The sequence below is a fragment of the Anabrus simplex genome, chromosome X (assembly GCF_040414725.1).
Source record: "Anabrus simplex isolate iqAnaSimp1 chromosome X, ASM4041472v1, whole genome shotgun sequence".
NCBI lineage: Eukaryota > Metazoa > Arthropoda > Insecta > Orthoptera > Tettigoniidae > Anabrus > Anabrus simplex.
This window is the reverse complement of record NC_090279.1, coordinates 192,516,908-192,588,996: the sequence shown is the minus strand read 5'-3', so window position 1 is coordinate 192,588,996 and position 72,089 is coordinate 192,516,908. Positions and strand designations below refer to the sequence as shown.

The following is a 72,089-nucleotide window of genomic DNA, read 5'->3' as shown; positions in this document are numbered from 1 at the left end:
TTGTAGGTTTTCATTTTTCAAGGAGTATACGAAGCGTGTTCAATACATAATGCAACACTTTTTTTTTTCTAAAAGCAGGTTGATTTTATTGAGGATTCAAATACGCCATGTTCTTCCTCAATCCTTTTGCTGATAATACCCTATATTTCAACATAATCTCCGTTCAATGCTATGGCCTTACGCCAATGCCTGCATGGTACCACTCGACTGGTCGATGTCGGAGACAACGTCCCGCTGCATTCATAACTTCCGCATCATCCACGTTGGGCCAAACAAATGGAAGTTAGAAGGCGCGAAACCCGGGCTGTAGGGTGGATGAGGAAGAACAGACCACTGAAGTTTTGTGAGCTCCTGTCGGGTGGCCACACTTACATGAGGTCTTGCGTTGTCGTGGAGAAGGCTCACCGTGCATTTCTCCACTGTCAGGTCTCCGTAGACATTTTGCAAGCGACTATGAATGTTTGTGATGCCCTGGTGTTCCGCCAAAAGAAACTCAGCAACTGCTCTCTGTTTGGTACGCACCTCCGTTACAGACTCCATGTTGAAGGCTACGAGACGAAGCGGGAATATTCAAAGATGTCCCAAACAAAATTCCAATTCTTTAAAACCGAAATTGGCCAAGAAATAAAATGTGTTCCATTATATACAGAACGCCTCTCGTAAAAGCAAGTACACGTGGATACGTAATTCTAAATCAATCATTTCCGCGCGAAATATAGCTGTAGATTGGTTGAGGCTCGTGACATTATTTCTTGTACCGGACTGGTCGTCACTCTAATCTGAGTTGGCCGTACGGTTAGCTGTGAGCTTGCATTCGGGAGATAGTGAGTTCGAACCCCACTGTCGGCAGCTCTGAAATAGTTTTCCATGGTTTCCCATTTTCACATCAGGAAAATGCTGGGGCTGTACCTTAATTAAGGCCACGGCCGCTTCCTTCCCACTCCTAACCCTTTCCTATCCCATCGTCGCCATAAGACCTGTCAGTGTCGGTGCGACGTAAAGCCACTAGCAAAAAAAAAAAATGTCAACCACCATCAACTGCGACTACGACGGTTCTAACAATACTGAAAGGTTCGAAATAAATTGACCATTACTGTATTGATGAAATTATACTATCCTTTACCAGCAGATGGCTCACCAGGCGCTTTTATATTCCGAGAAGTAGTTCATATCGTCACACTTGTTCCTTGTCTAATTTATGTTTTCACGTCAGTTGGAGGATAGACAATAGAAGGTTATCAGACTAATCAACGACCGCTGTAGGGGAGCGAGGAATATAAATGAAAAATGAAACCAATTACTACGGAAGAATACAGTCGAGATGGAGAAGTAACTCCAAACGATACCAGTAACGTAATTACTTCCTTCCTTCCTTCCTTCCTTCCTTCCTTCCTTCCTTCCTTCCTTCCTTCCTTTCTTTCTTTTTTTCTTTTACCCTCGTCTCTTTAACTTTCTTTGTATTATATCGATCTCCCGCACCGACGACTAGCCGACTGATTTTAACTTATATTTCTCCTCATCTCCATCCTAATTCTAGTCGAAGTGTTCTTAACTTTATTCCGTTACAACTGAATTTTCTCTTCCCTTAATTCCTCTATCACTGTACTGATAAGAGTTGCACTATGCGTGCATTGTCACTGAACTCTAAGCGAAATGGCCGTGCTACAAATCTCGACCAATATATGTGTGTGGTCATGTGTTTCAGATTGCATTTCAAACGTAGCTATGATCACATCGACTGTCATGTATAAGTACATAATAACTTTCACTAAATACACTGAGAGTTTACACAGAAATACCAACATCATATTATAAGTCTTTTTACTCTTGATTTTCTGAAAAATATCAGTTTAATTTAAACGTTATTTTTCTGGTACACATTTTGGTTTACTGAAGAAATAATTGAGAGCAAATTCATGTTTTCTGTAAAGATTACTTTCTTCCATCAATAACTGGCTGTACCGTGTGAGTGGCTACACGGTTTGAGTCACGTAGCTGTCAGCTTGTATTCGGGACATAGTAGATTCAAACTCCCACTGTCGGCAGCCCTGAAGATGGTTCTCCCTGGTTTCCCATTTTCACAACATGCAAATACTGGGGCTGTACCTTAATTAGAGCGATAGTCGCTTCCTTCAAACCTGATAGGAGAACTGGAAAAGATTCAAAGGACAGCAGCACTATTTGTTCTGGGTGATTTCCGACAAGAGAGTAGTGTTAGGAAAATTTTGCAAACTTTGGGCTGGGAAGACTTGGGAGTAAGGAGACGAAATGCTCGATTATGCGGTATGTTTCGAGCTGTCAGTGGAGAGGTGGCGTGGAATGACATTAGTAGATAATTAAGCTTGAGTAGAGATTTTAAAAGTAGGAACGATCATAACAGGAAGTTGGAATTCAAGAGGACAGATTGAGGCAAATATTAATTTATAGGACGAGGAGTAGGTGCTTGGAATATTATGAAGGGAAATGTTCAATAAATTTCCAAGTTCGCTGAAAATGTTTCAGAAAAAGCTTGACTCCTTTTCTTATCCTGTCGTCGCCAAAGAAGATATCTGTGTCCGTCTTTCTTTCTTTCTTTCTTTCTTTCTTTCTTTCTTTCTTTCTTTCTTAATCTGTTTACCCTCCAGGGCAGTGTCCTGGAATGTGAGAGTTTGGGTCGGGGGATACAACTGGGGAGAAGGACCAACAACATCTCGCCCAGGCGGCCTCACATGCTATGCTGAACAGGGGTTTTCTTGGGGGATAGGAAGATAGTAAGGGTTAGACAAGGAAGAGGGAATGAAGCGGCCGTGGCCGTAACTTAGGTACCATCCCAGCATTTGCCTGGCGGAGAAGTGGAGGGGAAAACACGAAAAACCACTTCGAGGATGGCTGAGGAGGGAATCGAGCCCCCTCTACTCAGTTGACCTCCCGAGGCTGAGTGGACCCCGTTCAGGCCTTCGTACCACTTTTCAAATTTCGTGGCAGAGCCGGGAATCGAAACCATGCCTCCGGGGGTGGCAGCTAATCACACTAACCAAAACACCACAGAGGCGGACTTATCTGTGTCAGTGCGATGTAAAAAAGAAAAAAGTGGCAACTCCGCGCCTCAGAGCTCAGTTTTGAATCTGCCTATAGCTTCTGATATGCGGGAAAAGTAGCCTACATCAGTGCACGTCTCGAGTTCGATTCCTGGCCGGTTAGCAGGTTTAAACTATGTCTAATTCATTAGTCTGCCTCGATGACTGAGTGATTATTTATCCCAATATATACAAAACAAACCACACAACCAACCATCACAGAAACACATAATATTGATTGCATCTCTCGAAGGCATCCGGAACGGCACCAAGTCGTCAAACATGGTCAACTGATGACGCAACGTTCGTCATCATTCGTGTAAATTCGTGCTAGCTCGTTGGGTAACGTCCCGCTAACTACTTTTACGTTTCCGGGGACACCAAAGTGCAGGAATTTTGTCCCGCGGGAGTTCCTTCATGTGCCGGAAAAGCTACCAATACGGGACTGACATATCTGAGCATCTTCAAATACACCCGCCCCCTTGGGCTCAGAAAGCTAGCGCCTTAACCATCTGAGCCACTGAGCTCGGCTGTTACAGAAGTTTATTTGCATCATTCCGATGCCACTCCTTATTTTGACCTCAGTGTCTTGAAGAGCATAAGGTGGGTATGTGGGTGTCCGTTCACCGTTAGTCCTGGCGCAAGTGTGGAATAAGTAGAGAACACTTTCACGAGATCATGTTTATTTATACTCGCAATGCTTAGTGAAAGCTAACACACAGCTTAGAGGGGGGCAATAATTAATTATAGCACCAACGAGCTTGAACGGGTGTCAGCAAACACAAGACGAATCGGAAAATTTGCGGTGCGCCCGACTATACCAAACGGAACAGTGGAACACAATGAAGCACACATGGAAGTTATTCGGAGAAGAGTATAATTTGGTCAAAACAAATAAGGACAGCACTCATAAAGCGACTTCCTTCTCCTCTTCGTAATACAGTATATTGATAATGCACAAATGGGGTTGAAGGTCAGGTTGTGAGTTTCACTAATAGGAAAAGTCCTCTCTGGTTTAATTACTGCGTTGATGGGGTGAAAGTTCCTGATGGGGATCACTGTAAGTACCCAAGTGTTAATATAAGGAAAGATCTTCATTACCGTAATCACATAAACGGGACTGTAAATAAAGGGTACAAATGCCTGCAGATGATTATGAGGATATTTAGGGGTTTTAGTAAGAATGTAAAGGAGAGAGCACTGGTAAGAGCTACTAGGGTATCGTTCCAGTGTATGGGATCCTCACCAGGATTACTTCATTCGAGAACTGGAGAAAAATCGAAAGAAACACAGCTCGATTTGCTCTGGGTGATTTCCGACAAAAGCTTAGCGTTACAAAAAATGTTGCAAAGTTTGGGCTGGGAAGACTTGGGAGAAAAGAGACGAGCTGCTCGACTAAGTGGTATGTTCCGAGCTGTCAGTGGAGAGATGGCATGGAATGACATTAGTACATGAATAAATTTGAGCGGTGTTTTCAAAGTAGGACGGATCACAATAATGTTAGAATTCAAGAGAATAAATCGGGGCAAATATTCATTTATAAGACGAGGATTTAGGTACTGGAATAATTTTCCAAGAGAGATGTTCAATAAATTTTCAAATCCTTTGCAATTATTTAAGAAAAGACTAGGTAAACAAAAGATGGGGAATCTGCCACCTGGCCGACTGCCCTAAACGCAGACCAGTGGTGACTAATTTATGATGATTGATTAATTTTGAACTATTAATGGAAACTACAGAGACTGACAAGAATTTTTGTAAAAGAAACATGGATTTTGTTTGAAAAACATGAAATTATAGGATCCTTATAGTTTTAAGTACAGCAAAAAAGAATTATACATTTTGAGTATGTCTTATGGGGAACCCCCTAATTTTTAATGGTTTGTTAAAAATATAAATTTAGTGCCAGCGGTGTCCGACTCGTTCGTTGAACGCTCAGCGTACTGGCCTTCGGTTCAGAGGGTCCCAGGTTCGATTCCCGGCCGGCTCGGGGATTTTAACCTTAATTGGTTAATTCCAATGGCACAGGGGCTGGGTGTATGTGTTGTCTTCATCATCATTCTATCCTCATCACGACGCTTAGGTCGCCTACGGGAGTCAAATAGAAAGACCTGCACCTGGCGAGCCGAACCCGTCCTGGGATATCCCAGCACTAAAAGCCATACGACATTTCATTTCTTTTTTTTTTTTTTCAGTGCCAACCGTTAATTGTTGATCCTATATGTCCTTTTCCGCCGAAACAGACGTACACCAAACAGGCCGTGACAACAGTTAAGCGCAGGCACCAAATGTGTATTTTTAACAGAATATCAACAATTGGGAGGGGTGTTTCTTGAATATTTCGAAGAAATATATGACTGTCTCACTTGCCGCTCCAATCCTTTAGGATACACGTTTGATAGCTTCTTCTTTTTTTACAATTTGTTTTACGTTGCATCGACACAGATAGGTCTTATGGTGACGATGGGATAGGAAATGGCTAGGAGTGGGAAGGAAGCGGCCGTGGCCTTAATTAAGATACCATATTCAGGGCTGCGGACAGTGGGGTTGGAACCCACTATCTCCCGAATACTGGATAGTGGCCGCATATAAGCGACTGCAGCTATCGAGCTCGGTTAGATAACTTTTATGAGGCTTATTGTTATGGCAGATTACAAGTGTCTTAATGCCACCGGTCACTTCATGAGTGGCGGCGTCCTTATTGTTGTTATGACTACCGCTGTATAGGTTAAAATTCCGAACGATTTAACCGTTGCTTTAATTCAAATTGAAAAATTGGAATCTACGGACAACCTTCTCAGGTCTCCCCATAGAAGGATTCGAACCCACAGTGTCCCAAATCCAAGCTCACAGATCTACGTGATGTGTACCGCGAATCCAACTTGCTCGGTGTGTAATTAACTGCCCCTATAACTCAGAACGAAGCGATAGCAAGTACAGTAGGTTAGCTACAGTAAAAAAAACGTGCATTCCTTTGAAGTTTAGGAAGGGAATCGGGGAAAATTACTTCTAGGATACATGGGAGCGTGATTCGATTTGACCGCGGCGGCGGTTCTGCCTATATCTCAAAGAGGGATCAGATGTTACCACTTGAGCTTGGGCGCGTACGAGGAACGCAAAGGAGAACTCAACAAGATTATTAAGGCACAGCATGTTCAGGTAAAACGTGGTAATGAAGAGATTGACTGCTGAATACCAGTATAATTATTGGAAGCCGGTTTCTTAAACTGAAGGTAGGAAATTATCATTACCGACACACCTTCATAGTCCTGCCAGAAATAGCTCATTCGTAATCACTTTCACGCCCATGGCTTGTAGGGGGGTCCATAAATGTTTCTTAATTCAGTAGCCCAAGGAAGAAAAGGTAATACAGTAGGAGAATTTGGAATGGGACAAAGGAACGAAAGAAGAAGTCGGCTGGTTGAATTCTGCACTGATCATAATTTAGTCCTTGCCAATACTTGGTTCAAACACCACAAACGACGGCTGTATACGTGGACGAGACCAGGAGACACCGGAAAGTATCAAATAGACTTCATTATGATTAGGCAGAGATTCAGAAACCAGGTGTTGGATTGCAAAACTTTCCCAGGAGCAGACGTGGACTCTGACAATAACTTGTTGGTCATGAAATGCCATCTGAAGTTGAAGAAATTGAAGAAAGGAAAGAATGCAAAAAGATGGGATCTAGACAAGTTGAAAGAAAAGAGTGTGAGGGATTGTTTCAAGGAGCATGTTGCACAAGGACTAAATGAAAAGGCTGAAGGAAACACTATAGAGGAAGAGTGGAGAGTCATGAAGAATGAAGTCAGTAGGGCTGCTAAAGAAATGTTAGGAAGGAAGAAAAGATCAACTAAGAATCAGTGGATAACTCAGGAGATACTAGACCTGATTGATGAACGACGAAAATACAAGAATGCTAGAAATGAAGAGGGCAGAAAAGAATACAGGCGATTAAAGAATCAAGTGGATAGAAAGTGCAAGGTAGCTAAGGAAGAATGGCTGAAGGAGAAGTGCAAGGATGTCGAAGGCTGTATGGTCCTGGGTAAGGTAGATGCTGCATACAGGAAAATCAAGGAAACCTTTGGAGAAAGGAAATCTAGGTGTATGAATATTAAGAGCTCAGATGGAAAGTAACTTCTAGGGAAAGAAGACAAAGCAGAAAGATGGCAAGAGCATATCCAACAGTTGTATCAAGGTAAAGATGTAAATAATTTGGTTCTGGAACATGAAGAGGCTGTTGATGCTGATGAAATGGGAGACCCAATTTTGAGGGCAGAGTTTGACAGAGCTGTGAGTGACCTCAATAGAAACAAGGCACCTGGAATTGATGACATTCCCTCTGAATTACTGACTGCCTTAGGAGAAACCAGCATGTCAAGGTTATTTCATTTAGTGTGCAAGATGTATGAGACAGGAGAAGTCCCATCCGATTTTCGGAAGAATGTTGTTATACCTATTCCCAAGAAAGCCGGTGCTGACAGGTGTGAAAACTACCGCACCATTAGTTTAGTATCTCATGCCTGCAAAATTTTAACACGTATTATTTACAGAAGCATGGAAAAACAAGTAGAAGCTGAGTTGGGAGAAGATCAATTTGGCTTCAGAAGAAATGTAGGAACACGTGAAGCAATACTGACTTTACGTCTGATCTTAGAGGATCGAATCAAGAAGGACAAGCCCACGTACATGGCATTCGTAGATCTAGAAAAGGCATTCGATAATGTTGATTGGACCAAGCTATTTATGATTCTCAAGATGATAGGGTTCAGATACCGAGAACGAAGAATTACCTATAATCTGTATAAAAATCAGTCTGCAGTGATAAGAATCGAGGGCTTTGGAACAGAAGCACCAATCCAGAAAGGAGTGAGGCAAGGCTGCAATTTGTCCCCTCTCCTTTTCAATGTTTATATAGAACAGGCAGTAAAGGAAATCAAAGAGATATTTGGAAATGGAATCACAGTCCAAGGAGAGGAAATCAAAACCTTGAGATTTGCCGATGATATTGTTATTTTATCTGAGACTGCAGAAGATCTCGAGAAGTTGCTGAATGGTACGGATGAAGTCTTGGGTAAGGAGTACAAGATGAAAATAAATAAGTCCAAAACAAAAGTAACGGAGTGCAGTCGAACGAAGGCAGGTGATGTAGGAAATATTAGATTAGGAAATGAAGTCTTAAAGGAAGTAGATGAATATTGTTACTTGGGTAGTAAAATAACTAACGATGGCAGAAGTAAGGAGGACATAAAATGCAGACTAGCACAAGCAGGGAAGAGCTTTCTTAAGAAAAGAAATTTGCTCACTTCAAACATTGATATCGGAATTAGAAAGATGTTTTTGAAGACTTTCGTGTGGAGCGTGGCATTGTATGGAAGTGAAACATGGACGATAACTAGCTCAGAAAGAAAGAGAATAGAAGCTTTTGAAATGTGGTGTTACAGAAGAATGCTGAAGGTGAGATGGATAGATCGAATCACGAATGAAGAGATACTGAATCGAATTGGAGAGAGGAGATCTATTTGGCGAAATTTGACGAAAAGAAGAGATAGAATGATAGGACACATCTTAAGACACCCAGGACTTGTTCAGTTGGTTTTTGAAGGAAGTGTAGGTGGTAAGAACGGTAGGGGTAGACCAAGGTATGAATATGACAAGCAGATTAGGGCAGATGTAGGATGCAATAGTTACGTAGAAATGAAAAGGTTAGCGCAGGATAGAGTGGAATGGAGAGCTGCATCAAACCAGTCTATGGACTGATGACTCAAACAACAACACGATTCAGTAGCGCAAGAGTGATTTTACATTTTGATAAAGCTACAGCACACAACACAGTATTATTTCTATTACAGAGAGTTCTTCCAAACTTAGGCCGTCGTAGATGATGCTTGTTGTTTAAAGGGGCCTAACATCTAGGTCATCGACCCCTAACGGTACGAAATGAGACCAAATGACGATTTAAGAGTTCAAAATCATCAACTGACCAGAATAAAAAACGTGATAATGAAGAATGAATAGATGGATATGAATTTAAAACAATTAGTGAATCCGACCCAAAAACTATCATAAACAATAGTATTACTGACCAAGGAACTGCTTGTTGTCTAAAGGGGTCCAAAATAAAGGTCAACGGCCTCTCATAATGGTTCTTATCGCTTGTAAAGTAGAACCATGGTATTTGTCATGTTGCGGGACTAATCAAAAGTAGCGTAGATCCACGGTGTTCCACACATTATGGTACTACTCGCAAGTATTGTACTTCACACAGGTAACGCAGACCGATGGTGTCTCTCACAATGGTACTAATCACGGGAACTGGAAAACCCATACAGACTCATCTTTTCTTGCTACTAATGAGAAACCTATTGTGTACCTAGCATGTGGTACTAACTCGCAAGTAAAGGCAAGTCATGGTGTTCCCCGCGTGATGGTACCACTGATCAGTGGATGGAACTAATCACAAGTAGTTTCAGCGTTCTGATACAATCATCCCTGGCTCGCTCCTTTTAGTTGCCTACTAGGAGAGCAACGGCATACCGTGGGTGTATTCTTCGTCTGCGCACCCCACCCACAGCGGGTACAGGCCGTCGAAGTGCAGAGCTTCTTTCGTCGATAGGAGCACTGTAGTTACTATGGTCATCTGACGAGAAGTCGCGTGCATGCGCGGTGAGGGGTGCGGAGGTTTTACACATCCACTGTAAGTATTGCATAATCAACAGCTTAATAATGAACATCCATCTCTTTCAGAGAGCTCGCACTGTTTATCACGACTAATGTTTGTAGCTTAGTGTCGTACCTACAAGCTGCTCTCGTGAGACGCTGATAGTATTTCTGAAAGAATGTGGGTTTTCCAACCTGTTCTAATAATAACCATTCCTTGCTGCCACTCACAACAATCAAAAAGCCTTTTGAAGTAATTAACAAGTTCTGAGAACCAAGTAGTGAGCGAAGATGCGATAACTTAACTCTAAATACTGAAGTTTCGAGTCTGCTTATATTTCTCGGCAGTCAGTATGACTAAGTACGAGTAATATGGACGGTTGAGTAGTAAATTATTTGGTCCTAGGAACGAGATTATTTCTTAATATTGTGACGGTCAGCGTGTTTTAATTACTATAATTGGAATATGCATTTCTTGTGTGTGTGTGTGTGTGTGTGTGTGTGTGTGTGTGTGTGTTCTTACCATATAAGTGTACTGCTTTAATTCCTTCGGATTTGAAAACTAAACTGTGTAACTTATTATTGTTGTTACTGATACGTTTTGAACTCATTACCACCTTTTTTCAGTTTTTCTTCTTCTCGCTGTGTTTCTGTTTACGTTGTTCAGCCCATCCTGTATTTAGAATTGGTGGTTGTGAATTAAGATTCTGAATTTTATTCTATCTTGAATTGATTTCTTCATTAATGCCAATTTCATTCAAGTCTTCTCCGATGTTTCTCAACCAATTATTGTGTTTTTTCATAGATAAGGCAGAGTTTAAACTTTTCTTTGTGAGCTTGTTATATTTATATAAGTGACCATAAACTTGTAATCGTCGTTTTCTGATTGTGTCTGTGATTTTTTCTGTAACTTGATAGATTTCATGTGATTTCTTTTTCATCCAAATTCCATTTTCGCAATTTGGTCGTAAGATTTCTTGAGAATTTTTCTTTCTTGTTTTTCGATTATTATTATTATTATTATTAATAATAATATAATAATAATAATGTTATTTTCTTTACGTCCCACTAACTACTTTTTAAGGTCTTTGGAGACGCCGAGGTGCCGAAATTTACTCCCTCAGGAGTTCTTTTACGTGCCAGTAAATCTACCGAAACGGGGCTGTCTTATTTGAGCACCTTCAAATACCACCGGACTGAGCCAGGATCGAACCTGCCAAGTTGGGGTTAGAAGGCCAGCGCCTTAACCGTCTGAGCCACTCAGCCCGGCTTTATTATTATTATTATTATTATTATTATTATTATTATTATTATTATTATGATTACTATTATTATTATTATTATTATTATTATTACTATTATGATTATCTTCATCATCATTGTCGTTGCTGTTCACTGTAATAAAATACAACCCTGTGCTACGAAATATACTTGTAACTATCCTTATTAGGAAACGAGGGACCCATTTTTAATTATTAAGGGAGGAGGGGGAGCTTCTTAACGCCGCTACTGGATACCCCACTACACTGGAGACATTTTTAATGAACCGTAGGTGTCAAACTTAAGAGAGGTTTCACTGCACCATATCTCCAATGTCGTGGGTCTTTGCTCCATTTCACTTCATCTCTTATAGGCAGGCAATGTCAATCTTGCGTGCCTTCAAATTTTAAGCGAGATCACGGCGTCATCCAGTCAGTGCTCCACGAGCTGTAGAGTCACGTTTCAATTCTCTGTCGAGAGAGTATAGAGTTCCATTACATCATCATTACAGGAGCACAATTTGAAGTACCATTGAAATAAAAACCCACTACTGTGCATTTCGTAACTTATAAAGGACTTACGCTCATCTCATACGACCACTCACCACGCGACATACTTCCGTAATTAGCGAACACTGTGCGGGTGAAGTGACCTTTTGTCAGCACATCCAAAAGAAAGTAAAGTTCTCGTCATGAAAAGAACTTCCTCCTTGGAATGAACAAGCAAATCAGCATAAGAACACTCCATTACATCACACAGCATTTATTCTAGTTAGCAATATGCCTTCTAATGACCTACTTCACCACGCTGGATGTATGTGATGGTTGCTTTAACTGGACAAAGAAATAAAACATAGACTAAACCTCTACTATCAATAACAGTTGTGGACGGAATAGGGACAATACGGCCGAGAGAACTGCCTGCGTGGTACGGGTCGTGTAGCGACCTGTAAGCATGCATTTGGTAGATGATGATATTATATTAAAAATCGAATTTGGAGCTCTACAAGACAGTAGAAAGAATCACGACTGTGATGAGAAAAAGGAGACTGACGTTTTATGGGCATATCAAAAGAATGAACCCTGAGAGATTGGCCAATAGGATACTTCTTCTGCAGGAAAGGTGGAAAAAACAACCGGGATGGCTTACACACGTGCACAATGACTTGGCAGAAATAGGTATCAAGGAGGAGGATATAAAAGAAAGGACATCATTTAGGAAGAAGGTTGCAGGATTGAGGGATGCGTCTGAAGAGCAACATGCGAAGCCACGGAACATCTCGGTGGAAGAACGAGCAAGAAGTCAAAGACTCAAGAATCTTTGGCGAGAGTGTAAAGAGAAGGGTATTAGTTTGCATGACAGAAGGAAGATTGTGTAAACGTGGCCCACAGGTGGCCGTATCGATTAATAATAATAATAATAATAATAATAATAATAATAATAATAATAATAATAATAATAATCATCTTTCTTTCTTAATCTGTTTACCCTCCAGGGTTGGTTTTTCCCTCGGATCCAGCGAGGGATCCCACCTCTACCGCCTCAAGGGCAGTGTTCTGGAATGTGAGGCATTTGGTCGAGGATACATCTGGGGAAGAGGACTAGTACCTCACTCAAGCAGCCTCACCTGCTTTGCTGAACAGAGGCCTTGTAGGGGGTTGAGAAGATTGGAAGGGATAGACAAGGAAAAGGGAAGGAAGCGGCCGTGGTCTTCAGTTAGGTACCATTCCGGCATTTGCCTGGAGAAAAAGTGGGAAACTATGAGATGGCTGAGGTGGGAATCGACCCCACCCCTCCCATTCCATTCCAGTACTCGTACCAATTTCAAATTTCGTGACAGAACCGGGAATCGAACTCGAAACTCCGGCGATGGCAGCTAATCGCACTAACCACTGCACCACAGAGGTGGACCCTACAGTCTCTTTTTAATCCAGATTCCATTTTCATATTTTGGACCTAAAACTTTCCTGATAATTTTCCCCTCTTACTTTTCGATGGTCCTTATTTGTGAATTGCCACCAGTTACCAGGTTTTCGGATGCACCAATTGCCTTGGTTTGATATGGCTGTTGTGGTGTTGTAATTTTTCATTTTTTCCCCCCAGATTTTTATTGTATGCGTTCAAAGCAATTTTGTAAGCTCTTCGAAGTTTAGGAGTTAATTTTTTGTTTACTTCCCGATTTATCACTGTTGGGTAAATAATTTCGCCCGGACACTTAAATTTATCTAGTCGACACATTTTTCGACATTATTATTATTATTATTATTATTATTATTATTATTATTATTATTATTAGGTGAGTTGTGCTTTGTCTCTTCCGATGGCAATCATTTCCACTGGATGGCATTGCTGCTGCAATTACAAAACCCAACCTGTTAACGACAGGTTTAGTACATAAAGCTATTTATACAGCTCCTGTCACTCAAACTGTTCTAAATTCTGCGAGCGTTAAACGCTACTTAGGCATCCGGAACTTAGCGATCACTTTTACAGCATGCCAAACAGGGGTATTCGTTCTACTTCCGGAGAGACGGAAGTAGGGAGTTACGTAACACATGGTCCAGTGTCCGTTCCTGAGGCGGACACTTTCTACAACAAGCGAGAGCTTCTCTTACTTCACTCGTCAATTAGCCGGCCGCACAGTTACTCAATACACTTTAACGAGTGAAACTCACCAGTGGTTCAAGGTTTACACTCATGAATATAACCCGAATTTTTTTTAGACAGTAATAGGTTAGATTGCGAACTAATTTGGTATTTACAAGAGAAGTCTAGCCCGCTGTTCGTAATGTAGGGGTTCTGATGGACCGTACCCCAAGTATTTATGCAAAACTCACAGCATAACTGTTGTGTAGGCCAGGCAGAGCCATAGACAGCAACCACTGCAGACGATTCGGTGAGAATGAAACTTTAGCACACGTCTTAGGACCTTGCCCATAGAATACCAGACACCATCACATACGGCCTTCCTTGGCCGATACGTTATGTACATGAAGAGGTCCATGGCCTCGCAGTTGACAGTGGAACAAAACGAATCGACCTGATCGCCTTCAAACCTGGGAGTAAGAAAGGTTTCTTTTTCGATCCGACAATCAGACTTTAATCACATGCACAACAGCCCGCTGAAGTCGACGAACAAAAGAAAGGAAGATATATTCACCAACCTTGTGGACATCGAGGTCGTAGGGCTCATGCTGGGTGCAAGGGGCACCATTTCTAAACTACTTGTCACCTATTTACGACGCTTTGGTGTGCCGAATGAAATCGTAAGCCTCGATATGGCTACGCTCTGAGATCGCCTTCGTCATTTATGGTAGAGCCGACTAATCAACAAAGCATTAACATGCAGTATACTGTTTGTTATTAATTAAAAGCATTTAATGTAGTTCTCGCGGTCTAAGAATATCGAGAGTGCTGTGTCCATAGGCGCCCGGTTCGATTCCCGGTTAAGTCAGGGAATTTTCTTACGGATCTGATGGCTGATTCGAGGCCACTCAGCCTAGATGAGAATAACTTACTATGAGCTATGTGATAGCGACACCAGTGGTGGTGGTTGTTTGCTTTAAGAGGAAGTACAACTAGGTTATCACCTTCTCTGAACTAACTACGACCGGGCGAGTTGGCCGAGCGGGTAGAGGCGCGCGGCTGTGAGCTTGCATCCGGGAGATAGTAGGTTCGAATCCCACTATCGGCAGCCCTGAAAATGGTTTTTCCTGGTTTCCCATTTTCACACCAGGCAAATGCTGGGGCTGTACCTTAATTAAGGCCACGGCCGCCTCCTTCCAACTCCTAGGCCTTTCCTATCCCATCGTCGCCATAAGACCTATCTGTGTCGGTGCGACGTAAAGCCCCTAGCAAAAAAAAAACTAACTACGTGGAATTCGAAACTGAATTTTAAAAAAAAGAATAATTAAAAGTGATTTTATTATGCCGACAAGGAGACTGAAAACTTCAAATTCAGAATCTCACACTTAGAGCGAAAGACGAGATAACCAGCACTGTCGTCATTAACTAGCATGAGTTCGCGTGTCACCTGCAGACCAAGGTTCCGTCTTAGGCGAGAGAGATCGACGCACTCTGTGAAGAATTCGGCACCACAAGAACACACTGTGCGGAGGGAGTTCCTTCCTCTTTAAGCGGTAAGAGAGCGTAGATCATCCATGATCTATCCTCAGCCTAGGTAGAACTACGACCTCTCTCCGTGGAGGCCGGAAAGTGAACCACCACACGGCAGTTGCCTTCTTAAGGGCAGACGTGACAGAAATGTTGTGATTTTCGTCCAAAAATTCAAATTTTCAATTTTAACCTTAAAAATCTCTCAACTTTACCTCTTTTAAATCCCGCCATCAGTTTTCTTTAATGATAAGTTATTTTTAAAGCTCTAAATGACAGATTTTAAACTTAACGACAATGTACAGTGGTATATTTCAAACCGTGCGCTTTTCTTCAAATACTTCCTACATGATAGTGATTTTTATCTTATTTTTTTATATTTTAATGTTATTTATAATATGGTTTTCCGTGGTTTCCAATTTTCACACCAGGGAAATATTTGGGCCGTACCTTAATTAAGTCAACAACCGCTTCATTCCGACTCCTAGCCCTTTCCTATCACATCGTCGCGGTAAGAGCTATCTGTCCGGGTAGAGAATACTTGTTACTTGCTTTAGTAAATTTGCGTTCTAACCTATTAAAGAAAAAATATCCTGAATCTGATAATAATAATAATAATAATAATAATAATAATAATAATAATAATAATAATAATAATAATAATAAATCTTTTTTAACATTGTCTTGGAAAAAGTAATGATAACTTGGAGGAAGATCATGAAAGAAGAAGGGATAGTAGGAATCTATTTAGGTACAAAGAAACAAAATGTGAAGGTGGACTGCTTAGTATTCGCTGATGACATGGCATTGTTAGCAGGAGATAAAGAAGAAGCCCAAATAAATAAAAAAGCAAAGTCATCTCCGTGCAGGCAATGAATGCCCTTGGAGGGGGGGGGGGGAAGGTAAAGGCTTCCACTATCCGTAACCCCTGCACTTGATGGGGTTAGGTGGTTACCTCTACGCTCGGCCGCCTTTGCCCCCAGGAATTAACCTGGTACTCATTTTTGGTGTAGGCTGAGTGAACCACAGGGCAATGTGCACCTCCGGAAGTAGAAATCTCGTTTCTTAAATTTTACGACTTCCTGGCGGGGATTCGAAACCCCACGTCCTTCCGGGCGAAAGAAGCTCAAATAATGCTTGAAAAACTACACGAAATCACAGAGAAAGCAGTACTCCGGACCTCATGTGATAAGACAGAGTACAAAGAATACGAATATAATAAAGAAAAGCATCTGGAAGAAAAGTATCGGAAAGTCAAGAGGTCAGATAAATTTAAATACCTTGGTGAAGGGATCCAGCCGAATGGGTTTGATAAAGAAGCAAATACGGGAAGGGCCAAAAAGATGGAGTTAGCCTATAGATTAGTACATGATAAATACAATAAAAGAACTATGTCTTTCAAACCAAAGATCAGACAAAATACCACGGTTATAAAGCCAGACGGACTTAACAGTTCAGAATGTCTGATACTGAATAAGAAAGGACAAATGGATGAAAAGAAAAAAGAAAAATGTTGAGAAAGATCTTAGGACCCGAAGAAAAAAAGGATGGTACATGGAGGAATAGGAGAAATGAAGATCTATAGAGACAAACAGAGAAGATCACAGACACCATACGTAAAAAGTGTTATGGGCACTTCACAAGAATGAACGAGAGTCTATTAACAAAGACAATATTTAACTACATCATCAAATTAAAAGCAACTATTAAATGGGTAGAAGAAACAAGAAAGGACATGGAGGAAGTTGGGGTTCCAGGGAAAACAAAATGAAAAATATAAGAATATGTGGTCAGAGCGGAGGAAGAGAAACCACAGCGAAATGATGAAGTAGTTCTGGGAGGAGAGAAAAGGACTAACCAGCAAGTCAGTTGTTTACCGTGGATCAAAGTAGGCCAAAATTGAATAATAATAATAATAATAATAATAATAATAATAATAATAATAATAATAATAATGTCTTGCGCATGTACGAATTCTAAGAATGCTAAACGGCTGCAAATATTCGTAAATGATATTAACATCAATAGATAGTAATTTTTAACAAAAAACATATTGTTTTGATACTGATAAGGACAGGCCCTTTTTGAGAAATACGTCACAAAGAATATTGAAGTTCAGTTTTTATTAATATTCTCTCACGCTGTCAGACTACATTAGCTTCAATGTTCTTTCGGACTACATTTCAATAACACCGCTGGAATATATTTACCTTGCAGTAGGCCTACGCTGTGCGTAAGAGGAGAAAAATATCTGAGGGAGTAACTTACAGTCCAGTTCATTTTTACAGCCCAAGAGTGGTTCTTAAAACTTGCGATTGGCTTTTACTACCTTAAAACTGCAGCTCTTTGTCATGCATAAAATGCTCCTTGCTACAGAGTTCTAACCAGATTCGCCTGAAAGTTTCAGAGAATGATTGAATATGTAGAGGAATTAATAGTAGTTCTGCATTTCATTATCAGTAGAGACCGGATTTTTATGTATTAATAGGTTAGAATGCAAACTTACTGAAGCATGTAGCAAGTATAGTCTACCTTCATAACAATTATGCTATGAGAATTGCATAAACATTAGGAGATTTCCAACCTCAGAACCCCTATAATTTATGTTACTCTTGCTAAATTATGGAAGAGTGGGTGGCCGACACTTCCTTATAACCAAATTAGTTCGCAATTTAACCTGTTAACGCATAAAAATCCGGGGTTTAATTATCAGATGAATATTTCCTTCATATTTCTGGCTCCTAAAATGGCAAGAAACTAGATTTTTACCTATTGAATGTATAACGAAAAATTAAAAAAAAACGATATCTCCAATAGTTTATATCTGACTGCAAAGACCGGATATGTTCCTAAATATATGAGTATTTTTGATAAGTCTGCCAAATTACAGCACAAAAAACTGAAAACTGTGCCGTATGGAGGTATATTCCATTCAACATCTATATATATAAAACGTTAACGTGTGTGTTTCAAAAAACTCAAACTCTTAAACCAGAGGCAGTTAAAAGGCGCGGTTTGTACAAAAATCTTCCAAATCGTCTCAATGGCACAGGAAAAATCTTGCAAAGGCGTGCCAATATTTGGATCGACCGTGATGAACAGATTGTTGCTAGGCGACAGCAACATACTCTCTATGATAGTCCGGTAAGAAATGCTGTATATAGAAGGATGGGAACACGCCGCCATGTTTTATGGAGTACCTTTCTTCCTAGGAGGTTCATGTAACTAGGCAACTCATTGCCGAGAAATCTGCTCATTTCCGCACCAGATGGAAAAAAGAAAACAAAGAATATCGTGTATCCAGTCGCTTTCCAGTGAATGTCATGCACCACCATCGCCATTTATGTAAGCAAACAGAAATAGTTTGATCAAGTAAATAGACATAGGAATCTAAAAAATAATATATTTACAGTAATTACTTTATTGAGGCATAACAGCGCACGCCGAGTAACAATTAGTATACAAATACAAATTGTTTGTCAATAACTTTGGAATCAATTAACTAATCAACTCTAAATTGTGTGTGGTGGTATATCATATTAATATGTAGGCCTACGTGTATTTTAAATTTGGTTTTGACAAGTGGCAAATTGTAGTTAAATATTTCAACTCCTCTAAACTGCTCTCAATTTCTTGCGATTTCGGACAGCTAGATCTAGAAAGCTGAGAATAACGGCCGACAAGTATGGTTGCACTGACCCTCCTAATCTGCAGGCCTTCCCGATCGCTTGGCTAAGAGCAAACACTAGGAGCATCCTGCGCGGACACACCTGCTGCTAGCTTCCTTCTCCCCACTTCGGCAGTTCGATGTATTGAAACGTGAAAGTACACCATCTCACCTTCACCTCGCGTTAGTAGCAGTGAGTGGCAGGCGACAGGCGGTCAACACATCTCCGAGCGACCGGAACACACTCTGGGTAAAGTAGCTTATAGCATTATTACATGGCTTGTATGGTTTAGTAAAGTGACCGCGTATAGAGTTTCGAAAAGTTTTAGGCGTTCTAATAGGCCGGGACCCCACTGTTTATGCAAATCTCAAAGCAGAACTGTTCTCCGGGTAGAGAATACTTGTAACTTGCTTTAGTAAATTTGCGTTCTAACCTATTGCAGCCTAAATATGCTGGCTCTAGTAATAATAATAATAATAATAATAATAATAATAATAATAATAATAATAATAATAATGAGTCTCGCGCATGTTAGAATATTAAGAATACTAAACGACTGGAAATATTCGTGCATTATACTAACAACAATAGATCGTAATGTTTAACAAATCACAATTAATTTAATACTTGTAACGACATGCCCTTTTTGTGAAATACGTCACAAAAAATATTGAAGTTCAGTTTCGATTAATATTATCATTATGTTTATTATTATGCTAGTCGGGCTGAGTGGCTCAGACGGTTGAGGCGCTGGCCTTCTGACCTCAACTTGGCAGATTCGATCCTGGATCAGTCCGGTGGTATTTGAAGATGCTCAGATACGTCAGTCTCGTGTCAGTAGATTCACTCCTTCGGGACTAAATTCCGGCACCTCGGCGTCTCCATAAACCGTAAAAGTGTTTAGTGGGACAAAGAGTCAATAACATTATTATTATTATTATTATTATTATTATTATTATTATTATACTGTATATATTATAACGGTTTTATAAATTTCACGACAATATTCACTAATATATTTCAAACTGTGCCCTACATGATGGTGATTTTCATCTTAATTCTCTTACAAGTTGCTTTACGTCGCACCGACACAGATAGGTCTTATGGCGACGATGGGATAGGAAAGGGCTAGGAGTGGGAAGGAAGCGGCCGTGACCTTAATTAAGGTACAGCCGCAGCATTTGCCTGGTTTGAAAATTGGAAACCATGGGAAACCATCTTCGTGGCTGCCGACTGTGGGGTTCGAAGTTCGAACCCACTACCTCCCGGATGCAAGCTGATAGCTACATGACACAAACCATACGGCCACTTGCTCAGTAATAATAATAATAAGAAGAAGAAGAAGAATATAGTTAATTTTTAAAAACTATTACACAGTTTCGTCGTTATGTAGGCCAGCTCCAGGGCTAATTGGTTAGCATGCTAGCCTCTGGTCCAGAGAACCTCTGATTAGATTCCCGGCCGGGTCGTGGATTTTAACTTTCATTAGTTATATCCTGTGGCTCGAGAGTTAGGTGCTTGTGCCATATTCAACATCAGAATTCGTGTTAGACAACATTCCAATACTTCAGTTCAAACATTCAGAAACTAGAGACAAGAATGTTCGATAAACAGGTATACCAAGATGTTAGTTCAATAAATATTGCATTCTATCAGTATTGCCTGTACTTTATTCATAGCCCTCGTATGATAGCTGAAGGCGAAGCTGTTGAGGAGGAAACAGCCTCGGACTTAATACCAAACAAACAAACAAACAAACAAACAAACAAACAAACGTATCTATTTAATTGGGACACTTGTAAGATAGGATAATCTTCCCGCTTCTTGAGAGCTGCGGGCTTGAGTTCTGAGGATCCTGGATTCGATTCTAGCCATGTCGCGTTAGTTCCTCAGTTTGAGGTTTATCGTAACACACGCCTGTCTATGCACAGCCACTACAAAAACACTCAGCAGTGAATACATCCTTCTACTTATAACCGGAGAAAAGAAACCGCCGTAAAAGAGGGTTAAGTTGAAGAAGAAGAAGAAGAAGAAGAAGAAGAATGCATACTGAATTTATAGGAATAATCCATATTCTCAGTTGCATTTCACTATCCGCTATTACCCAGCGAACTTATTCTGTTTTCTGATTTTTTTGGGAAGTACAAAGATTTGTCTAAATTCCTCCTGTTCTAACAGCTTTCGTTCCTCGACAAGGGGTACGTGGAAGAAAAGTTTCAGACGCTTTTAGTGTTTGGGTAGACCGCCTATATACCCGGGAGTATTTAATATACGATTATGTTTAATGTCTCAGTTGACAGATAAAAGAGGGAGCTATCTGTTGCGGGAACAAAATTAAAATTCTGAAACATATTTTTGATGAAACAGCGCATCAAAGTAAGGCAAAATTTGTGCTAAATATGTGACGTCACACCCATACTCTCTTATAAGATGGCGCTGTGTTTTCTCGCGCGCTCAGCTGGAGGTTAGCTGTCGTTGTGAATACATCGTCGTCTAGAATAACACAATGAATAATGGAATAGAAAGATTTGATTAGGAGAGAGTTGAAACGAGGAAAGGTGAATGGTAAAGGAATAAAAGAAATGAAACAAAAAGAGCGTACGTAACAGGCGTTACAATGAGAAACTGAAACAGGGAAAACAATTTAATAAGTCGAGGAAACAGTCACAACCCTTCGGTAGTTACAACAGGGAGATCCTATCGCCATTTTTTCTTCCTATATTTTTGAATTTTTTAAATTGTTGCGAGGGTCGTTATTCTATTGGGATCTGTCTGCAGCATCGTGGATTTTGGTGCTTTGGATCTGATTGGACCATGGCAACCGAAACCGCACTTCTCGCATTTTTACATCGAAGTTGCCTCAAACAATATTATGGTGTCCCGTGAATCGCGTCCTGTAGAGTCCTTATTAGTACCGTAGATCTGCCAATCAAATGTATTCCTGGACTTGCACGTTTCAAATTTTATTTCTCTACCTGGAAATAAATTAACAGTTTTCGATTTGAGTTTCATTTACTGAAAGACAGATTTATGTTAATTCAATTTTTCCCTAAGGGAAATTTGATACTGTTTCTTTCCCGTGAATAACTGAGATCTTACATTCGGTCTCGTCAGCTGCTGACAGGGTCGTATCGTGATATTCGTAAGAAAGATCAAGAGACATACGGCACGGGAGCGAAATAGCAGAGCTGCATTGTCAATTCGGTTCAACTTATTTGTTAGCTAATGTTTTTAAACGCCGGTCCAAAACTGGAGGATACCTTCCCCTGAGAAATGAACTTCTAGAAAGGGTTAATTTAATTTCACCAAAGGTGAATATTAAATAAGTACTCAAGCTCTGTAAGCATTTTTCAAATCGTGAAATTAACAACGTTTCCTCTCTCTGTCAAAGGCAGCTCATCAGTTACACTATCAAACCTGTCAAAGATGTTGGCACCATTGAGGAATGCCTGCAAGCATTCTTTGAAGCAAATTCAATTCGAAATCAAAGAATCCACTTTTTTTTTTTTTTTTTTTTTTTTTTTTTTTTTTTTTTTTTTTTTTTTTTTTTGCTTTACGTCGCACCGACACAGATAGGTCTTATGGCGACGATGGGACAGGGAAGGGCTAGGAGTGGGAAGGAAGCGGCCGTGGCCTTAATTAAGGTACATCGCCAGCATTTGCCTGGTGTGAAAATGGGAAACCACGGAAAACCATTTTCAGGGATGCCTACAGTAGGATTCGAACCTACTATCTCCCGAATACTGGATACTGGCCGCACTTAAGCGACTGCAGCTATCGAGCTCGGTTGAATCCACTCTGGGAACTCCGCTAGCCCCACGATTTACCGGCAGTGAGCCTGCCTCTTATTTCGAGGTCCGGCTTCGATTCCGGGCCAGATCATGAATTTTAACTGCATCTGATAGATGGCTCGAGGTCAACTCTTCTTGAAATGAATAAATGTCAATAATCTTCTATCGGTTTTGGATATCTCATTTCGTGGTAACGATATTAAAACATGGCATTACCAATATCGAAGAAAATCATTTGAAAAAAAGAAAGGAATACTGGCATTTATCGAACAATGTCAACAACCTTATAATTAAGAGTAAACTGTGGATGGAGGCGGTAGAAAAACTCCCAAGATATCCACTGCTGTAGCAAGAGGCAACTAAAAGAGGCCCCAGAGGGTCTTAACTTGGGAGCATGTGTTGGAGACCACCTGGACCTTAACGGAGTCCTGGCACTGCTTCCACATACGTGTATCAGGCTCCTCAATTCCATCTATCCTATCCGACCTCCCTTGGCCAACTCTTGTTCTTTTCCGACACTGACGGTATTACATACGGAGGCCTAGGGAGTCTTTAATGTTCACGTCCATCGTAAGCCTTGACTTCCTATGGCCTATTGGACACTTCCAATTTCTTCTCTCTATTATTATTACTAGCTCTTAGCCACGGCTTCGCTCGCGAGGATTTGGTAAGTTCATAAAAATTAGTTGTTGCTCGGTACTGCACTAGGACATTATCTGAAATTGCCTGAAGTATAAAAACTCACCGAAAAATTTCATTTCATTTACCCCAGAACCTTTTTGTAAACCACGTTTGTGGCATTGCCTTGTGGGCGTAAGGTGACCAGGCCACTGGCAGAGCTAAATCTGGAACGTGCGACATGGAACTCTACATGTGAGAAGCAGTCATCTTTTAAGTAGAAAAAAAGGGTTTCTTTATTTCTAAAGGAGATTCGAAATACCAATTTTCACGTCTGTAACATCTTAGTTTTTGATATATAAGTACCCTCATCAAGGGAATTCAACTCCTTCTTTTTCGATCCCCAGCTTAAGTTGATTTTCCGAAAACAAAAAGTACGTGTTTCCTTGTTTTTAAAGGGGACAAATACCAATTTTCACGTCTGTAACTGTTAAGTTATGAGATGTACTATAGATTTACTTATTTTAAAACCTGTCCCACTTTTTGGCTGAGTGGACAGCGTTGAGACCTTCAGTTCACAGGGTTCCGGGTTCGATTCCGGGCTGGGTCGGGGATTTTAATCACGTCTGATTAATTCATCTGCCACGGAGACAGGTTGTTTGTGTTTGTTCCAACACTCTCCTCTTCATATTCACTGAACACACCACATTACCAACCACAACAGGAATACGCAATAGTAATTACATACCTACAAACGGGGTTGGCGTCACGAAGGGCATCCAGCCGTAAAACAGGGTCAAATCCACATGCGCGACACAGCCCACACCCGCAAACGAACAAGTGTTGGAAAAGCGGTAGAAGAAGAAGATAATAATTTTAAAAATTCACCCACTTTTTTATTATTTAACCCTCTTAAGTGGAGTTTCCAAAAAATTGTGTTCATTTATTTTTAAACGAGATTCCAAGTACTAGTTTTAACGTCTGTAACATCTTCCCTTTCTGAGATATATGTATCCTCATATAAAGAAATCAACTCCTTCCTCACTTCTTTTCACCCCCCCCCCTCGCCCCTTAAGTGGATTTTCTGATAACAAAAATGTGTGTCCTTTTATATTTAAAGGAGATTCCAAATACCACTTTTCATGCCTGTAACATGTTAGGTTTTTGTGATATATTGTATATAATCTCGCTGCTGTAAGAATACTGGAGCTGACGTTGCCATGGTTACGGTAGTTCATGTCTTTATCCGATTCCTAGAGGAGGGGTAGTTTGGTGGCAATGTCTATATAACGGTTTGTTTTAAGGCCTTAAAACATGGTTTTCGGGCCCATAGGGCTTCCCGAGTTTTGTTCTTTGCGTCAAGGGGCTTAAAATGAGCTTTGTCTCGTCCTTGTACGACAAATTCGATTTCGCCAATATTAGCCTATTATTTTTACATTTTTTATATCTCCCCCCGCCACCCACCCCCTCGAAATGTTTTGAAAATAAAATACAGCCCATGTTACTGGCAATGCAGCTTTCTATAGGTGAAGTAATTTTTAAAGTCGGTTCAATAGTTTTTGAGTCTTCCCGTTACAAACAAATATACAAATTTTTCCTCTTTATAATATTATAGTATAGATTATTATTTGCAGCCAGTCCCTGTTATGAATGGTGCGAAAATATCGCTCATAGGGTCGGTTGGTGCATGCATTTCAGTGGACTTGGCAGACTGATATGTAATAGCAACTGCTGGCTCGGTGAGGAAAGCAACGGGAAACTACCTCACTCCTCATTTCCCTAGTACGCCTCTTCAGTGACACCTAGGCTATTTATGACAGCTGTTGGCGGAGCTGCAGAGGATGAAACCAGCCTTCGGGCTGAATACCCAACATACATACATAAGATTATTATTGTACAACTTACTTTAGACCGCACTGACACAGATAGGTCTTATGGCAAAACTGGGATAGGGGAGGGCTATGAGTGGAAAGGAAACGGCCGTGGCCTTAAGGTACAGGCACAGTATTTGCCTGGTGTGAACATGTGAAACCACAGAAAACCATCTTCACGGCTGCCGTTAGAGAGGTTCGAGCCAACTATCTCCATAATGCAGGCTCAGAGCTCCGCAGCCCTTACCGCACGGCCAACTATCTCGATTATGATTAGTGTTAACAGAAGATGGTTGTCGTGTTGTACTTCTCCCGAGAGCAATGAAATCATCACGGCCACCCACCGAAAAATAAAGGTACAATGTATTTTAATACAGAAAAAGGTCTGTGGCCGATAACAAGGGCTTTTGTCCTTATATTGTTCGTAATCCATTCACTTATCTGTGTTCTGTGTGTCTCATGCCTGCTTGTTGCAGATATTTTTCGGGAAAATCAGAATTATTCATCGCATAAATGTTTTTACGTTAGTATTTTCTCCTGAAAGTTACTTTCAGTAGTGAAAATGGCTCCTGCGACTTGTAAGCTATATTGTGGATGTACTTTACTTGTCAAAAACAATGAAGTGTCACAATGCGTAAACAATGTTCTAAACATGTCAAGTTTGGTGGAAAAATAACAAACTTTAGATCATGATTTTACACACAATATGTTGATCATTACATATGACTCTCTTAATTATTCTGTAGATCCTGGAACTGTCGTGATCCCAAAATTAACGCAATTAAATTTCATTTCGAATTCTGGTATTCTAGAAAATGTATCAGTTGATATCCGGAAATATCGAATAAAATATCGATATTTTAGTTGACTGGACCACGCTTTGAGATACTGAAGGCGATCGGGATCAGATACCGAGAAAGGCGAACTATCTACGATCTGTACAAAAATATGCCTGCAGGGATTAAAAGATTCGAAGACTACGAAAAAGCAGCAGCAATCCAGAAAGGAATGAAGCAAGGATTTAGTTTGTCTCCTCTCCTTTTCAGTGCTTACATGAAATAGACGTTAAAGGAAATCAAAGAGGAATTTGGGAAAGGAAACACAATCCAAGGAGAGGAAATCAAAACTCTGAGTTTTGCCCATGATAATGTTTTTTTTATTTTTTAAAAAATATCTGAGACCGCAGAAGAACTGGAAGAGTATGGACACGGACTTGTTGAAGGAATACAAGATAAAAAATATAAAAGTAATGGAGTGCAGTCGAAAGAAGTCAGGTGTTGCAGGAAATATCAGATTAGGAAAGGAAGTAGATGAATGTTGTTAGCTTGGTGGTAGAATAACTAACTGAAGTAAGGGGGACATAAAATTCAGATTAGCACAAGCAAGGAAGGCCTTTCTTAAGAAAAGAAATTTGCTTACTTCGAACATTGATGTAGGAATTTGAAAGACATTTTTGAAAACTCCGTCTAGAGCGTGGCATTCTATGGAAGTGGAATGTGGACGATAACTTGTTCGGAAAGAAAGAGAATAGAAGCTTTTGAAATGTGGTGTTACAGAAGAATGATGGACGTGAGATAGATAGATCGAATCACAAATTAAGAAATAGTGAATCGAATTGGTAAGATGAGTACGATTTGGATAAACTGGACCATAAAAAGACATAGAATGATAGGACACATCTTAAGACACCCAGAGTTTGTGTTGTTGAGGAAAGTGTAGGCTGTAAGAACGGTCCGGGTAGACCAAGGTATGAATGTGACAAACAGATTAGAATATCTGCAGGATGTTTTAGTTACGTAGAACTGAAAACGTTAGCACAGGCCACAGTAGCATGGAAACCGCATCAAACAACAACAGTGCGTGGGTCCACACAGCCTACGTGATTACCATTTCGGAGCTATCTTACTGTGAGATTGCGACCTCGGTCTAGGAAGCCAAAAATAACGGCTGAGAGGATGAGTTACGCTGACCACACCTTATCTCGTATTGTGCAGGCCTTCGAACTGAGGAGCGGTAGCTTGGTAAGCCAAAAACCCTCAGAGTTACAGCGCCATGGATTTGCTTTCTGGGAACTTCATTTTTTATATAAAGGTCAAAGTCAGGGAATACAGCAAGCATCTCCGATGTTCAGAGAATCGAGAGATCTAATGCTAGGAAGTAAACAGATCAGCAGTGGTGATTCACTTCTGCACTTTCCACGGCGCAAAGTGAAGGTCGAACCCACACAGTACGTAGCGTGGCCTGGTTTCACCTGGTACTCAACTCTGCGCAACGAAACGACCTGGCACAATGACAAAACTGTTTCTTGTCAGAGCAGCCAGATCGGCGGGCGGTACCACTTCCATTGTCTGCACTCCCTCTGTTACAGGAAGCTCGAGTCGGTTTGTGAATCGCCTACACGGTCCGCAGTTACAATGAGCTCGCAGCTCGACTATGTTATAGACATTTACTCCAGTGAATTAATTACGCCAGTATACTGAAGAGGCGTTAAGGGCACTTGACTAATAACTAGAGACCGGTCGTTATTAATACGTTCGAAAGCAAACTTACTGTAGGGAGTAACAAGAATACTGTAGCCCGGACAGCAGTCCCGCTATGAAAAATGTATAAGCATTATGGGCTTGGCATTTCAGAACCCCTAAAGGTTATGTTACTCTCGTTACAATACAGAAGAGCGGGCTAGCCGATACCTCCCACTTGACAACAGCCCTGCTATGCGTTTGCATGAACATTAGGGGATCGGCCTTTCAGAACCCCTAAGAGTTATGTTACTCTAGGTACAATACAGAAGAGCGGGATAGCCAATACTTTCTACTTGATAAATAGCTCGGACAAGAGTCCTACTATGAGATTTGTATAAACATTAGGGCCCCGGCCTGTCAGGGCCCCTAGAAGTTATGTGACTCTTGTTAGAATACAGAAGAGCGGGCTAGCCAATACTTCATACTTGAAAAATCAGTTTGCATTATAACCTGTTACCACCTAAACTCTACTGATAACCCCCACCCCAGTACAATGTCTATACTGATGTATGAATGTATGTATGTATGTTTAGTCATCAGCCCGAAGGCTGGTTGGATCCTCAACAGCTCCGGCATCAGCTGTCATAGACGGCCTAGGCATCACTTAAGAGGCGTACTAGGGAAATGAGGAGTGAGGTAGTTTCCCATTGCTTTCTTCACTGAGCCAGAAGTTGCTATTACATATTAGTCTGCCAAGCCCACTGAAATGCATGCACCAACCGACCCTATGAGCAACAGTTTCACACCATTCATAGCAGGGACTGGCTGCATAAGGAATGACATTACAAGCATCGCTCATACCTCAGTCACTTTCATATTGTCAAAGCCAAATATAAGACAGAGACAGATCAATGAAAGGAACAAAATTGCTCTAGCCTATACCGGAAGACATAGTGCACTATAAACACTAGGTCCCGTCAGCACTCGTTTAAAAGAAGAATTAGCATAGGGTATTGTAAATGCATAGCATTTAACAATTCATCAGACTAATAATAATAATTTGTTTAGAATGGAAGAGAAAAGGATAACAAAAGAGATTTTTTGAACATTTGACAGTAGACGTAAGTTTTCCGACAGTGAGGTAAGGAAGGATCCTGAGCAGTCTGGATTAAATTCAGAAGACACCATAAACCGAACAAAGTATAGGACAGTGATCGACAACTTCACAGTCTTCCATGACGAACAGAAATTGGATACGGGAAGAACAGAGGAAAAAAGACAGGCTGCCAGAGAAAAATTGCAAAGATTTTGGGCTCCAAAGAAGCCTTCCAGTAATGTGTGATTGTTGCATATCGTCAGAGCCTTTAGATCTACTAACAAAGTATCTGAAAGATTTGTTCTGTCAATCGCTTTCCATCCATTCTGAAGTGCCATATAATTTCAGTCCCCTTTTCCTAATACAATCCATAATTCGTTCATTCTTCTGATACAGTTCTTTGTTTTCCTTTAACCTATATTGTCCATTTACAGTTTTTGGAAACACTGTCACGCTAAGAATGTCCACCTTCTCAGCGTATTATTATTATTATTATTATTATTATTATTATTATTATTATTATTATTATTATTATTATTATTATTATTATTATTATTTCAGCATTCCGAAGTGGGAGGATCATCAATAATGACATCTAATTTTGTATTCAATTATTATGTTCCCCTAGACAAAATACACGCCATTCCATTCCTAAAGCACAGCCGGGTGAACAGCTACTTTACTCCAATGCCACGGCTGTGGCGGAGCGCTGGTCTTCCGAGTTCAAATTAGCGGGCTTAGTCCGATGGTATTTGAAGGTGCTCAAATACGCCAGCCGCAGATTCAAGGAACTCTTGCAGGACAACATTCCGGCACCTCAGGGTCTCCAAGGGCCCTATAAATGTAGTTAGTGGAACATCAAACCAGTAAATTTAATTATCAGTTCTCATTTGCGAGGCAAAATGACGAGTCGTGTGGGTTGTATGTAGGCCGAGGAGCGGGGACAGGAAATGGTAGATGTATCTCGCAGATCGAAAGGTCAGAGCAAGACGCCTACGTGGATCAGCACAATAGAAAGGAAAGTTTTATATTTAAACATGAGCAAACAGGCGTTTGGCACTTTCTCTGATGGAACACTTCTGCCGGAGCAACCCCTCCTCGTAGAGTTGTAAATAAACACGAAGTGCTCTGCAGCTCATTTGCTGCTATTTCATTGGTCACCCGGACCATCCTGGCTTAGGATTTAACCGGAGTAAAAATGATAAAAATAAAAGAAAACATACATTTTTAAATTATCTTTTTTTTTTTTTTTTTTTTGCTAGTTGCTTTACGTCGCGCCGACACAGATAGGTCTTATGGCGACGATGGGACAGGAAAGGCCTAGGAATGGGAAGGAAGAGGCCGTGGCCTTAATTAAGGTACAGCCCCAGCATTTGCCTGGTGTGAAAATGGGAAACCACCGAAAACCATCTACAGGACTGCCGACAGTGGGGTTCGAACCTACTGTCTCCCGAATACTGGATACTGGCCGCACTTAAGCGACTGCAGCTATCGAGCTCGGTTTTTAAATTATCATCCCAGGAAAATAAATTAAAGGAATTCTACATTAAATCGGTGACCCATTTGCTAACAAGCAAATTCTGAGTACATTGCAATGTTACAGAGTTCAAATTACACTGTTTGTTTGTTAGTTTGTTTATTTATTTATTTGTTTGTACAAAGGTACTGACAATTCTTCATTTTCAGAATAAATTTACATAGAGGCTCTGTTCTTCACTAACCTGTACAGAAAAAATCATTCTTCACTGTCTTGATAAATATGTGAGCTAAAAGTGCGCCATTTTTCTTCTCATTCAACGTTTGTTTGTGTCATAATTCACAATTATTTTGTGATGAAATGATAATAACAATAATGGTACTTATCGCTAGAAAAGTAGAACCATGGTATTTCTCTCATGTTGCGGTACTAATCAAAAGTAACGTAGACTCACGGTGTTGCATACTTTGTGGTACTACTCACAAGTATTGTACTTCGCAGAGGTAACGCAGACCTATGGTGTTTCTCGCATAATGGCGTCACTCATAGGCAATGCAAACCCATGGTGTTCCTCACCTAAGTGTACTAATCACGGGTACTGTAAAACCCATACTGATTCACTTTCTGTTGCTAATAATCACAAACCTAATGTTTACCTAACATAGCGGTACTACCCGCAAGTAAAGGCGACCCATGGTGTTCCCGCGTGTTGGTACTAATCACGCGTAGTTTCATGGTTCTAATACAAACATCCCTTGTTCGCCCTTTTTAGTCGCCTCTTACAAAAGAGAGGGATATCATGGGTGTATTCTTCGTCGGCGTCGCCCACCCACAGGGCGTCGGCACGATTGAGAAAATTGCTTAGTTTTACGTTTTTCGTAGTACTTTGTCTGTTAAGAAATGTTGACAACATTAACATATCAAAGTTTAACATCGCTTCTGTTTTCTGTTGGCAGGCTTCACTCCATGAGGATGGTCCCTCCCACCAGCTGACTTCTTCATTACCATGGTGACATCGCCCGTTCAGGGCGGTACCAGCAGAAGAAGACGGAGACAACTATTGGGCCAGGGAGACAGGCCTCCTGAAACTAAAAGACTTTGGAAGCAGGCTTCGAGCTTCGACTGTTCAGCCACGTCATCGCCTGATGCACGCGAGTGTCATTCCAAAGACTAGTCTTCAAACGACACTCCACTTAGTATTTCAAGTGCCATTCGTATTATAATTACACAACACATCACAATGACGGCTGATGGAGAAGTGAAATCGTCCGGAAGGCAGACGCATTGTGTGCCACTGTGAATGTCCCTGTTCTTATCATTGCTTTAATGCGACTGTGATAATCACAACTTTCTAAACAATTGTGTCGGATCAGAAAAAAAAAACGGCGCATTCAAAATGTGCTCTATCATCATCTAAGATTAAGTTGTTCCAAGCAGATAAATACGAACATTATTACTTTCGAAGCACTTTCTCAAATTGCCGGTGCAGTTTGTGAAGTGAACTGTCTGTTCCAAGTTATGCTTTAATTCACTCACCATTAACCGATAGTATTGTTAAAACAGTGCACGAGAAACGTTTCATTACAAACTTACGCTTATTTTCTGAACAAAGAAAAACTGCGTTCAACACACAAAATACGAGGAAAACTTAATGAATTTGCCTTTCATTTAAAGAAGAGTTCTACTAATTAATAAATTTTACAGCACTCCAATTACGGCGTAATATAGACAAAGAAGTGCAAAGGTAACACACAAAAAAATTACTAACAAAATAAAGCAATGTGCTTTTTGTGTAACTACTCAAAAACAATACGAGTACCGACATGTGTTTTGTCTCAGCTGTGCAATTAGTCTTGTAGAAACGTTTGTCTGTACATTCATTTTTATCGAACAATTCTACTACAACTTCATGTTAAAAGTGCCGAAAGGTTACGAGACGCTGTACATATTTCGAAAGGCAGAAAACGTGTGAAATTTTAGTCAACGCACGAGTATTCTCAGGGTAAATCAACTTAAATTACGTGGTGCAAACAAAACAAATTTTAAAAGAAAATATTACAAAGTACAAACTGTGTACAGAGCAAAAGTGTTTAAACACAATATATATTCTCGCAAATTTTGATAATAAACTGGTCCACGAAACAGAAGAGAGATAACTTAAAAAAATATACCGACAAAAAATGTATCTTGTAGATATGAACTATATGATGTAGAAGTACTGTGTACTAAACAAAGCTAACAAATTCTCGTGTTGATCCTTCAGTTTTTGAAGCATTACCTTAATTCAGACAGTGGGTGCTCATCCAATATTTCAGTCAATCACACTAGTCTCAATCATAAGGAAGAAATAAGACAATCTTTGACAACTTTGTGGTGTTATTGCTATGCTTGGTGTGCAGTGAGTTGTTTGTGTTTCGTGTGCTAATCTCCGCCATGTTGTTGGGTGTTATAGCAGCCACTAGTGCCTTGAAGACTGCTGTCGGTGTCGTAGGCACTGGCATCTGGCTCATACCTTTGCTGGTAGCAGGACTTGCGTACTATCGATACGATACACTCGATCCGGAATCTCGACCTATCGACCGTTACCCTCTCTACAAGCATTACGACTTTGTGGTTGTGGGCGCCGGTTCCGCAGGCGCTGTCGTCAGCAGCAGACTGTCCGAGGTGCCACATTGGGCTGTGTTGCTCTTGGAGGCGGGCGGAGACGAAAACGAGATCTCTGACGTGCCTTCGTTGGCCGCCTATCTCCAACTGACCAGCTTGGACTGGCAGTACAAGACGGAGCCAACAGGCAAGGCATGTCTCGGACTGAAAGGTACCCGCTGCAACTGGCCCCGCGGGAAAGTTCTTGGTGGCTCGAGCGTCCTCAACTACATGCTCTACGTTCGAGGCAACAAGTATGACTACGATCATTGGGAGTCCCTCGGCAACACAGGCTGGGGGTATGAGAACGCTCTGCGCTATTTCAAGAAATCCGAAGACAACAGAAATCCTTACCTTGCAAGGAACAGGAGGTATCACGGAAGAGGAGGTTATTTAACAGTCCAAGAATCTCCGTGGAGGACACCCCTCGCCCTAGCTTTCATGCAAGCAGGTGAAGAACTAGGTTATGCCAATCGTGATATCAACGGTGAGACGCAAACGGGCTTCATGTTAGCTCAGGGTACAATCAGAAGAGGATCCAGATGCTCAACAGCCAAAGCCTTCTTGAGACCGACCCGACTACGCAGAAACTTTCACGTGGCCATGAAATCTCAGGTTACTAGGATACTGATAAACCCGACAACAATGAGGGCGTATGGGGTGGAATTCATCCGCAACGGAGTGCGACAGATAGTGTACGCGCGTCGGGAGGTGATCATCTCTGCTGGCGCAATCAATTCTCCTCAACTGTTGATGTTGTCTGGCATAGGACCGAAAGAACACTTGGGGCGATTCAACATTCCAGTACTGAGGAATCTCAAAGTGGGCGAAAACCTTCAAGATCACGTCGGGTTAGGCGGACTCACATTTCTGGTCGATAAACCTGTCGCCATTGTGCAGAACAGGTTTCAAACAGTGCCAGTGACTATGCAGTACATACTCAACGAGAGAGGGCCTATGACAACCTTAGGTGGGGTAGAAGGACTGGCATTCGTAAACACAAGATTCGCAAACGCAACAGGATTGTATCCGGACATCCAGTTTCACTTTGCACCGGCATCAATAAATTCTGACGACGGTGCAAGAGTCAGGAAAGTGCTAGGTATCAGTGATAAGGTGTACGACACGGTGTATAGACCTATTGCAAACAAAGATACATGGACGTTGTTGCCTCTACTGCTCCGACCCAGATCGCGGGGGTGGATACGCTTAAGAAGTGCCAACCCCCTCCACTACCCAATAATACACGCGAATTATTTTGATGACCCTTTGGACATTGCAGTGCTCGTCGAAGGGGTCAAGATCGCACTACGTATAGCAGAGGCCAAGGCATTCAAACCTTACGGATCTCGTCTTCACACAATACCTCTACCAAATTGCCGCAGATTCAGGTTCGCTTCCGACGCCTACTGGGAGTGTGCCATCAGGACTATCTCGATGACCATCTACCACCCGGCAGGGACGTGTAAGATGGGACCTTCCTGGGATCCTGATGCTGTCGTAGATCCGAGGTTACGGGTTTACGGCGTTAAGGGACTGAGAGTGATCGATGCCTCCATCATGCCGACCATCGTGAGCGGTAATACGAACGCACCGACTATCATGATTGGTGAGAAAGGAGCGGACTTAATCAAGGAGGATTGGCTGTCTAAGGGAGGAAAAAGATGACGCTAGTATTATTCTTATTGTTGTTTTGTATTATATATAGAGACCGGAATTTTGGGTTGTAATAGGCTAGAATGCAAACATATTGAAGCGAGAAATAAGTATAATCTAGAATGCACAATGGTTATGCTATGAGATTTTCATTCAAAAAATTAGGGATACGGCCCATCAGAACCCCCTAGAACTTATACTTCTCTCGCTACATTACGGAAGAACGGACTAGTCGGCACTTAATAAATACATTAGTTTTGTTTTCTAACTTATTACTACCTAAAAATCCGAAGTCTAATTTATATCTTCTTATTTAAGTTATTAATAAAATATTCCAATACGTTTTTCTTTTCCATGTGTTTGATTTGCAACGTAGATAACCTAGGTTTACAAGAATCATTCTGATATGACAAAACAATTAACTGAAAGCAATTGCAAAATGTTCAAATTTTTCACTTCTGACCCCCAAAGATATCGAAATATGGATGCAATTTTAATGCCTGTGCAGACATTCCTTTTGAGCTATTTGTTGGCTAAAGGGTAAGTCGTATCGCAAAAGGGATGGCACAACCTCACTTCAATTCGGAGTGATCTACAACTTTGGTCCTATGACATTTTGTCGTATCTCTCCCCCTTATACGTTGCGGAAAATCTGAGAATACCTCATGTTTCTCATTTGAGGACCATACTGCAAAAAGGATTAGGGTAAGTAATACCAACTTTTCAGCCAGAGCCAAATCCAGGTTTCGAACACCGCACCGGTATAAAATCAACTGTGACTTAAAAGCTCTGCAGTCTATCAAACACACAGGTTAAACATAAATACTACACTACAACATACCTGTAATAACCGTTATTAAACAAGGCACAGAAAACATATCATTATTCGTTCTTAAAAGAACATCATCAGCTGTGAAGATGGTTTTCCGTGGTTTCCCATTTTCACACCTTAATTAAGACCACGGACGCTTCCTCCCCATTCCTAGGCCTTTCCTATCTCATCGCCGTCATAAGACGGTGCGAAGTAAAGCAAATTGTAAAAAAAGAAGAAAAAAGAAAGAAAGACTCTGTAGAAACAAGAAATAGCCCCTGTAAACTCCCCATCCCCTTCAGTTCATAAAATTAATTTGTAGCTTTGTCAATGCATACTTCAAAAAATCACTTTCTTACCTTTTTATACTAAAAAAATAAAACCACGAGTACTCCATTTATTACTGTATTTTTTTATTTAGTTTTATTTATTTTTTGCTTTAGGTTCAGTCAAATCAATAAGTATATGCGATTTTGCTGTAATTGTCTTTAGGTTGGCTCTGTGGCGTTGTGGGTTCACCAGCCGCTAGATGGCACCGTTGTCTACGTCTGTCGTCGATTTCAGCTTATCAGATCAGTACAGCTTGCACTGTTGCGACGTAAAGATGCCCACGCCACACTATGTTTGCACCAAGGAAGAACATCGCTCCGTAATCCGTTTTTTGTGGTCTGAGGGTGCATCAGGAGCGGAAATTCATACAAGACTTTCAGTACAATACGAGGACAATGTTTCACCAGAGTGAAGTGTTTAGCAGTGGACTGAACAGTTCAAAAAGAGTGAAAGATGAGGAAAGATCCGGGGGTCCATCTGCAGCCGTAACTGATGCCAATATTGATATGATCCTGAATAACAGACTAGTGATTGTTCTACGAATTTCCGCTCCTGGTACACCCTCAGACCACAAAAAAAGAAAAAATGGATTACGGAACGCTGTTCCTCCTTGGAGCAAACAGAGAGTGGTGCGGCCATCTTTACATCGCAACAGTGCAAGCTGTACTGATGTGTTAAGACAAACCTACCACAGGCATAGACAACGGTGCCATCTAGCGGCTGGTAAGCACACGACGCCATACAGCCAACCTAAAGACAATTAGAGCAAAACTGCAGATGCTTATTGCCTTGCCCTAGTACATGAGGTAGGTCTAATAATCATTAGAAAACTGGCGTCTAGGTATTAATGGGCTAGAATGCAAACTTACTGAAGCGACTAACAAGAATATTATCATAGTCCTGCTATGATATTTGCATAAATATTAGGGGCTCGGCCTTTCAGAACCCCCTAAATATTATGTTACTCTCGTTGCAATACTGAAGAGCGGGCTAGCCGATACTTGTACTACACAAATCAGTCTAAATTCTAACCTATTAATGTCTATTAACATCCAGGCTCTATGGATTAATTTATCAAGGGGGATGTTCAATAAATTTCCAAATTCTTTGCAATTATTTAGAAAAGACTATGTAAACAACAGATAGAGAATCTGCCCCCTGGGTGTCTCCCTAAATGCAAATCAGAGGTGACTGATTATAATTTTGTTCACCTGAACCACAACCACCTTTTAGATTTTGAAGGTCCTTAAATTTTTCTTCAGAAATTGGTTTAGGAACTGCAAAAATGATCTTGGTTAGAACAAACAATAATACACAGCCCAATTAATATTAAATTCAAAGTACGATCAACTGACCTTCGTGAGTAAATGTCCCTTTGCAAAGCGGCTTTGACAAGAAAAAAATCATTTCCGTTGCATTTTGCATGGTGACTGATGATATTTTATTTTCCTTGTACCTCCCTTAACCGACTTATTAACTGATTCACAATCACTGCTTTCACTACTTAAGCCACTGACATTCTCACTACTATCCATTTTCACAAGGTCTAGGGAAGATTGTACATGTACAACGGGGATCACCCTTTTTCTCTAGACCTTCCATATTTCTGAACAGAATTATGGTAAATAAACAATTACAATACTAGGTTTATTCAGACAATTAGGCAAAAAATTAAGAATAGACACTAGCCAACACAATGCATGAAACTGGAACGTAAATAAATCAACAAGACTGAGGACGCTGTCTACTTGTTGGAATCAATATCATTCTTGTTGCGTTGGTTGAGCTGGCTTTCATTCTTCATGTAAAGAACAGCATTATTTTGAAGCTCCATTACAGATACACCATCATACGTTTTGCACAAAATTACCGCTGCACCCCTCCATGCAGCTTCTACCGGTCTTTGGCTATCCACTACCAACATAAACTCATTTTAGAAAAAAAACTCATTTGTGCAGTGCGGTCCTCTCTTTCTAGAAGTTAAAGCAATGTCGTGCAGTATCGTATGTAAAGAATGCTACCATGGCTAGGAAAGATATTTGGTGCTAATATACAACGAAATTCTCAGTAACAAGACGTGCTTTCTTAAATTACAGACAGCATTCAAAAAATATATTTATAGTTTTACAGTACAAAAGGAAACGTGGTCAGCAGAAGATTGAAAGAAGGAAAGTGGCATTAGCCCATTCTTAGTTCGCAGTACAAATGAAAGTTATTTTAACATATGACTTATATTTTATAAGTACCATTCGTACACATACTGTATTTACTACTTTCAGAAGGTGCGTAATTATGCATTAAAAATAAAGAATACTTTAATACTTTTTCATAACCTATATACTGACTTCCACTCTTCCTGCAACGGTAACAGTGTTATAATATTTTCTTTACTCCCCTTTACCTGTATCATCAACTACAGTACTGGATCACTCGCTAGAAAGGTAAGTTTGTACTACCTCAGTTTATTTATTTATTTATTTATTTATTTATTTATTTATTTATTTATTTTATTACGTCTTTGATATCTTCCTGGGTAAAATGTAACTATGAAAGTTACCCTCCGTACGTACTGTAAGTTAAATTCGAAATAATAATAATAATAATAATAATAATAATAATAATAATAATAATAATAATAATAATAATTCTTTCTTAATCCGTTTACGCTCCAGGGTTGCCTTTGCCCTCGGAGGCAGGGAGGGATCCCATATCTACCGCCTCAAGGGCAGTGTCCTTGAGCGTGAGACTTTGGGTCGGGCGATACAACTGGAGGAGGAGGACCAATACCTCTGCCAGGTGGCCTAACATGCTATGCTAAACCGGGGCCTTGTGGGGGATACGCAGATTGGAAGGGGTAGACAAGGAAGAGGGAAGGAAGCGGCCGTGGCTTTAAGTTAGGTACCATCGTGGCATTTGCCCGGAGAAGAAGTGGGAAACCACGGAAAAACACTTCGAGGATGGCTGAGGTGGGAATTGAGTCCCTCTAAACTCAACTGACCTCCCGAGGCTATGTGGACCCCATTCCGGTCCTCGTATCACTTTGTAAATTTCGTGGCAGAGCCGGGAATCGAACCCTGGCCTCCCAGGGTGGCAGCTAATCACACTCACCTCTACATCACGGAGGCGGACTGTGGTAATAATAATAATAATAATAATAATAATAATAATAATAATAATAATAAAACAGAATGAATCCAACTAGGATGACCTACAGGCTTCTCAATTACTAGAAGGACACGAACATAAGGACAGCATGGCTAACAGAAGTAAAGAAAGACATACCGCAACTAGGAGTAACTGAAAACGACATCAGAAACCGAGCACCAATCAGAAAAATAATAAAACAAAAGAGGTTTCAGGACCGACCACCTTGAATGGAACGAAAGAAAAGAGAAACAGCCAGGGAATGCGCAAGTGATAGGCAAACATCAAGTCCCCTCTAAGCGGAAAAGTTGACCATAGTGGTCCTCAGGTGGCTCATTAGAAATAATAATAATAATAATAATAATAATAATAATAATAATAATAATAATAATAATAATAATAATAATAATAATAATAGCACCTATCTCAGTGGGTTCCTTTTTTTCTTTGCATTTTCCCAGTACATATAATTCAATGTTTCATCCCTCTCAGAACCCCTTCCTAGCTTAGTTCAGTCGTCAGTCCCCAACCAGATACCGTCCGAGGAAAGATATTATTACTATTATTATTATTATTATTATTATTATTATTATTATTATTATTATTATTATTATTATAACCTGGATGTTTAGGCACTAATAGATCAGAATGCAATTCTACTCAAGCGAGTAACAAAGTATAGTCTACCTGCACAACTCTTACGTTATGAGCTTTGCATAGACATTAGGGTTTTGACACATCACAACCCCTAGAATTTATGTTCCCTCGCTACATTACGAAAGAGCGGCACTTCGATTGATTTCCTCATATTTCTTATGGCTGAAAGTCATCTGAAATTATTGATACCACATTCGGGACGCGATGTTACCTCGCAACCGTTGATTGACGGCTATGACTGAGAGATACGTAAGACATATTTATGATCATGTGATTTTCCCCAAACAGAAATTTCACACTATTTTTAAACAAGAAGGGTAAGTATACCGTTGAAAGCGACATCTAGATATCTTATCTACATACATTGTTTTCAGTATATCCAATGGGGAAGGAAGAATGAAAAGCAGGACGAATGAAGTATTGATTTTCATCCATGAAAAAAATCCTTAAATTATTCAATTTGAAACTCAAAATACAGGAGACAGAGGATATAATAAACAATAACATAAAACACGTCACCGATTATCAACATAAAATGCGAGAGAAATCTCCTTGCAAAACTGATGAACAACATTTATTATGCATAGATGATGAACCGTCAGGACAAGACTTCCCTCGTATGGGAAGCCTCACATGTGACTGGCACAAGGGGGAACGATTGTATTGTATAGCAGCGGCCCTCCTGGAGGCATTGCCCCAAGGTAGGTCGTCATGGGAACAACGTATCCAGGCCAGCACTTGGCGCGATTATGGCTGCATTTCATACACAGCTCCAAGGTTGATTTCCAGAACGATTGGAGGAATACATTAAATATTTTTTACTACTATTACAGTTTTTTTACATCCCACTAACTATTTTTATAGTTCTCGGAGACGCCGAGGTGCCGGACTTTAGTCCCGCAGAAGATATTTTCCGTGTCGGTAATTCTACCCACAAGAGACTGGCGTATTTGAGTACCTTCCAATACCACCGGACTGAGCCAGGATCGAACCTGCCAAGTTGGGATTACAAAGACAGCGCCTCAACCGTCTGAGCCAACGCATTACAGTTATTTTTGTACTTTTAACCGTTTTACAGTGATAGAAATACCTTGGACGAGGGTTAACTTACGTAGCTGCGATGTTATTGTCGATAGACTCCGCTCAAAGTAATAAATCGACATAACAATAATAATAATGGCGTGTGACCTCTGGGGAGGCCTGGCGCGGTCATTCAATTTGACGCCGTATGGGTGACCTGCGGGTCCGTGAGGACAGAGCCCTACCTATAATGAATTCTAATGATGAAGATGGCACACACACACACACACACACACACACACACACACACACACACACACACACACACACACACAGCCACCGAGCCACTGGAATTAACCAATCAAGGTTACAATCCCCGACCCGGCCGAGAATAGAACCCGGGACCCTCTGGACCAAACGCCAGCGTGCTAACCATTTAGCCATGGAGCCGGTCATAATAATAATAATAATAATAATAATAATAATAATAATAATAATAACAGTAATAATAATAATAATAATAAATTTATTTATTTGTCCGACTCCTTGGCTGAATGTTCAGCGTTGATAAGTTTAGTAAAAAAAGTGTCCCGAGTTCGATCTACGGCCGGGTTGGGGGATTTTAATCGTGTCCGATTAGTTCTTCTGACTCGGGGACTAGGTACTTATCAGAGCACTATACTCTTCATATTCACACAACACACTACACTACCAACCAGCACAGAATCACGCAATAGTCATTACATCCCTCCACAAGGTTAGCGTCAGAAAGGGCATCCGGCCGTAAAACAAGGCCAAATAGACATATTCAATCCTACAGGTGTTAAAGTGTTAGAAGAAGATTTATTTATTTATTTATTTATTTATTTATTTATTTATTTATTTATTTATTTATTTATTTATTTATTTATTTATTTATTTATTTATTTATTTATGCATCGTATGGCTTTTAGTGCCGGGAGTGTCTGAGGACATGTTCGGTTCGCTTGGTGCAGTTCATTCTATTTGACTCCCATGGGCGACCTGCGCGTCTGAATAACAACAATGAGGTAGGGAGAGGGTAAAACCCTCGGTTGGTAAACAGCCTACTCCTATCGAATAACATTAAGTGGTCTGCTCGGAGCTTAAAGTTTCAATCCTACGGAGGAATTACCATCAACAGCATCATATTTCCTCACACCGTGGTGAGGTTTCGAATTGAAATCAGGCAAATGGGACCACACCTCCTACCCTTCCAGTCAACATTTTGATTGTGAAAAACGTTTTACTATCAACGGGACTCCAACCAGCTAACGAGGGTGCGAGACCACACACTTGGCGCCTTAACGACCCTTTTCTTTCTTATGGCGACGATGTGATAGCAAAGGGCTGAGAGTGGAAGGAAGCGGACCTGGTCTTCAGTAAGGTAGCCCTAATATTTTCCCAGTGTGAAAACTGAAAACGGCAGAAAAACATAGCCAGTGGGGTTCGAACCCACTATCTGCTGCTCGGTCCTTAACGATTACGGCCACCAAGTGAGTTGTCGGCAAACCTATGTGGAGGGATGTATGCAACCAAAACTGGCAGGGTTGAGCAGCTCGACCTTCTTAGCTTAAGTTGGCTGGTTCGATCCCAGCTCAGCCCCACGGTATTTTAAAGGTAATTAAATACGTCAGCCTCGCTTTGGTAAATTTACCGGAGCGTAACAACTCCTACGGGACTAAATTCCGGCACCACGCCGTCTGCGAAAGCTAGTGAGGCGTACAGCAATGACATTATTACTACAACAAACATGACCGTGGGCGGCTCAAACAACCCCAGAGGGGCCGATGACCCAAATGTTAGGCCTTTTCACAACAAGCATCATCAACAACCCTAAAAATAAACTGAAGAAAGCTCTTAATATTTCTATACCGTTTATAATGGGAACTTAAATATTATGCAATATTAAAAACCTTGGTAGGCTACAACATACAAACGTGCATGCTATTATCTTTTACTGGCATAAATGTTTGTATGGAACGGGCGGTAAAGGATTCAAAATCCGAGGAGGGGAAATCAAAACTCTTGAGATTTGCCGATGATATTGTTATTTTGATCTCAATCTAGTTACACATTCTTGGAAAAGGACAAGATGAAAATAAATAAATCCAAAGAAATCTAATGGTTTGCAGTCGAATGAAGTCAGGTGATGCAGGAAATATTAGATTAGGAAATTAAGTCTTAAAGGAAGTACAGTAGAAAACGTTTCTAACGATGTACTGGATATAAGGAAGAAATCCAACGGTCCCATCTAAATCCTATACAAACATGGTATTTAAAAATATCGCTTAGTACGACATATCGTCCAGTAATCGGGAGATCGTGGGTTCGAGCCCCACTGTCGGCAGCCCTGAAGATGGTTTTCCGTGGTTTCCCATTTTCACACCAGGCAAATGCCGGGGCTGTACCTTAAATAAGGCCACGGCCGCTTCCTTCCACTTCCTAGGCCTTTCCTATCCCATCGTCGCCATAAGACATATCTGTGTCGGTGCGACGTAAAGCAAGTAGCAAAAAAAAACCGACATATCGTATGTATCAGATTTTCGGAGAAATGTATCGACTATAATGACCGATGTCCGACTCATTGGCTGAATGGTCAGCGTTGAGGCCTTCGGTTCGGAGGGTCCCGGTTTCAATTCCCGGCCGGATCGGTGATTTTAATCGCGTCTGATTAAAATTCTCCTAGCCCGTGGATCGGGTGTTTGTGTTTTTTCCCCAACACTTTCCTCTTCATATTCAGACAACACACCACACCACACTACCAACCCCCACAGAAACACGCAATAGTAATTACATCCCTCCATGTAAGGTTGGCATCAGGAAGGGTATCCGGCCGTAAAACATGGCCACATCCATATGTGCGAAACAGTTCACACCCGCGACCCCACAGATCTGGGAAAAGCGGAATAAGAAGAAGAAGAAGAAGAAGAAGAAGAATCGACTATAGCGTCCAATGTTTATTTTTGTTTGTTTGAATTAAAACGATATTTCTGAAGTAAATCATGAACGATAACTAGCTCAGAACGAAAGAGAATAGAAGCTTTTGAAATGTGGTGTTACACAAGAATGCTGACTGTAAGACGGGTAGATCGAATTTGTGAGAGGAGATAGATTTGGCGAAATTTGAGTAGACATATCTTAACATACCCAGGACATGTTCAGTTCGTTTTGGAGAGAAGTGTACGCGGTAAGAACGGTAGAGGTAGACCGTGGTATGTATATGACGAACACATAACTGATATAGGATGCATTAGTTATGTAGAAATGAAAAGTTTAGCACATGATACGGTGGCATGGACAGATGCATCAAACCAGTCTATGGGCGGATGACTCAAACAACAACCATGGGAAAACTGTCGGATTCCTGTTCGTAATCAGAGATTTTGTCATGCAGAAGACAGACTACGTAACAACGGGAGGGTCTGACCTCGTTAGTGTTCATTATACAAAATTTCATTGCAATTGGTGACATCGAACTCAAACAAATCTAATAGTTTACATTTTACAATGTAGTCAAGTCTAACGTTGAGAACTTAAAGACGACAATTTCTGTGATTCGAAATGTTACAATTAGGCATTAATAATCACACAAAGCATGACAATTATCTGTACTGTATTAGGATATTAATAAAAGTTTTTAAACTGCAAACAATAAAGTGTTGTTTAAAGAAAATATGCGAGCAGTTCTTATCAATAATAATAATAATAATAATAATAATAATAATAATAATAATAATAATAATAATAACACTACAGCACAATAGGCAAAACGGACTGCGTATACGCGAGTGAAGGTCTAGTACTAATGATGATGATGATGATGCTTGTTGATTAAAGGGGCCTAACATCGAGGTCATCGGCCCCTAATAGTACGAAAAGAGACGAAATGTAATGACAAATTAAAAGTCCAAAATCCTCCACTGACGAGAATTCAAAACATGAGGGCGAAGAATGAATGGATGGATATGAATTTAAAACAATCAGCGAAACCAACAGGCAATGCCTCACATTCACAGAAACTGACGTAAAACAATAGTATTACAGACCAAGGGACTGCTTCTATAGCACAATACTGAATCGGTGATGCTTGTAGTCGAAACGGGTCCAAAATCCAAGTCATCGGCCCCTCATAATGGTACTTATCGCTACGAAAGTGGACCCATGGTATTTGTCATGCTGCGGTACTAATCAAAAGTAGCTTAGACTCGCGGTATTCCACACATTACAGTAGCCTACTACTCAAAGGTAATGAAATTCGCACATGTAATACAGACCTATGGTGTTTCGCACATTGCGGCGCCATTTACAGGCAACGCAAACCTAAGGTGTTCATCACATAAGTGGACTAACCACAGGAACTCGTACTATCCCGTGATGTTCCTCATAGAGTGGTTACTAATCATTGGTAAGCCAGAACCATGGTGTCGCTCTTTTTTTTTTTTTTTTTTTTTTTTTTTTTTTTTTTTTTTTTTTTTGCTAGTGGCTTTACGTCGCACCGACACAGACAGGTCTTATGGCGACGATGGGATAGGAATGGTCTAGGATGGGGAAGGAAGCGGCCGTGGCCTTAATTAAGGTACAGCCCCAGCATTTGCCTGGTGTGGAAAAGGGAAACCACGGAAAACCATCTTCAGGGCTGCCGAGAGTGGGGCTCGAACCCGCTACCTCCCGAATACTGGATACTGGCCGCACTTAAGCGACTGCAGCTATCGAGCTCGGTAGGGGTCGCTCCTAAAGTGGAACTAATCACAGGTACTGTAAAAGGCGACAGCGCACTCTATTGCTACTAATCACAAACCTATTTTTTACCTAACATAATGGTACTACGCGCAAGTAAAAGCGACCCCATAATGTCCCCCGCGTGGTGGTACTAATTACAAGTCGTCTCCTGGTTGTGATTCTATCATCCCCTAGTCGCCTCTTACGACAGGCAGGGGATACCGTGGGTGTATTATTCATTTGTGTCCCCCACCCACAAGTGGTAGACACAGAGAAAAAATAAGAAAAAGAAAGAACCCGGCACTTCGAAAAAATGAAGTACTCTAATACCGTCGGGGTCAGAGAAGAACAAGAGTTGACCAAGGGAGGTCGAACAGGATAGATGAAAGTGAGGAGCCTGGCACAAGGGCCCCGTGGGCGCCAAACCACGTTTCCAAGTTGAGAGCCCCTGGGGCTCCTTTTAGTCGCCTCTTACGACAGACAGGGGATACCGTGTGTGTATTATTCATTTGTGTCCCCCACCCACAGGGGGGTAATGTCTAGTACTGAATTACAAGCTGAATAAATTAGAAATACTGGAAAGAAACATTATACATAAATTATTCGGTCCGCTAAGAACCACAGAAGTCTGGAAAACAATTAGAAATGATAAAATATACCGAAAAAAAAAACAATAACAGACACAATGCGGAACAGGCGACTGATATTTTTTGGACATTTATACAGAATGGATGACAACAGGTTAGCCAAACAGGTCTTCAAATACGTTTGGACAACCTGTATTCATGAAGTCAAGGAAGATTTGAAAAGAAAAAAATGTACAAAGAAAAGAAGAAGCAACAGAAGGATAGATGTTTAGAAGGAAAGGGTTAAAAATGGAAGGATATCAAGATTGGAAGAAAAAGAAAACAGGCTCAAAATGGTCCTACGAGAGGAAATGAAGGAATACTGGAGAAAGAAGAATATCAACAATAAAAACAATAACTCAAATAAACTTCCTTCTACAATACATGAAAATAATAAATGTCCAAACTTGACTTCAGAAGAACATTTGACATAACCGAAACTGTTCGGAGTAAAAGATGATAAATTCTAGCCAAGTTTGTGTTGGTTGTACGGTCTGTTGACAAATGAGCACAGAAGACTCGCTTCAAAGAGTTTCGATTGTCACCAACAGATGGCATACACATTCAACCTGTTGAAACTTTCCCTGAGCGGTAGGTAGCACTATGCAAACACAATCTGTTATCCGGCCTGTCAAAACAAATGGACATCGTTTAACGCTTCAATAATGATCAGAGGTTTTAATAGACTAGCAACTTGTCGTCTAATCACAAACCACAAAGCAGCATGATTACGAGGGGAACATGAAACGCCGTCCCCCTACTGTTTATGCAAACCTTCTTCTAAAAGTACATTGCGGGAAGGAGGATAACTTCGTGTAGCTGTTTTTCTTCTACCGCTTTTCCCACATTTGTGGAGTTGTGAGTGCGAATTGTATCGCACATGTGGATTTGGATCTGTTTTACTGCCCAATACTCTTCCTTAAGTGGAGGGATGTAATCACTATTGCGTGTTTCCGTGGTGGTTTGGTAGTGGGCTGTGTTATCTGAATATGAAGAGAAAAGTGTTGGGACAAACAAAAAATACCCAGTCCCCGACACTAAAGAATTAATCAGACGCAATTAAAATCCACAAGCCGGCCGGGAATCGAACCCGCGACACGCTAAACCTTGACTGTCTACTACATTTCTACCTAACTGAATATCTCGCTGCCACATTATACCTTTCAGCTATAGAATAAAAAGTGAACTGCTGTGAGCTTGCATCCGGGAGATAGTAGGTTCGAATCCCACTATCGGCAGCCCTGAAGATGGTTTTCCGTGGTTTCCCATTTTCACACCAGGCAAATGCTGGGGCTGTACCTTAATTAAGGCCACGGCCGCTTCCTTCCAACTCCTAGGCCATTCCTATCCCATCGTCGCCATAAGACCTATCTGTGTCGGTGCGACGTAAAACCCCTAGCAAAAAAAAAAGGTGAACTTGTTACGGTTGTCTAACTCCTGTAAGTACCTTGAAGCCAGAACCCATTCTATCGTCAATTCTCACTGCAGACTAACTGTAAAAATGAGACTTACAACTTGCTTCGATAGGTCCAACGGCGACGATGGGAAAGGAAAGGGCAGGAATGGGAAGGAAGGGACCGTGGCCTTAATTAAGGTATAGCCCCAACATTTGCCTGACGTGATAATGGGAAACAACAGATAGCCATCTTCAGGGCTGCCGACGGTGGGGCTCGAACCCACTTTCTTCCGAATGCTGGATAGTGGCCGGATTTAAGCGACTGCAGCTATTGAGGTCGGTAACTGTAAAAATAAATGTAAATGACTGCTTTCCATAATCTACACTTGATCGTACAGTCCCCCATTACAGCGAACATATTTTCCCTCGGTACTCTTTTATATAGGGGCTGCCTGGCCGAGGCGGTAAAGGCGTGCTCGGTTCGCCCGGAAGGACGTGGGTTCGAATCCCCATCAGGAAGTCGTAAAATTTAAGAAACGGGATTGCCACTTCCGGAGGTGCATATGGGCCTGAGGTTCACTCAGCCTACATCCAAAATGAGTACCAGGTTAATTCCTGGGGGCAAAGGCGGCCGGGCGTAGAGCTAACCACTCTACCCATCACGTGCTGCGGTTAACAATGGTGGAAGCCTTTACCTTCCACTCCTCCAAGGGCCTTCATGGCCTGTACGGAGGTGACTTTGTCTTTGTTGACTCTTTTATATACCTGGTGAAGATTTACGAAACAAACATAACTGTCTGTACCTCTCGTATCATTTTTAATTATCCGGCGCGATAACTGATCCTGACAGTCCCTCTGAGATAGCGAGAGTAACATAATTTCTAGGGATTCTAATAGGCAAACCCCTAATGTTTATGCAAATCTCACAGCAGAACTGTTGTGCGCGCTAGAATAAACTTGCTACACGCGTTAGTAAGTTTGCATTCTCACCTATCAATGCCTAAACATCAGGGCTCCAATAATTTGGAACTCGAAAGAAATAAAATGTCAACAAGAAAATTTCATATTTGGACAACGATAACTTTTCACGTGACCTCCACACAGCGCTGTTCGAACGTTTTGCTACCAGATTTTTTTTTGCCACTTGCTTTACGTCGCACCGACACAGATAGGTCTTATGGCGACGATGGGATAGGAAAGGGCTGGGAGTGGGAAGGAAACGGCCGTGGCCTTAATTAAGGTACAGCCCCAGCATTTGTCTGCTACCAGATTAACGTCGGACTAACGCAGATAGGTTTTCGGCGACGATGGGATGAGAAACAGCTAGAACTCCTAAAAAAGTGGCCACTGTTTCAACTGAGGTACATCCCCAGCATTAGCCTGGTGTGAAGATAGTGGAGTTCGAATTCACGATCTAAAGCATTGACCGCAACGTGAGGCTGTCATATTTTGAGGAAACTGGTCCATTTTTCCATTCAGATCGCGTGACTACGGTAGCTCTATGTTGTGAAGGATGAGCTGCGCTTTATCGTGACATTCTTCAAACACCTCAGTTCACAAACGTCATTGACTACATGAATCTTGATTTTTTACAATTTAGACGATGATAACAGAAAATATTAAAATGACTGTAAGGAAAGGAAACGGTAAACAATTTATTATTTATGAGTAGTACAAGTGACGATCTATAATTGTCGCCGACTCTCTTAAAATGGCCATTATTATTTTTTTACAGAGTCGTGTGCTGGATTCCAAGCTTTTTCAGGATTTCTCACGAATTCTTAGGTACACTGCCTCTGCTTCCATATAGTAGAGCTATCACAGACCAGTTTTCCGGGCAAATGTTATGTCTCTCACTCAGATATGGGATGCATAGTTAATAATGCCCTTCTTTTCCTGATCAACTTCGTTGACCTGGGATAATTTTCTTTCGAACCGGACGGTTGGATCAAAAATAACAGCTGTTCGAGTCTGCTGGTGGATGGCAACAATATCTGCTCTTCTGTTAGACCCCGTGGAAGAGATAGTGTACGTCTTCACAAACTCTCCACTTCGAATCTCTCAGTGCAGAGGCTAAGTCTAAGGTTGGTCTCACTCTGTGATGACGGGTGTTCCCAAGCAGTTCTCTTTTACGGCAGTACCCTAACACTATTCTTTCCTTTAACGTATGTTCTGCAATATATTTCCGGGCGTGTTGAATTCTCAGTGAGAGAACAAGCCATTTATTTAATGTCACAATCACCTATTCACGCCATTCTTTGTAAAGAGCTTAGCGCTCAAAGGTCCCTCCCGACAAAACTGCTCAGTTTTTGGGAGAAACATACGCGAAAGTAGCACACGTGCTCTTACCATTCCACGATAAATTGTCTATATAACGGTGAATGAATTGTAAAAAAATATTAATATATGACCAAAAAAAAGCCGCCATCCAATCACTTTGTCGGATGACGCTGCCTAAACTGTCGACAACAGATCTGCATTTTCATGTTATAGTTTGCAGTAAACCCTTAACATGTTGAGATTAATCACGTAATCCGTTTCAACATGAATTGTTTATTCGCCTCATAACCGTATTAGGATAAGAACATGACAAAAATGTTGAAAAAAAATCAAACTGAGGTAGCACGTAGTTCTTTCTTTAGGCCTAACCGCGTCAAGTACCCAATAATAATAATAATAATAATAATAATAATAATAATAATAATAATAATAATAATAACAAGAAGGAGAAGAATGTATGGATTGTATCAATACCATAAAATTAGGTGAAATTGAAGAGAGAGAGAGAGGAGAGGATGATCGGGAGAAACACTTGGGGACCACTGAAATCAGGAAAACGAGGGTTTAGATATAGGAAAAAGGAAGATATTTATTTATTTATTTATTTATTTATTTATTTATTCATTTATTTATGTATTTATTTATTTATTTATTTATTTATTTATTTATTTATTTATTTATTTATTTATTTATTTATTTATTTTAAGTGATACTCAGGATCGATTCTTGTCCTTCCGAATACGGCACAGTCGATCAGTAAATGATTCACTGTTTGAGAAGATCCACTAAGAGCGAAGAAAGCAAGAAATATATCTGAAACAATTAGAAACAGGAGAGTTACATTTTTGATCCGCATAATAAGGATGGACGACAATAAACTCAAATTTCTAAACACGTTTACAGGGGTCAGAATGGCAATCAGGGGAGAAAGAAAGACATGGAAGAAATGGGGATAACTGAAGACAAAATACAGGACAGAAGTACTTTTAGAAGGTTAACATAGGATTTTAAAGGTCTCCAGGAGAAGGAAAAAAAATTACATCTGGACGAAAGAACGGAGGAAATAACAAAGCAAACGAATGAAAAACTACAGGCGAGCAAGAAAAGAAGCGGGCATTAAATAACGCAAATAAGTGGAATGGATTACGTTACATGGTCCTTCGAAGGCCAAGTTCAAAAGATTATTATTATTATTATTATTATTATTATTATTATTATTATTATTATTATTATTATTAACACAGGTTATTTCTTAGAGGACAGTCGTTCCAACGCAAGACAGTGCTAAATAGCACTAATAGTAATTATTCAAAATGAAATACATGTCCACAGAAGCAGAACAGCATGCGAAGCGAAATCCTACCACAATTCACAAGGGATTACAAGAAGTTGCGCTAACATCTGTGAAGTTATGGGAATACTTTTGTATCTCTCTCTAGCTAAGCCGCAGAATTCCCACAATGTAGCTAGCGTCCTTTGCTGAGGTAACACGCACCTCGTAGAATGGAATCTAGAACAGAGTTAACTACAGTACATGAGCTAAGACTATGTGTATCATAGCTACAAGAGAAATCTGACTAGGGAAGAAAAATGTGTCAAATGATTTACCTTTGTCAATACCGATGACGCAGGATGCCTGATAAAAGGATCGCAATGACGATGGGCACGTTTATATAAGGCGAAACTTGAGAGCAAGGGATAATTCTGAATTTAGTCCAGTAATGATGCGGCGTAACTATCACCTGCATTGCAAGATGAGTTCTAATCTCATCATTGACAGCCCGCATAAACACAAGCACCCCTACGGGACTTCATTTTATAATATTATTTATTTTGCAACTTTCGTCAATTGGAGATTGCCCTTGACGGCAAAGTAAAGACAGAGATAATGTTAGAGTAATTGCGAGGAAGCGATTACATAAATTTTAATATATTAACATTTATTTTCTCTTTTTATATGTATACCTTTGGGACATCCTTTTATATGTACCTTTTAAAGCATTTCTCAATATAGGATGTAAGGCTCAATGTATGTAATATACGTAATAAACGATAACAAGAAAGAAAGAAAGATGTAAAACCAGAAGTATCCGAGGGTTCCCATTATACAGCGCCTTGTGTATTGTCAGTATGCAACCATCCGAACATGCGCGGTGAAAGGATCACAGCAGAGTGGATTACACTGCACTTCGAGAGCAGATGCGTACCTTTCTGTGCAGAGGATATTACTGAAGCTTAAAAAGTAATCCCTATGGAACGCAAACTGGCGAATATATATTCTTCATACCCAGGAGTACCTCCTCCTTTACTCTCGTCGTGGGCATAGTTCCGTTCAAGTCTGCGACCGTACTGAAAAAATAATAATGTTAATGTTTTTACGTCCCACTAACTTCGACGGTTTTCGGAGGCGCCGAGGTGCCGGAATTTTGTCCCGCAGGAGTTCGTGTCAGTAAATCTAATGACACGAGGCTGACGTATATGAACGCCTTTAAATACCACCGGACTAAGCCAGGATCGAACCTGCCAATTTGGGATCAGAAGGCCAGCGCCTCAACCGTCTAAGCCAATCAACCCGGCTACAGAACAAAATAATGTATATTTGTTCGAAATATTAATCAGAAAAATAAACGAAGAATATTCCCTCAAAAAAGAAGGCGTCTTAAGCGATGAAGGGAAGGCTATCAACATGACGTATTTACGATTAATTTATACACGGTGTTGATTGAAGCCGGCGCTTCTCAAAAGAAGATTATTTAGTGTAACTTACATGACAGAAATATCTACTTTCTTCAGTAACTTCCTAATTTGATATAAAGCTGATCACTAGAGCCTAGTTTTTCACGCAATATTAGGTTAAAACGAAAATTTGTTAGTCCTGTAACAATCATCGCCTACCTACGGCTATGCATGGAGAGTTGCAGACACTGCAGGGGTTGTGTGGGCTATAAGTACTGAAATTTTAGGCCGTAATAGGTTAGAATGCAAACTTACAGAAGCGGGTAACTAGTCTATTCCACACAATAGTTATGCTATGCGTCTTGCATAAAATTTAGGGGTGCGCCAATCACAACCCCAAGAATGTATGTTATCTTGCTACATAACGAATGAACGGGGTAGACGACACTTAATCGTAACCAAATTAGTTTGCATTCTAAATGTCCGAAGTCAGCTATAAGACACGCGTTAGCAGCTAAAATAATTCTGTTTTGAATTCTGACGTACTACTTCACGAAAATCCAGGTTCTGCAAGTCACTTGATTTCTAATCGCTAAGATAAAGAAGTTAAAATGAGAAGCAGTTTTGCCAGAGCATTACGTACACAACATAAGCCTAACAAACCAGAACATTATAGGGTCAATAAATATGTACACGATACCCAGTTAAGGCATGGAACTCACCGATAAGATGTTGGAACACACAAGACGAACAAGCGACATCGAAAAAAGCAACAGAACGGAGAACAGACGGGGAAAACTCCAACATCTCTTACCTAAAACAAAGAAGACCAGATAAATTAATGGGATAGATCAATAGGAACTACTAGTGCTATAGAATGAGTTTTTGTTTACACTTGGCTTTACATCGCACCGACACACATAGGTCTTATGGCGACGATGGGATAGGAAAGGGCTAGGCGTGGGAAGGAAGCGGCCGTGACCTTAATTAAGGCACAGCCTCCACATTGAGGAAATTGTATTCTAAAGTTATAGCGTAACACTACCTTCATAGTTTTCCCTCAGACAATCATGACTCTAAGGCTTGAGGTCGTGGTATGTCCGAGTCAGAGAACAATTAATAACAATAGAGTCGCATTTCCATCAACTGCTGTTCTATTCTGAAAGATTATTGATTTATTTTCCATGTAAATTTTAATTATTCACTCCTTTGAGGAAAACCGTCTGCAACCTCTAAATTAACTGATAATATTAATTTTAGGTACTGGGTGTATTTAGGATATTATATCCAATAATAATAATAATAATAATAATAATAATAATAATAATAATAATAATAATAATAATAATAATAATTGTTCGGCGAGGGTACACATGCCACGTTCATTCAAATCAAGCGCCTTGTGAACTGACATCTTACTCTTAAAACTTGAAACAACTACTGCAAGAAGTTTGAACGTTGGTCAATAGATGCCGCTACTCAAGTGAAAAAGTGTTTTGTTATTTTAAGGTTTACTACACTGAGTTGATTAATTTTTGTATTTTGTGTATCACAGTTGTCAACACTTCGATCTCATCCGCCAACTTCAAAATTAACCAATTGGAAATTTTCAACCAATCAGAGCTTTCTTCTACATAATTAATTATCCAACAAAAATCTGGGGGGGGGGGGAGGGGGATCGGGCATTAGTCCAGATCCCACTCGAACCTTCCTCTCGGGTATAAAAGCTGGCAATTTTCGAGCTACCTTGTCTTCTTGATTGTCGAGTGTAGTGAGTATGTGCTAATAGTGCAGCGCAATAAGGTAATGGCAGCCATGTTCTAAATAGGTGATAGCCTCAGAAAGCCAACCCGAGGGGAAGATTTCCTGTCTTTAGGAATGTAACTTTAAGTTTCCGATCTTCAATAAAGTAAACTTCGTCTTCAAATGTAAATCTCTAAACTAGCCTATAAACTTAGCCGAAATTCGGCAATAGAGAGTGTGTCACCCTCTCGAGTTCCCCATCAACTTGTTTTCTAGGTGACTATGATTTCGTAACCTTTTTCTGCCTGTTACTTAAATTTTCTCCTTCTAGTCACCTCAGTAGTATGGGATTAGCCTCTGTAACGTCGAGCAGCGAGACCAATTAGGTTTTTAAATTTCCAAATGTAAATTTCTAGGAGTTCAAGTGTCCGCCTCTGCATCTTTTTGAAGTTTGGGCCAGTAATTACCACCTGTATTCTTGTTCTCCTCAAAGGCCCGGTAGAATGGGTATTCGATACCCCTGTATCATTCAATTCCTTTCTTTAAGGTTAAGTAGTAAGACTGTTGTGTATCTAAAATGGTATTTTAAATGGTAGGCCTGGACCTTTCTAAAAACTCGGTGTCCTATCGTGAAGTTTTCATAGCGCAAAGACGCTCTCTGTCTTTCGATGGTTAAATGATGTCTTTTGGAAGGCGGTAACGTTGTGGTTGAGCATAAGTGCTCTTGGAAGAATGGTACATTGTAAAAAGAATTTGGGACGTATATCTCCTTGAGTGTGTTAGAAAGGAGCTTCAGTGCTCTTGAAAATTGTCAATTTAAAGAGCGGCAAGCTCAGGTTCCTAATGTGTTACTTGTTGAATATGTTTTTTTGATTGTACCTACGTCGTACCTGATCTAACTAACTATTTCTGTAACTGAAATCCTGTTTTCGCTAAACGAATTGATTGTTAAAATGTAATTTCTGAAAAGAAAACCTAAAGATAGAAAAAATTAACATAACTTTGACTCTTAAAGCTTTTAAATAATAATTTGATTGTATTAGGTAGACCCATTCATGCCCGCACCTTCTTTCACCTTTGCCAACCACTGAATCTCCGTAACAATAGTAATAATAATAACGATGATAATAATAATAATACCGGTAGAGCATTCGACACTGTCACGCAGGCAGTTAAGGTTCTATTTCACATTTCCCGATTACGTTTCGAAAGTTATACCGCAATTGGTTATTCACAGACACCCGGCATTTAACCACTACCTGCCTGCGATATATTCGCCTGCGTTCCATAGGGATTATTTTTGAAGCTTGTGGAATATCCCCTGCACAGAAAGGTTTGCACCTCGTTGAGCTGCGCAGCCCACTGGACTGTGACCCTCTGACCACACCCGTTCAGCTGGTTGCATACTAACAATTCACAAGGCGCCCCAGGAATGACGATTTCGTACTATGCAAAGAATCCTGGGGAACAACAAGAAATATCAATCCTCAACCTCTGATTAATTAATGACAGCGGGCAAATGCATGTTACAAAATATATCTAGTTACAAAATAAGAAAACCTGTAGGAAGTGATTTTTATTTCTGAAGAGAGGACGGCTGTATGATCTTAAGAACTGTTAACAACTAACTTTTCCTACCCAGGCCTGGATATAAATTTATTTAACATGTATTATATGGCAATATGCAGAATATTACAATTAATTTTAAATTCGCTCATAAGGCATGCCTTGCTCATGCCTAATAGGTGACAGGACTGTCAAAATAAACATCCGAATTTTCCTTTCAAGACGTTTCCTTTTCTTCTTACACTGTATGCTCTTTTAACGTCAAAAGTTATTTTCTAGCAAATTAACTAAATGTATTTTAGGTCGACTGAGAAAAAAATTCGTTATGTTTGAAGTTTCCATCTTCGCCCACTTAGTCACGGGGGAGAAGTAGAAGCAATATATTAGAAGCTTCTTATCGCATCATAAAGGTATCAAAGAGTGGGATCAACAAAATAAGTTACATTCCTCATAGAATATTTACTGTACGACATAATAGCCAGTAGATTGGATGGACACTATATCACAAATGATACAGATAAGATAGCTCGATATATTTGTCAGGGTATAGCTAGGGGTATATTCCGTTTCTTCCAATTAAGAAGCTCCTGATGTAGTACAATAATAATAACTAGAAGAGAAGAATAAACATCTACTTTATGAGTGAAAAGATCACGGACACAATGCGCAAACGCAGAGATCGCTATGGTCATTACGACGGATGTACGACTCTCTATGGACAAAACGCATTTTTAACGATTTCGACTCAAATCGAAAAACAAAATTATCTGGTACGTTACCGTCAAGAAAAGCCTCAAAGAAATGGGCCTACGACCAGATGAGGCGTACACACGAGATCTTTTCAGAACAACCATCGTGACTTTTGGGACTTTCTTGGATAAGAAATGGACAACTGGTGGTCAGATGAATGCCGTTCTCGATACAGCAGGCAAATGAAAACCCACTCGATCAATCCAAAAGTGAATAAACGCCAGAAGGCATAATGAAATTTTTCGTGGTCTCGAGTTGGCCGATTAGCGAATAAATAAATAAATAAATAAATAAATAAATAAATAAATAAATAAATAAATAAATAAATAAATAAATAAATGTAATCCACCTAGAATAAACTGGAAAAATTGGCAATTTTATATATATTATATTATTAAAATTATATACATTAATATTATAATATTAATTATTATTATTAATAACTGACCATTAGGTAATGAGATATCGTCTGCTATGTAGGTGTAGAGCTGGATCAAGGAAACGGAAATGAAGCAGAGAGAAGGTAGAGGACTAAAGGTGGTTACTACGTCTTAAATTGCAATTATCAGACAAACTAAAAGAGAAACTACAGTTTTATCAATCTACGTTCACATCTAATTACAACGGATATTGACTACCTCGGAAGAATTAGAAGCGTAGGTAGAATGGTAAAACCACCAGCCCTGTGGTCTACAGGTAGCGTGTTAGCCTTTCACTCCGGGTTCGATAACCGGCCAGGTCAGGGATTTTTACCTGGACCTGAGGGTGAGTTCGAGGTCTTCTCAGCTTACCTGATTACAACTGTGGAGCTAACTAATAGTGAGATAGAGACACCGGTCTACAAAACCAAGAATAACGGACCAGAGGATTCCTCGCACTGAGCACACGACACCTTGTGATCTCCAGGCCTTTAGGCAGCGGTCGCTTCGTAGGCCAAGTCCCATTAGGAGCGTAGAACCATGGTTTTACAGTTTCTCTTCTAAGAAGTGAGTTAAAATGGAAATACTCCCCAGGCATCAGAAAAACAAATGTTTATGAAAAAAGGTCAGATATAAAAGATGAAATCAGGGAAGCAGGCAAGAGCAATGCCAGACTCAGATACGGGGTAGGTAATTCAAAGTGGAGAGCCTGTATGGGCTTCCTATTTAGTCATCTCTCAAAACAGCACGGAGAGAGAACCTATGTAATTTATCACGCATATTTTACAGTTAATAACTGACAGTCTTTTATGATTTTGCACGGTTCATTTTGTCATTACGGTGATGGTGATTACCATTTCAAGAACAATTACAGATAGACAATCATCCTCCCTTAACACTAATCATAAGATAAAGACATCCGACTCCATGATCAAAAATGATGAAACAAAATAGAAGGCTACTGGAATGCAGTCCTTGTACGCGAGACGACGCGATTCATTTTGAGTCACGTATCTTGTAAACCAATTTCAAGAACTTTTTTTTAATTTCAGGCATTAATTTTAAATCTGTATGCAAAATCGTGAACAAAGAAAAACTTGCTCACCTCCCCGCAGTAATATGGACTTCCCGTTCCTCCTCTCCCTCCCCCTTCACTGCCTTGAAATCTTAGCTTAGACTGAGTCGATAGTCCTTACTGATTTGTCTACATGTTACATATTTTTACTTTCATGGTTGCGAGGTATGTTATAATTTTCATAACGATGTACATACAAAAACTGAACCAAAGTACCGACTATTCAAAGACTATTTAAAAATAAAGCCAATAAACAAACAAACAATAATATTGTACAAAACATTTGCTAATCAAAAGCACATTTTTTACTATTTTTGAACGTCAATTCACATGAGCAATAAACGTTCTTCAATGCTGATCGCTATCACGTGTTCATACATCAATAGACCCCGGAAATTTTTGCCAGTAATAAGTCAGAATGCAAACTAATTTTGTTAATAGGAAGTGTCGTCTAGAAGGGGCTGCCTGGCCGAGACGGTAAAGGCATGCTCGGTTCGCCCGGAAGGACATGGGTTCGAATCACCGTCAGGAAGTCGTAAAATTTAATAAACGAGGTTTCCACTTCCGGAGGTGCATATGGCCCTGAGGTTCACTCAGCCTACACCAAAAATAAGTACCAGGTTAATTCCTGGGGACAAAGACGGCCGGGCGTAGAGCTAACCACTCTACCCCATCACGTGGCGCGGTTAACAATGGTGGAAGCCTCTACCTTCCACTCCTCCAAGGACCTTCATGGCCTGTACGGAGGTGACTTTGTCTTTGTCGTCTAGCCAGTTCTTCCGTAATGTATCGAGATTAACATACATTCTAGGGGCTATATTGGGTCGTACGCCTGATGTTTATGCAAATCTCGTAGCAAAACCATTGTGCAGCTGTGTATACCTATTACGTGATTCCGTAAGTTTGCATTCTATCATACCGAAAATGAAAATCCACAGCCTGTTTCCAGTCATGCGACCGGTTCACGAATGTAATCAATGAAGCCCCCATCTAGCGGCGAGGATAGGAACAGTGCCAGCTGCCGAAGCCTCTGGCGCAATGATGAATGACAGACAGATGTTGGAGTGTGTTTCTGGAATGCAAATCTACAAGGAAAACCGGAGTAATCGGAGTTCTTGAAGGAAAACCTGTCCCACCTCCGCTTTCTCCAGCATAGATCTCCACGGAGTGACCGGGATTTGAACCACAGAACCCAGCGGTGAAACATCGGCGCGCTGCTGCCTGAGCTATGGAAGCTTCATGTTCTACCATATTAGTGCCTACAAATCAGGGGTCCCCTCATCACGCAATAAAACAAATATTAGACAAGTTTGCGAAACTACTAACTGGTTTGACAGAAGGCAGTTCGGGTTTACGAAAATATATTCCAATGAGCTCCAACTAGTGTGATTCCTGCAAGATATAGCAGATAGTTTAGATTCAGTAGTTCAAATGATGATGATGATGATGCTTGTTGTCTAAAGGAGTCCAATAGTCTAGGTCAACGGCCCCTCATAATAATACTTATCGCTAGTAAAGTAGAACCATGGTATCTGTCATGGTGCGGTCCTAATCAAAAGTAGCATATACTTACGGTATTCCACACATAATGGTACTACTCACAAGTATTGTACGTCGTACAGGTAACACAGACCTATAGTGTTTCCCACACTATGGCGCCTCTCATAGGCAACGCAAACCCATGGTGTTCCTCACCTAGGTGTACTAATCACGGGCACCGGTATTCCCGTGGTGCTCCTCATATAGTGGGTACTAATCACAGGCAACGCTCAGACCCGTGGTGTTTCTCACAATAGTACTAATCACAGGTACTGGAAACCCACAGTGAACCACTCTCTACTGCTACTAATCACAAACCTATTGTGTACCTAACATAGTGGTACTACTCGCAAATAAAGGCGACCCAAGGTGTTCCCCGCGTGATGGTACTAATTACAAGCAGTTTAATGGTTCTAATAAAATCATTCCTTGGTCGCCCCTTTCAGTCGCCTCTTACAACATGCATGGGGTACCGTGGGGTGTATTCTTCGTCTGCGTCCCCCACCCACAGAGGGTGGAGTTCAAATGGACTGTATCCCTTCTGACATATCCAAGGCTCTTGATAGGATACATCATGAGAGATTACTGACGAAAATGAAGGCTACTGGACTAAACAAACCAATAGTTGAATGGCCGACGAAATTTATAGAAAATAGGAATAGAGGGGATCAGCACCGCAGTATTATTGGACGTTAATGTTAAGTATACATTTTAAAAGAGTAAACAAATAGAATCAGAGATAAGTTTCTGCACATTATGTTATTTAAAAAACCCGGATTTTCATGCTATAATAGGTTAGAATGCAAACGTACTGAACGAGTAGCAAGTATAGTCTACCTTCACAATGATTATGCTATGGGGTTTGCATATATTTTAGGGGTACGGCTCATCAGAACCCCTATCATTTATGTTATTGTTGCTACATTATGAAAGAGCAGGTGGCCGACACTGCCTACTAAACAAATTAGTTTGCAATCTAACCTGTTACTGCATACAAATCCGGGCTTTAGTTACAATGTATAGAGTAGCAAATAAGTTACAGGATTTAGAGCTACTGCATAAACACCTGGACAGCAGACAATGGTATGATGGTAGGGACGAAAAGTCAGCCTCTAAGTTACACCAAGGAAAACAGTCTTCTCACTTTTACTTGCTGTGTTAATCGGGTTAATGTATGTGAAGCGGATCACTAGAAGTGCCCAGAGTTTCATATAAGGAAATATCTTCACCGAGGAAATCACATGAATGAGATTGCAAAGAAACATAACAGATCTCTCATATGGTGATGTTAGTATTAGGGGTTGTAGTAAGGATGTAAAGGAGAGGGCGTGTAAGGCTCAGGTAAGATCGCAATTGGAGTATGGTTCCAGTGTATGAGACCAGATTACTTGATACGAGAAAAGGAAAAATTTCAAATTAAAGCATCTCGATTTGTTCTGGGTGATTTCCGACAGAGAATGTGTTACGAAAATATTGCAAACTTCGGGCTGAAAAGATTTGGGAGTAAGGAAACGAGCTGTTCGACTAAGCGCTATGCTCTGAACAGTCGGTGGAGAGATGGCGTGGAATGATATTGGTAGACGAATATGCGTGAATGGGCCTTATAAATGTAGGAAGATGGAATTCAAGAAGAAAAATTGGGGCAAATGTTCATGTACACTCCCGACCAACAGTTTCGGAACAAGCACTGAACTGTTAAAGAATGGACTGAGATTAAAAGAAAATAACATACCTATGCAAGGAATTGACAAATATATATACACTGACTGACAGAGCAAATGCAACACCAAGAAGGAGTGGTCGAAAGGGATGAAAGTTAGGGAAAAAACAGAGACGGCATGGACGAATAATTGATGTTTATTTCAAACCGATATGCAGGTTACACAATGCGCACGGCATCGACTCAGTAGGATGTAGGACCACCGCGAGCGGCGATGCACGCAGAAACACGTCGAGGTACAGAGTCAATAAGAGTGCGAATGGTGTCCTGAGGGATGGTTCTCCATTCTCTGTCAACCATTTGCCACAGTTGGTCGTCCGTACGAGGCTGGGGCAGAGTTTGCAAACGGCGTCCAATGAGATCCCACACGTGTTCGATTGGTGAGAGATCCGGAGAGTACGCTGGCCACGGAAGCATCTGTAAACCTCATAGAGCCTGTTGGGAGATGCGAGCAGTGTGTGGGCGGGCATTATCCTGCTGAAACTGAGCGTTGGGCAGCCCCTGAAGGTACGGGAGTGCCACCGGCCGCAGCACATGCTGCACGTAGCGGTGGGCATTTAACGTGCCTTGAATACGCACTAGAGGTGACGTGGAATCATACGCAATAGCACCCCAAACCATGATGCCGCGTTGTCTAGCGGTAGGGCGCTCCACAGTTACTGCCGGATTTGACCTTTCTCCACGCCGACGCCACACTCGTCTGCGGTGACTATCACTGACAGAACAGAAGCGTGACTCATCGGAGAACACGACGTTCCGCCATTCCCTCATCCAAGTCGCTCTAGCCCGGCACCATGCCAGGCGTGCACGTCTATGCTGTGGAGTCAATGGTAGTCTTCTGAGCGGGCGCCGGGAGTGCAGGCCTCCTTCAACCAATCGACGGGAAATTGTTCTGGTCGATATTGGAACAGCCAGGGTGTCTTGCACATGCTGAAGAATGGCGGTTGACGTGGCGTGCGGGGCTGCCACCGCTTGGCGGCGGATGCGCCGATCCTCGCGTGCTGACGTCACTCGGGCTGCGCCTGGACCCCTCGCACGTGCCACATGTCCCTGTGCCAACCATCTTCGCCACAGGCGCTGCACCGTGGACACATCCCTATGGGTATCGGCTGCGATTTGACGAAGCGACCAACCTGCCCTTCTCAGCCCGATCACCATACCCCTCGTAAAGTCGTCTGTCTGCTGGAAATGCCTCCGTTGACGGCGGCCTGGCATTCTTAGCTATACACATGTCCTGTGGCACACGACAACACGTTCTACAATGACTGTCGGCTGAGAAATCACGGTACGAAGTGGGCCATTCGCCAACGCCGTGTCCCATCTATCGTTCGCTACGTGCGCAGCACAGCGGCGCATTTCACATCATGAGCATACCTCAGTGACGTCAGTCTACCCTGCAATTGGCATAACGTTCTGACCACTCCTTCTTGGTGTTGCATTTGCTCTGTCAGTCAGTGTATATTCTAAAACTTATATTTTACAATAAAACTAAGTTTTTACATTACATCTGAGAAAGAAATAGACAATATGTACACATTTACTCCCACAGATCACCAGAACACATCAAACTCTCTTCTCACCAAAGAAACCCTGCTTTGCTGTAAGTAAACTTAACTATTCTCGGCATTCACAGAAGAAGTTTTTCTAACACTGACGCAGGTATACTTTCCCAGGCATTCTGTAAAATGTCCCACAGCGTTTCCGATAAAGAAGAACACTATTTTCGGACTTGCCGATCCAACTCCTCCCACAGCAGCTCAATTGGATTTAAGTCCGGTGATTGGGGGGTAGGGGCATTCCATTAAAAACAATTCCCCAGAGTTTTGCAGATAATTCATGCATTAGCGAGACGTGTATCTGGGGTCATTGTCTTCTTGGAGGACAAACCCACGTTGGCGTCTAGATGGAAGAGCATAACGAGATGGGATGAAATGGTAGCCGTTTTTGTCCAGTGTTCCTTCAATTCGCTGCAATCTACCAGTTTCACTCAATGTGAAACAACCCCAAACTGTCACAGAGCCCCCCCTCAATGTTTCACTGTAGGTGTTATATAGTAGGATGCATTTCTCTTTTCGATACTGAACGTCCAACATGAACTTGTCACCGTTGTCCGAAAACCTTCGAAACTTGGTTACAATAATATATTCCGTCATTAAACAATCATTAAAAATAATCGTGCTGGTACATATGTATTGTCTGGAAACTTTCGGCCGGCAGTGTATAAGAAGGGGAATTAGGGAGTGGAATAATTTATAAAGGGAAACGTTGGATAAATTTCCAAATTCGGTTTATGAAATCATGTAAACAATTGATACGGAATATGACACGTGGACAGATTAATTAACTGACTGACTGATTTGTAGTGTCCGACTCGTTGGCTGGATGGTCAGCGTACTGGCCTTCGGTTCAAAGGGTCACGGGTTCGATTCCCGGCCGGGTCGGGGATTTTAATCTTCATTGGGTAATTCCCATGGCCTGGGGGCTGGGTGTTTGTGCTGTCCCCAACATCCCTGCAACTCACACACCACACATAACACTATCCTCCACCACAATTACACGCAGTTACCTACACATGGCAGATGCCGCCCACCCTCATCGGAGGGTCTGCCTTACAAGGGCTGCACTCGGCTAGAAATAGCCACACGGAATTATTATTATATTTGTAGTCAAAAGTATGGCCCTATTACAGCTTCACGACTGCTCTGCCAGACTGAGCTAGTGTTCCCTGTTTCCATGACTGAAAAGAACAATGATGACGGCTTCAGGACTCCGCAGTCTACATCTGTGGTTAATGCTTCAATTTGGTCGAATGGGTTTCTGGTTCGATTCTCACCGTAACTGTCATCATATGAGAATGGCGTAACGCGTAGTCCCACAAAGAAGGACATCTTTTGCGACTGAGTTCTATCAGAGATTTCTTCTGTTTAATCTGTGCAAGACCTCGTTATACGTCAACTTTTCTATCGACGAAAGTTTAATGATCCTACGGAAACAACACATTTCAAAGGCCTCAAGATACTTCACACAAATTTAGTTTATTTTCCATGTTTCTGAGGGGTACAATCCAAACAATTGCATGTAGGATCCTTATATGAAGGTGTAGACGGAGTTCATTGCTACTCAGTAAGTTCTTCTTTTGCATAAAAGAAATCTCAGCTTGAGCAATACGGCTCTTTATCTCTGCCATACTCCTTCCATCCTCAAGTTATTTTCTGGCCCAGATAGGTAAAAGTTTGGTAATGATGAAATGTTGCATTTTTTACCCAAAAAACCCAGAATTTTAACCTTAAAAACCCCAGAATTCTTCCTCTTTCAAATCCCGCAATCAGTTTTGCCCTTACGCCAGTTTTAAAGCGCTAAATGCCGTATACGCCCTTCCCACTCACGCTGTCAGATAATATTGGCTACAAGGTCCTTTCGGACTACTATCTTAACAATACCGCTGAAATATACAACCTGTGACAAAGTTCGGTGAATAGTCCTGTACTATCAACACAGATGAACAATGCACGACAGTGACCTTACTGTCCTTCGAAATAGTATCCTTCCATAACTATGCACTGCTGAGATCGGCGATACATGCCCTGGAAACTTTGCAAGAAGGCTTCATTTGGGATGGTGTTCAAAAGCCTCGTCACGATGTCAGGAATATCGTCAAATTTCTTTCCTTTCGAAGCGAGTTTGCGTCCTGAGAATAGGAAGAAGTCTAGAGGATTGAGATGTGGGGAGTATGGGGTATGTTCAAGTTGCACTACCCCCTTTTTCGCCATGAACTGTTTGACGATATTCGCTGTGTGTGGGCGAGCGTTATCATGGACAAAAAAACATGAACTTTGTTGTGCGTACTGGGGTCGTATCCTGCGTAGACGACAGTCAAGTGATGCGGCACAGGACGAGAACACGTTTTCCTCTTCCCTAACTTCTGGGTAACGATTTGTCGCACGGATTCACGGTTAATCTGCAGTTCATCCGCTATCATGCACACAGTTAATCGCCGATCGTTCGTGATTAATGTCCTCACCTTCTCAATGTTTTCGTCACTGACGGCGGTCGCCGGTCTTCCGCTACGGGGGTTGTCAGAAACACTTTCCCGGCCTCCTCAAAAACGGGCGAACCACTCGTACACACACTTCAAGAACAGTGCTTGATCTTCATAAACACGCACCAGCATCCCATGCGTTTCTTTCGGTCTCTTGCCAAGCTTAAAACAAAACTGTACATTGATCTTTTGGTCGTTCATGTTCCTGTTCGCAGTTCAGAACCAACGCACTAAACACGCACTGTGTTCAAACAGGTATTACACGACACACAGACGATACTCAACTGAACAACGTTGGGAGCAGGTGGTCAAAACCTGCTGCTACACAGGTTCAGCATTATGTATCGCCAGTGTTGCCGGATCGACCGTTCTGAGACATCATTCGCCGAACTTTATTGCCACAGGTTGTATTTACTCTGTAGGATGAGTAAGCTGTGCACAAGAGGAAAAAGGCATTTGCTATGAAGTGAATCACTCAAAGTGGATGACGAGGTCTGCTGACTGCTAGTCATCTCTTAGAATGAGGGGGACGGTACTCGGAAGTTTTAGACTACGGCGCAGATCGGCCAGGACCACGCACTCCGTAAGGATGCGTACCACGGTAAGAGTACACGTTTGAACTTGTTCGATCAAACCAAACCAGGTTTAATACTAATGTTATTTAATTTAAGTCCCACTAACTACTTTTACGGCTGTCGCAGACGCCAAGATGCCGGAATTTTGTCCCACAGGAGTTCTTTCTACCGACAGCTTCAAACACCACCGAACTGAGTCAGGATTGAATCTGCCAAGTTGGGATCAGAAGGCCAGCGCCTCAACCAGCTGAGCCATTAAGCCCGGCCAAACGATGTTTAGCGAAGAGCCATGACAAGACTATCTATCCACGGATTCCATAAAATTGTTTATGATGATGCTCGTTGTAAAAAGGGGCCTAACATATAGGTCGTCAGCCCCTAATGGCACGAAATGTAATAACAATTTAAAATTCCAAAATTCATCCACTGACCAAAATTCAAAACCTGATGATTTAAGAATGAATGGATAACTATGAATTTAAAACAATCAGCAGATCCAACTCACAATACTGAAAGTTAAAAATAATTCCAAAATCAATCCACTGACGATGAACCATGATTATGACCATAAAACAATCAGTGCATCCGGCCCGCAATGACCCACCCTGGCAGAAACTAACTTAAAAGCAATATATCGTCGTTGCCGGGACACAACCTCCTATGTGAAATTTTTTTTTTTTTGCTAGGGGCTTTACGTCGCACCGACACAGATAGGTCTTATGGCGACGATGGGATAGGAAAGGCCTAGGAGTTGGAAGGAAGTGGCCGTGGCCTTAATTAAGGTACAGCCCCAGCATTTGCCTGGTGTGAAAATGGGAAACCACGGAAAACCATTTTCAGGGCTGTCGATAGTGGGATTCGAACCTACTATCTCCCGGATGCAAGCTCACAGCCGCGCGCCTCTACGCGCACGGCTAACTCGCCCGGTGTGAAATATTTTAGCTTAGAACTTTGGCCGGTAAGGTTCTGTCATCTAAGGGCCAATATTGTGTGACAACTGTCAAGGCATTCTCGCTCTTCATAATGCATGTGCTGCGGGTCAGTATATCTCCAAAAACATTAACACATAGGAGTTTTCGTCCCGGCAACGACGATATAATCTACTGAGCAAGGGGTTGCTTCCAAAACACAATCCTGATTCGATTATGCTTGTTGTCTAAAGGGGTCCAAAATGCAAGTAACGGCCCCTCATAATGGTATCTATCGCTAGTAAAATAGAACCATGGTATTTCTCATGTAGCGGTACTTATCACAAGTACGGTTTTCATAAAAAATTGTGCACGAAATCATTTTTTCATGACCCAAGTGATCACTTCACAATTTGTTCAAAGAGAAAGGTAAGGTAAGGGTGTACTCTGCCCGAAGGCAGTTCCGAACCTCCGCAGAGGTATGCCTGAGCCGGAGTTTACGTACGGTAGAGTGGCCAGTTCCTTTCCGCTCCTCTATTCCCTTACTCCCCCCCCTTCCCACAGCGCGAGGCAACCTATCCAAATCTTGACCACGCCCAATGTTGCTTAACATCGGAGATCTCACGGGATCCGGTGTTTCAACACGGCTATGGCCGTTGGCTGTTCAAAGAGATACAAGACTCAAAATGAGTATAGCAAAGAATAACGTAGTGTGTACCTATTTCATTAATGTATATTCCTCATTGTGCTAATTTTATTGCACATTTGTTGTTTGTGGAGTTGTGTTTGCGATTGCGATGTACGTTGGCTGAGTCATAAGTCACGGCAACTCGTGTGGGTCTAAGCATGCCCCCAAGTTCAGTATGTGAGTGAGAGCGTCACAAAATGGAAGTCAACAAGCAGGAGCAACGATCGTATATTAAAATAGCAGTTCTCCGCGGCAGAAATGCACCCCAATGCCATGCAGAGCTGCGGGAAGCATTATGTGTGCATGCCATGCCTTATAGAACAGTGCCGAGGTAAGTGGAGACGTTCAAACGGGGTAGAGTATCAACGGCCGATTTGCCTCGCCCAGGCCGTCCAGTGTCCATGGACAAAGATGTACGCACAGTGGAAATCTTGGATGATTATTTCGAAGGTCTGTAACCAGTGGAGACCTGTCGTTTAAACGTAGTCTTGTGTATTTGCTGTCTATACCATAATAAAACAATGTTTGCCAATGGCCTGTGTTCTGTCATTTTCCTACGAGAATCTCCTGAAGTCAGAATTTGTCTTCAGGGACTATGCATCAATACATACCCAATATTTCCAAATGCATATCTTAGATTTTCCGTATTGTCTCCTGTTCGCGAGAAAAAAGTAGTTGCCACGACTTATGACTCGACCCTCGTATTATGTCTTTGAGGTCTTAATCTCCAACCTTTCGACAGTGGATGAAATTCTAAAATCATTGATTGTAATCAAGATGCACACTACCTGTTAGTAAGACCTGTTAAGAACTGATGATGGAAGAAGCACTCGAAGGATCAAATATGGGTGGCAAATTCTAACCAATAAATTGAAATTCTTATCTGTCCCAACGCCTTCAATATTTAAAAAAAAAAAGAGTACGCCACTGCATCGCAGATTCAATGACGCACTAATACTGAAGGTGACCGCTCACGAATTCTATGAAATAAACAATTTTTTGTGCTCGCAATCCCAGACGACTTGCATCATGGAATGTAATCACTTATTTGTATCTTGTGAGAAGTGACTCAGCTTAAAAACACACCTCACGTGCCTGTACAATTGGCAACTTTGAAGCCTTGTCTTCGCCCCACTTTCTTCTCGTGTGCCGCTCGTAACAAACACAATGGTCTTACTCGCGCGTTACGACATTCGCGGGATAACAAAGTTTCCTCAGAACATCGTTATCACACACGAGGTAGATATCGATCGAATCAATAATCGTTTTAAAGTGGCGCAATGGCTTTTGCCTGCACATGGCGCTAGCAATACGAGTCCTGAACGTGATACAGTAAAATCCCGACAACTCGACGCTCCGTATAACTAGACAGGAGCAATATTCACCTTTTTTATTACTCACCAACTTATTTTCGTTGGTCAATCACGATATAAAAGTGAGAGTCCCGGGTTCGATTCCCGGCCGCGTCGGGGATTTTAATCGCTTCTGATTAATTCTTCTGACTCGGGGACTGGGTGTTTGTGTCCGTCCCAACACTCTCCTCTTCATATTCACAAACACACTACACTACCAACCACCACAGAAACACGCAGTAGTGATTACATCCCCCCATATAGGGTTGGCGACAGAAAGGGCATCCCGCCGTAAAACAAAGCCAAATCCACATGTGCGACGCAGTTCGCACCCTGACCCCACAGGTGTGGGAAAAGCGGTAGGAAAAGAATAAGAATAAGAAGAACCACGAGATAAAAGCCGTGTTTTTCCCCACCGAACATGATTTCGGTACGCCAACTAATACTTTTTTAGGTGATTAATTTCTTATTAGTGCTATTTATTTGTAAATTTTACATCCAGCTTTTCTGGAAGAATGTCATGTGTTACCTTCTTGCTTGTGGATGATATTCAAGATAGGGTTATTTTGTTGTATGTTTCCTTTAGTGTAACATGGTTATTCTAGCAACACGACTCTCATGGTCCTCTTTACTATAATTGTATATTTGTTGGTCTTTTCAAACATATATTCTATCAGTTTTGTTTAAATTGAAAATTTCGATTTACCCATGTACTTACCACGGAACCTCTGAATTAGCAGAAGGTAGTGACAGCTATTTTAATACCTACCATCTTTGATGAAATGAAATGAAATGAAATAAAATGAAATGGCATGTGGCTTTTAGTGCCGGGAGTGTCCAAGGACAAGTTCGGCTCGCCAAGTGCAGGCCATTTGTCTTGACTTCCGTAGGCAACCTGCGCGTCGTGATGAGGATGGAATGACAATGAAGACAACACATACACCCACCCTCCGTGCCAGCGAAATTAATCAATGATGGTTAAAATTCCTGACCCTGCCGGGAATTTAACCCGGGACCCCTATGATCAAAGGGCGGAACGCTAACCTTTTAAACCATAGAGCCAAACACCATCTTTGATAATCTACCGTGACACAAGGAATAATAGTGTCAAAATCTAAGTGTTCTGTGAGCCGTTTGCATTTTCTTGAATTTAAATATCCAATGGTCAAAAATAGTATGACAAATTTGTCGCTTTTATGGAAGGACGTGACGGAGATTGCTGGACTTCAAGATCGCCCAGAAATTTGCTTCGGCTCCGTGATTTCTAACGCAGGAGGGTATTCCAATGAAATCAAGAGAAGAATGGCTATATCCAGGGCAGCCACCACAAAAATGAGTAGGATGTGAGAGTGGAAAGTCAGACCTCCGGCAGCATCCTCAATCCTCACGCGGATGATTGGGCCTCATCCTCACTGTTCACGTGACTGCATGGCGTCACAACGCGAGCGATTTCAATATGCTAACCTAACCTAACCTAACCCAACCTAACCCAACTTAACGCTAGCTAAGAGTAGGAGCTTCGCCTTACCGGTTGCCCTTTCTTACAGCATGCTGTCCTACCTGACACTAGGCTGCCCTCCCTACTAATGAGCACTGGGCTCCGACGTCACAGAGGTGTAGCTATGACGTCACCATTAATCAACGGAGGATCGACTGATCCTCACCAGCTCCACTGAGGATTGCCTGATCCACTCAGGATTGCTTGATCCTTGCCAGCAATGCTGAGTATCGTATGATCGTTAACAGAGAATAAATTCACGCCCACCACTTGGAAAGGGCGTCTTTCATAGCTGACAAATGAAAACGATTGTTTGTCCATTTCTAGTATCGTAGTATGTAAGTGAAAATGGTTTCTAGAGGACCCGCTGCAATCGCTGTTGACGATTAAGATGCCAGATACCAACCACCTGGACTAAATTTACGAAATACAAAACATACGCCTCAGCCCAGGATCGAACCCTCGACCTTCTGCATGCTAACCCAAAACTCTATCCACTGTACCAACTGTACAGCACGACTAATATGTGCGGACAGAGGTAGTTACCCTACATGTGGTTACAGTGTTGCCAGACTGCCACTCTTCAACGTCCTTTTTCTGCCGGATATACTCGCATTACGAACTTTTGTGACAGACTTTTTTTTTTTTTTGCTGGTACATGAGGAGTCGCTCTGCGACGCCCGAGTGTGCGAATTTCGGTTCATCCTGTATAAATGCCGCTAGCGCCAGTGCACGACATAGGAAGCACCTAGTACTTTCCGATCACGCATCAATCCGCATCAATTTTGAAAAGATTTTTATTTGTTTATGGTTTACAATATAATTTTAAATACTTGAATACTAGACTATATATTGGATGCGTAACATAGAAAAGAATACGCGGCTTCGACTGGACAGCACTGTAACGATCAGCCTTGATATTCTCGACAATTCGTCGCTTCGTCGTTCCCATATCTAACAACAGCGCATTTTTCCTCACCCGCCTAATTCAGTGGCCGCAGGTTTAGTTAAAACTAGTGTTAGCGTTTCAGTAGTATTCTTAAAACAAGCAATCTTTATTTTCGGAGTGTTGGTATTTTTTAAAAAAGGGAAGTACTTCTTGACTGTAAAATCTCGATGAAGAGAATATATTATTCCGAGAATGGTGTTTCAGAGAGTCGAGAAGCAGAAAACGTCGCAGATCTCCAACCAAGCAGGTAACCTGTCATTACAAAGTATTCATAAATCTAACAGAAAGAATTGCGGTTATTCCCCTTTTCATTACAGATGGCAGGTTCATGAAACTGGGATATCCCAAGCGACTGCGTAGCCAACTGACGCAGTAGAAATGTCTGGCTTGACGTCAAACGATTCACAATGGCAGGTTATGGAGACTACAATGTCGAAAAACAAGACGTACAGCATAATAATTACAGACATCAGCACAATAATACAGGATGGTCACGCTAGAGGGAGGAAAACATCATGCGGATGGAAAATTCTCGTAATGAAATATTTACGTAACCATCAGGTACGGTACAAAGAGAGTAAAGAAATTCACGCAGTTCGTTCGTCATCACAGCGGGCCGGATCTACAGGTCAAAGGAGACTTCCACTCAGCTAACGACGATGTGGAAGAAAGAAAGAAAGAAAGAAATAAAAACATTATATACATTACAAACAAAAATAATTAAATTAATAAATAATTAAATAAATAAACCATTAAATAAATAAATCATTAAATAAATAAATAAATAAATGTTGTTGTTGTTGGGTCATCACTCTATAGAAGGGATTGATGTAACGCTCCATGCCACCATACCTTGTGCTGACCTATTCATTTCTACGTGACTACCACATCCTAGTGTCCTCTCCCTTCATCTCGTTAAATTCCACCAAATCGTTCTCTCACCAATTCGATTCAGTATATCTTCATTCGTGATTGGATCTACACATCTCCCAGTCAGCATTCTTCTGTAACACCACATTTCAAAAGCCTCTATTCTACTTATTTCTGAGCTAGATATCGTCCATGTTTCACTTCCATGCTGTGCCATGCTCCAGACGAAAGTCTTCAAACATGCCTTTCTGATTCGAGATGAGTAAATTTCTTTTCTTACGAAAAGCCTTCCTTGCTTGTGCTAGTTTGAACTTTATATCCTCCTTATTTCTGCCATCGTTAGTTAT

General features: G+C 41.2%; 1 protein-coding gene across 1 annotated transcript; it reads left to right on the top strand.

Moving 5' to 3' along the window:
* The first annotated feature begins 31,709 nt into the window (after positions 1-31,709).
* Positions 31,710-34,818, top strand: LOC136886843 (glucose dehydrogenase [FAD, quinone]). The gene has a single exon (XM_067159687.2). It carries the CDS (start codon positions 32,506-32,508, stop codon positions 34,381-34,383), a length of 1,878 nt encoding a protein of 625 aa, XP_067015788.2. The 5' UTR covers positions 31,710-32,505; the 3' UTR covers positions 34,384-34,818.
* The last annotated feature ends 37,271 nt before the right edge of the window (positions 34,819-72,089 follow it).

Excerpts from the sequence above, each read along its gene's own strand:
- LOC136886843 (XM_067159687.2), top strand. The coding sequence starts at position 32,506 with ATGTTGTTGGGTGTTATAGCAGCCACTAGTGCCTTGAAGACTGCTGTC.